General features: G+C 40.5%; 3 protein-coding genes across 5 annotated transcripts in view; 2 read left to right on the forward strand and 1 right to left on the reverse strand.

The window, feature by feature from the left end:
* The window catches only part of ZNF140 (zinc finger protein 140), a 13,776-nt gene extending 7,889 nt beyond the window's left edge, over positions 1 to 5,887 (forward strand). For both annotated transcript variants that reach the window (XM_040251512.1, XM_040251513.1), the window contains one exon: positions 3,944 to 5,887. In XM_040251512.1, the coding sequence (XP_040107446.1) occupies positions 3,944 to 5,112 (1,169 nt within the window). In that variant the 3' untranslated portion in view covers positions 5,113 to 5,887. The remainder of the gene's footprint in view (positions 1 to 3,943) is intronic.
* A 23,012-nt stretch (positions 5,888 to 28,899) lies between these two features.
* On the reverse strand, positions 28,900 to 40,986 carry ZNF891 (zinc finger protein 891). The gene is made up of 2 exons (XM_040251518.1): positions 40,889 to 40,986; positions 28,900 to 32,252 (listed from the first exon to the last, which is right to left on the reverse strand). The coding sequence occupies exon 2, from the start codon at positions 32,143 to 32,145 to the stop codon at positions 30,514 to 30,516; it is 1,632 nt and encodes a 543-aa protein (XP_040107452.1). The 5' UTR covers positions 32,146 to 32,252; positions 40,889 to 40,986; the 3' UTR covers positions 28,900 to 30,513.
* A 227-nt stretch (positions 40,987 to 41,213) lies between these two features.
* Positions 41,214 to 55,490, forward strand: ZNF10 (zinc finger protein 10). 2 transcript variants are annotated; one of them, XM_040251508.1, is made up of 5 exons: positions 41,214 to 41,321; positions 44,630 to 44,719; positions 46,387 to 46,513; positions 46,783 to 46,878; positions 51,175 to 55,490. In XM_040251508.1, the coding sequence occupies exons 2-5, from the start codon at positions 44,687 to 44,689 to the stop codon at positions 52,632 to 52,634; spliced, it is 1,716 nt and encodes a 571-aa protein (XP_040107442.1). In that variant the 5' UTR covers positions 41,214 to 41,321; positions 44,630 to 44,686; the 3' UTR covers positions 52,635 to 55,490. The 2 variants fall into 2 exon arrangements, with proteins under 2 accessions (XP_040107442.1, XP_040107443.1); XM_040251509.1 differs by lacking the exon at positions 41,214 to 41,321 and having other exon boundaries at positions 44,166 to 44,719.
* Positions 55,491 to 63,092: the final 7,602 nt, after the last annotated feature.

The following is a 63,092-nucleotide window of genomic DNA, read 5'->3' on the forward strand; positions in this document are numbered from 1 at the left end:
GTTCCCGTGCCCATTCCCACCCTTCCCAGTCTTCCTCACTGACAACATCCACAGTTCAGTTCAGTCACTCAGTCATGTCCGACTCTTTGCAACGCCATGAATCGCAGCACGCCAGGCCTCCCTGTTCATCACCATCTCCCGGAGTTCACTCAGACTCACGTCCATCGAGTCCGTGATGCCATCCAGCCATCTCATCCTCGGTTGTCCCCTTCTCCTCCTGCCCCCAATCCCTCCCAGCATCAGAGTCTTTTCCAATGAGTCAACTCTTCTCATGAGGTGGCCAAAGTACTGGAGTTTCAACTTTAGCATCATTTCTTCCAAAGAAATCCCAGGGCTGATCTCCTTCAGAATGGACTGGTTGGATCTCCTTGCAGTCCAAGGGACTCTCAAGAGTCTTCTCCAATACCACAGTTCAAAAGCATCAATTCTTCGGCGCTCAGCCTTCTTCACAGTCTAACTCTCACATCCATACATGACCACAGGAAAAACCATAGCCTTGACTAGATGGACCTTAGTCGGCTAATGTCTCTGCTTGTGAATATGCTATCTAGGTTGGTCATAATTTTTCTTCCAAGGAGTAAGCGTCTTTTAATTTCATGGCTGCAGTCACCATCTGCAGTGATTCTGGAGCCCAAAAAAATAAAGTCTGACACCGTTTCCACTGTTTCCCCATCTATTTCCCATGAAGTGATGGAACCGGATGCCATGATCTTCGTTTTCTGAATGTTGAGCTTTAAGCCAACTTTTTCGCTCTCTTTCACTTTCATCAAGAGGCTTTTTAGCTCCTCTTCACTTTCTGCCATAAGGGTGGTGTCATCTGCATAGCTGAGGTTATTCATATTTCTCCCGGCAATCTTGATTCCAGCTTGTGTTGCTTCCAGTCCAGCGTTTCTCATGATGTACTCTGCATACAAGTTAAATAAGCAGGGTGACAATATACAGCCTTGACGTACTCCTTTTCCTATTTGGAACCAGTCTGCTGTTCCATGTCCAGTTCTAACTGTTGCTTCCTGACCTGCATACAGATTTCTCAAGAGGCAGGTCAGGTGGTCTGGTATTCCCAGCTCTTTCAGAATTGTCCACAGTTTATTGTGATCCACACAGTCAAAGGCTTTGGCATAGTCAAGAAAGCAGAAATAGATGTTTTTCTGGAACTCTCTTGCTTTTTCCATGATCCAGCGGATGTTGGAAATTTGATCTCTGGTTCCTCTGCCTTTTCTAAAACCAGCTTGAACGTCAGGGAGTTCACAGTTCACGTATTGCTGAAGCCTGGCTTGGAGAATTTTGAGCATTACTTTACTAGCATGTGAGATGAGTGCAACTGTGTGGTAGTTTGAGCATTCTTTGGCATTGCCTTTGTTTGGGATTGGAATGAAAACTGACCTTTTCCAGTCCTGTGGCCACTGCTGAGTTTTCCAAATTTGCTGGCATATTGAGGGCAGCACTTTCACAGCATCATCTTTCAGGATTTGAAACAGCTCAACTGGAATTCCATCACCTCCACTAGCTTTGTTCGTAGTGATGCTTTCTAAGGCCCACTTGACTTCACATTCCAAGACGTCTGGTTCTAGATTAGTGATCACATCATCATGACTATCTGGGTCGTGAAGATCTTTTTTGTACAGTTCTTCTGTGTATTCTTGCCACCTCTTCTTAATATCTTCTGCTTCTGTTAGGTCCATACCATTTCTGTCCTTTATTGAGCCCATCTTTGCATGAAATGTTCCCTTGGTATCTCTAATTTTCTTGAAGAGATCTCTAGTCTTTCCCAATCTGTTGTTTTCCTCTATTTCTTTGTATTGATTGCTGGAGAAGGCTTTCTTATCTCTTCTTGCTATTCTTTGGAACTCTGCATTTAGATGCCTATATCTTTCCTTTTCTCCTTTGCTTTTCACCTCTCTTCTTTTCACAGCTATTTGTAAGGCCTCCCCAGACAGCCATTTTGCTTTTTGCATTTCTTTTCCATGGGGATGGTCTTGATCCCTGTCTCCTGCACAATGTCACAACATCCACAGTATTACATTTTTCACGACTGATGAACATACCTTGACATATCATTATCACCCTAAGTCCATAGTTTAAAGGTTCTTTCTTGGTGTTGTACATTCTGTGCATTTTGACAAATGTGTAATGACATGTATCCATATGTTAGTATGATACAGAATAGTTTTACTGCCCTAAAAATCCTTATTCTCTGCCTACTCATCACTCTCTTCCCCCAACCCCTGGCAACCATGGATCTTTTTACTGTTTCCATAGTTTTTCCTTTTCCAGAGTATCATATAGTTGAATTCATAGTATTTAGCTTTTTCAGATTGGCTTTTTTCAGTTAATATTATGCATTTAAGGCTTATTCCTTTATACCTTTTCATGGTTTGATAGCTCATTTCTTTTTAGTGCTGAGTAATATCCTATAGTCTAGGTGTATCATGGTTTTCCATTCTCTTACTGAAAGACATCTTGTTTCTAAGTTTTGACAGTTATTAATAAAGCTGCCGTAAATGTCCATGTGTAGGTTTTTGTGTCGACATGTTTTAATTATTTGTGTAAATACCAAGGAATATGATTGCTGAATTGTATGGTAAGAGGATGTTCCATTTTATAGAAAAATGACAAACTGTTTTTCAAAGTGCCTGTACCATTTTTCATTCCCACCAGCAATGAATAAGAGTTCCTGTTGTTCCACATCCTTGTCAGCATATGTTGTTAGAGAATTGAATTTTGGCTATTTTGATAGGTGTGTAGTGGTATATCATTTTAATTTACAATTCCTTTATGACATATGATGTTGAGTATCTTTTTATATTCTTACTTGCCACCTATATATCTTCTTTGGTGAAGTGTCTGTTCATGTCTTTTGCCTATTTTTAAATTGGGTTGTTCATTTTCTTATTGTTGAGTTTTAAGAGTTCTTTGTATATTTTGGGTAGTAACTCTTGTCAGATATGTATTTTTGCAAATATTTTCTTTCAGTCTTTTCATCCTGTCTTCTTACTCCCTTGACATTGGCTATTTCAGAACAGAGGTTTTTAATTTTAGTGATGTCCACCTTATCAATTACTTCTTTCATGGATTGTGCCTTTGATGTTATATCCAAAAAGTCATCAATATAACTAACATCATCTAGGTTTTCTCCTTTGTTATCTTCTAGAAGCTTTATAGTTTTGTGTTTTACATTTAGTTCTGTGATCCATTTTGAGTTAATTTTTGTTAACAATGTAATCTGTCTAGGTTCGTTTTTATGCATGTGGATGTCTAGTTATTCCAGTACCCTTTTTTGAGAAGGCTGTATTTGCTTCTTGTGTTGTCCTTGCTATTTTGTCAAAGATCAGTTGACTATAATCATGCAGATCTGTTCTGCGCTCTCTCCTCTGTTCCATTTATCTCCTTGTCTAGTCTTTCACCAGTGCTACTCTATCTTGATTACTGTAGCATTACAGAAGTCTTGAAGTCAAGAGTCAGTCCTTTGACTGTTGTTCAGTGTTGTGTTAAGTATTCTAGGTCATTTTCTTTTTTGTATAAACTTTCGAGTCCATTTGTTGAGATCTGTGAAATAACTTGCTGGGATTTTGATTGGAATTTTGTTGAATCTGTGTACCAAGTTGGAAATAATTTTAAACTTCCAGAGTTTCAAATGCAATTGTCATTTTCAAGAATTCTGACAGCAAATAAAGTTTAAATAGAGGTGAAGATGATTAACCACCTATCCTTTACAATTATTTATCTTCCTAATAGTTTTGTTTTTCCCTCACCTTCAATTACTTATTTTTAGTCTCCTAATTCACCTACATCTTTCTTATTTAATGTCTTCTGGACATGACAACTATAAAAGTCATGCAATGCTAAGATTTTTTTTCAATATAATTCTCATTTTAAAATGGAAGAATGGCTTTTATGTTACTCAATACAAAAAATTAAAAAAATATTTGCTTTGTTTTTTCAGCTTCAAAGTCAAATGTTGAGACCCAAGAGTTTTCTCCAAAAAATGTCATATTAGAAGATGATTCATCCCAGTACTTGATAATGGAAAGATTTCTAAGCCAAGGCTCTGAGTATTCCAGTTTTAAAGAAGGCTGGAAATGTGAGGGTGATACTGAGATGCTGCAGGGAAATCAGGGATGCATCAGGCAAGTGACAGTTTCCCATCAAGAAGCCCTGTCTCAGCATGTGAATGTTAGTACTGTGGAGAGACCCTATGGATGCCATGAATGTGGAAAAACTTTCAGTCGGCGCTTTTCCCTTGTGTTACATCAGAGAACTCATACTGGAGAGAAACCATATGTATGTAAGGAATGTGGGAAAACCTTTAGCCAGATCTCAAACCTCGTAAAACATCAGATGATACATACAGGAAAGAAACCCCATGAATGTAAAGACTGTAATAAAACATTCAGTTACCTTTCTTTCCTCATTGAACACCAGAGAACACATACTGGGGAAAAACCCTATGAGTGTACTGAATGTGGAAAGGCCTTTAGTCGTGCCTCAAACCTCACTCGACATCAGAGAATTCACATAGGAAAGAAACAGTATGTATGCAGGAAATGTGGGAAGGCCTTTAGCAGTGGCTCTGAACTCATTCGTCACCAGATTACACACACTGGAGAGAAACCTTATGAATGCATTGAGTGTGGGAAGGCATTTCGCCGTTCTTCACATCTTACCCGTCATCAGAGTGTCCATACCTCCAAAACCCCCTATGAATGTAATGAATGCAGTAAAGCTTTCCGTTGCCACTCCTTCCTTATCAAACATCAGAGAATTCATGCTGGAGAAAAGCTCTATGAATGTGATGAATGTGGTAAAGTTTTCACATGGCATGCATCTCTTGCACAACATATGAAAATTCATACTGGAGAAAAACCCTACGCATGTACTGAATGTGACAAAACCTTTAGTAGGAGCTTTTCCCTCATTCTACATCAGATAACTCATACTGGGGAGAAGCCCTATGTATGTAAGGTATGCAATAAATCCTTCAGCTGGAGCTCAAACCTTGCTAAACATGAGAGAACACACACTCTAGAGAACTCCTATGAGTATGAAAATTCATTTAATTACCACTCATTCCTTACTGAACACCAGGGAATTCACACGATAGACAAAACCTAAGAATGTATAGACTAAAAAAAAAAAAAGTAGTTAATGCCTTACTTTGACTTCAGTGAACTCTTGAAAAGAAGCCTTATGTGAATATGTTGTGATTAAAATGTGGTCTATGCTGTAGTCAGTATTCTGGAGAAAACCCCCAGGAATATTTGGGAAAGCCATTAATAGCTGCTCATTCTCTTTTGTAACAATACAAGATGAAATCAATCAGTATTGAGAAGATTCATCTGGTGGTGGTGGTAGTGGTGGTGGTTTAGTCACTAAGTCGTGTCCAACTCTACGCCATGGACTGTAGCCTGCCAGGCTCCTCTGTCCATGAGATTTCCCAGGCAAGACCACTGGAGTGCTTTGCCATTTCCTTCTCCAGGGGATCTTCCTGACCCAGGGATCAACCCTGCATCTCCTGCATTGCAGACAGATTCTTTACCGCTGAGTCACCAGGGAAGCCTGTACTTTTTCCTGGAGATCAGAAAATTCATAATGAAGAAAAGTCAAACACAATGGGAAATTTTAAAATACTCTTCCTAAGCGGGGGAAAGCAACCCTATAAATGAACTTAACATAGGGTAACTTTCTTCAGTATTTCAAACCTGCAGAATTATCCTGGGGAAAAACCACCATTATAATGAGTGCGGCAAAATCTTAGAGTTCTAAGAAGTTATAACTGGATAGAATTGATGTGGGAGTTTGTTTTTTAATGGGAATGTTTGTTTTGGCTTTTTTAAAAAGCAAATTCATAAAAGCTATGAATAAATCTTTTGATTTATAGTAAATTAAATGTGGTACTGGCTGAGTTTGTTTCTTCACAGCAAGTGTGATTCTGAAACTGCAACTATCACAATATTGACATCAGCAAGAGTAGCTTGCTTTTGTAAACATTACAAAGACATAGAAGCATTTTTAGATATTTTATGGTTTTAACTTTGAATCAGAGTTTGGACCTAAGGTCATGATAATTCATGTTTACCCTTGAATCTGACTAGATGTCTTAATCAGTCTGAAATAACTGTAAATAGGATACATCACAGGAAAATGCCAAGGTTTTCCTCTTGCTCCAATTACAGTAAGAACATTTCTTTTGTAATCACATTTGTCAAATCAGATTGTTTTCATCTCCACATATACCTGCCCATTCTTTATTCTCCCATTTTAAAGATTGTGTTATCTTTGAGGCATCTGACTGCCTCCTAAGAACTTCTCTTGCATTTAGTACACGAGATACGTGATTTAGCACTCGGATAAGTGCTTCATTCAGAGAAGGTGATGGCACCCCACTCCAGTACTCTTGCCTGGAAAATCCCATGGGCGGAGGAGCCTGGTATGCTGTAGTCCATGGGGTCGCGAAAAGTCGGACACGACTGAGCAACTTCACTTTCACTTTTCATGCATTGGAGAAGGAAATGGCAACCCACTCCAATGTTCTTGCCTGGAGAATCCCAGGGACGGGGGAGCCTGGTGGGCTGCTGCCTCTGGGGTCACACAGAGTCAGGCACGACTGAAGCGACTTAGCAGCTGCTATGTCTGACTCTTCGCGACCCCATGGACTGCAGCCTACCAGGCTCCTCCGTCCATGGGATTTGCCAGTCAAGAGTACTGGAGTGGGTTGCCATTGCCTTCTCCAGGACTTAGCAGCAGCAAGTGCTTCATTAATGCATTTTTTTCATGTTCTTTCACAAGATGAGAGCTAGCATATTTCTTTTCCACTCAATGTAACAACAAAACACATAGCTGCTGTCTAATATTTACTTTTCTAGAACCATTCAAAGCTTCAAACTATTAGAACAGCTCCACTCTATAAACCCCCATTTTCCTATAGTGGTGGCCAATATGATTAATTTCCCTTGCACCCTGTGGCAATCTTTGATGAACAAGAATATATTTGTCATCTCAAATATATTTGTTACATTCAGAGGTATGACCATACACTTCTCCCAGGAGGAATGAGGCTGATTAAACCCTGCTCCAAATTTTTGTATGGGAATGTAATGATGGAGGACTATGGGAATCTGGTCTAAGATGGGTACTATTCCTCCAAATTCAGAATCTGAATTTAGGAATCTGCCTTCTCCATAGATCAGGACGTAAGCTCCAAGTTGCCTGGCTGAATTTGTAGTCCATGTTCTTGAAGTAATGTTTTAAATTGGTACAAGTTGGAAGTGGCATGCATCTGCTTTGGTTCTTCTACTGCTTCTCTTCCCTAGGATCTAGGAAAACCATAATATTTCAAATTATCTGTTTTCTCCTTATAAGCAGGACTTTCTATTTCTAAACCAAATGTGGCTCCTTATTGGAGCAAGGGAGAATGAAGAATGATGGAAAAAATGGGAACAGGCCTATGCTCAGGTGAGTGAGGGGCACTTAGGAACAGAGTATCTTTGCAGGCCACCACAAAGTCAGTTCACCAGATATGTTGCTTGAATAATTTTATAAAAAATAATAATTTTCCCCCCAAATTTACTTCATGCAGCATCATTCTGAACTACATAATTCACCCAAAGTTCCTCTTGTTCATTTGTGGTAAAATACTTCAGAAAATAAGAACTATGCTATTGTTTTTCATTTAATTAAAGTATAGATAATGCATCAAATGCATTAAAATATAGTTAATTCCTAAATTATACAATAAAAGATATGTCAAAACACTGAAAAGAGAAAGTGAAAGTTTGGATATTTCCATTTATATAGTATGCTTTCTTTGTTACAGCAGTGCAGTGCTGGCAATGTTGCTTTCACTCAATTTCAGTACAGAAATCTGTGTTACATCTTTCCATGGTTAACATAACAATCTTTTTTTTAAAATAAGCTATTGCAGAGGTAGCAGAAGACTAAAAGAAAAGCTTCTTGTTTTTCAAGATGAAATTCAGTAACAATGGCCGGCCAAACACAAGATAGAAAAGAAAATGGCAGAAATAAAGTATATGATGTACTTTAAATTACTCTTATATTATTTGTTCCAATTTGTTTGACAAAGAAACAATAGTGACATATAGTGTGACCATCTCAATACATCTGAAAGGGTAAACATCCAATATGAACATTTTAATCTATGTAGTACAAGGAGTTTGTATTTCAGATACACAAGTATCTTAGGTTTGCATACTCAAAAGATGTGAAACACCAGAAGGAAACCATTGTAGCTCTGAAAGAGTTACAATATTTTTATTACTCTGTTGTCATGATTATCCAATTATCCATACTAAAACAGAGACAGAGGAGAGAGAAGGGAAAAAAGATGAGTGTTAAGGCACAGACATTTAGGACAAACTCAAAAGTTCTAACATATGTGTAGTTATAGTCTTTTAAGAAGAGAGAATGACAGAAGAAATAGTTGAGGAATTCACTCAAGAATCTTAGAAATGATGCAAGATAATCTACAGATTCAAGAAGCTGAGCAAATTCCAAGCAGGCAACTATGCACATTGTAATAAAAAGTAAAACCTGGTTATCTAAAACTGGTATGGGGTAGGAGAGATTACCTTCAAAGGAGCAACAATAAGACTGAAAACTTCCTCCTCAAATGAAATGATGGAAGTCAGATGATAATGAAACAATGCCTTTAACGTGCTGACAAGGAAAAAAACCAGAGGTCAAATTGCCAACATCCGTTGTATCATAGAAAAAGCAAAAGAGTTCCAGAAAAACATCTGTTTTATTGACTACGCCAAAGCCTTTGACTGTGTGGATCACAACAAACTGTGGAAAATTCAAGAGATGGGAATACCAGACCACCTGACCTGCCTCCTGAGAAATCTGTATGCAGATCAAGAAGCAACAGTTAGAACTGTGCATGGAACAACAGAAAGGACTATGTCAAGGCTGTATATTGTCACCCTGCTTATTTAACTTATATGCAAAGTACCTCATGCGAAATGCCAGGCTCGATGAAGCACAAGCTGGAATCAAAATTGCCAGGAGAAATATCAATAACCTCAGATACACAGATGATACCACCCTTACGGCAGAAAGCAAAGAAGAACTAAAGAGCCTCTTGATGAGGCTTAAAACTCAACATTCAGAAAACTAAGATCATGGCATCCGGTCCCATTGCTTCATGGCAAATAGCTGGGGAAACAGTGGAAACGGTGAGAGACTTTATTTGGTGGGGCAGCGCAGGGGCTCCAAAATCACTGCAGATGGTGACTGCAGCCATGAAATTAAAAGATGCATGCTCTTTGGAAGAAAAGCTATGACCAACCTAGACAGCATATTAAAAAGCAGAGGCATTACTTTGCCCACAAAGTCCATCTAGTTAAAGCTATGGTTTTTCCAGTAGTCATGTATGGATGTGAGAGTTGGACTATAAAGTAAGCTGAGTGCTGAAGAATTGATGCTTTTGAACTGTGGTGTTGACTCTTGAAAGGCTGTTGGACTGCAAGGAGATCCAACCAGTCAATCCTAAGGGAAGTCAGTTCTGAATATTCATTGGAAGGACTGATGCTGATGCTGAAGCTCAAATACTTTGGCCACCTGATGTGAAGAACTGACTCACTGGGAAAGACCCTGTTGCTAGGAAAGATTGAGCACAGGAGGAGAAGGGGATGACAGAGGATGAGATGGTTGGATGGCATCACCGAATCTATGGACATGAGTTTGAGTAAGCTCCAGGAGTTGGTGATGGACAGGGAAGCCTGGCATGCTGCATCCATGGGGTCACAAAGAGTTAGACACAACTGAGTTACTGAACTGATACTGATACCAATCTAGATTTCTATACCAACCAAAAAATCCTTTAAAGTTGAAATAAGGATGTTTCAGATAAACAAAAATGGAGGGAATTTGTGTAGCACAGCTATGACTAAAAGAAATAATACAATGAGCTCTTCCGGCAGTATGAACTGATCCTAGATGGAAACTTGCAATACAGAAGTATTGGGAAACTAAGGCCTATGGGCCAAATCAAGGCCTGTGAGCTAATAATAGATAATATTTTAAATGGTTGCTTTAAAAGATGAATATGCGAGAAATATAAATGAATTTGACACAGTAGTTTGTAGTTTAAAATATACATGAAACTAGAGAAGCATGATAATTAATACATGGTAAGAAAAGTTATGACCAACCTAGATAGCATATTCAAAAGCAGAGACATTACTTTGCCGACTAAGGTCCATCTAGTCAAGGCTATGGTTTTTCCAATAGTCATGTATGGATGTGAGAGTTGGACTGTGAAGAAAGCTGAGCGCCGAAGAATTGATGCTTTTGAACTGTGGTGTTGGAGAAGACTCTTGAGAGTCCCTTGGACCGCAAGGAGATCCAACCAGTCCATTCTGAAGGAGATCAGCCCTGGGATTTCTTTGGAAGGAATGATGCTAAAGCTGAAACTCCAGTACTTTGGCCACCTCATGCGAAGAGTTGACTCATTGGAAAAGACTCTGATGCTGGGAGGGATTGGGGGCAGGAGGAGAAGGGGACGACAGAGGGTGAGATGGCTGGATGGTATCACTGACTCGATGGACATGAATCTGAGTGAACTCCGGGAGTTGGTGATGGACAGGGAGGCCTGGCGTGCTGCGATTCATGGGGTAACAAAGAGTCGGACACGACTGAGCGACTGAACCGAACTGAACTGAAGAGGGGATGGATGGAGTGTAAGATTCTAGCCAGCGTTGGAAAAGTGGTAAAATTACTTGTTCGGCTCTCTCTTGATCTAGGGGCCAATTAATAAGTATATTCTACTAGAGAAAATTCATTAAGCTATACACATTTCTCTATTATGTTTCAGTAAAAAAAAGTTTTTATAAGTCTCCCAAAAGATTATTAAGCTTCAACTTTAAAACAAGAAGTTACTACAAGAATTCCATATTGTCTTAGAAAGCAGCAACCAATGCTTCAGGGGACTTAAGATATCCACACAGAGTTAAGGCTGGGTCAAGTTTTGTTACTGAGAAATGACTTCAAAGAGTTTTCTATTGAACATTATACAGTACGTCTCAGGACAGGAAACTTGTTAAATCCTTCAAAGAAATTTCAAAGCAAAAAGGCAGGAGACCTTGGAGACTGGGTGTTAATGACTTGGGAGAAAGAGAACACGTCTTCAGTAACACTTTCAAAAAGTCTACCTTTAAAGGGTAGGAGAGAGGAAAGGTAGTAAACAAAAAGGTAAACAAATTTGTTATTCTTTTAAAACTTTTTAAAAATTAAAATTTTTAAGTATTACATTCTGTATCACCAATACTCTCAATATCACAGAGGAAAACATTATGTATAAAAATTGAAATTGATCAGAAAATAGAAATTTCAGATTCAATGTGAAATTTTGCTGACTAGTAAAAAATATAATTTTACCTGTTTGTTGTGCCTTTCTTAAATTATAGGGCAGTTTATGTCATTACATTTATTAGTCTGTGAATTTCCTACTGATGTTAAATATGTTAATTACTATCTTAATAGAACTCTTTATGCTAAGTAAATGACAATTGTCTGTAATTCAAATTTCACACATGAACTGCTACAGTAGACTCCTAGTTTCCCAGGATTTTTACAATAGCCAGTGTAATTTTTTTAAAAGCAATAATTTCAACCTCTGAGGAAAGATTTCTAAAGAACTTCTGATAGCTCTTCAAATAAAATATACACTCATGCTGGAGCTGGTATGTGGCCTACATTCCAACCCAGTCTCATATATTCTTCTCTTTACCCCCTTGCCTGTCCATGTTCCAGCCACTGACCTGTAATTTATTTAAATAAACAAACGAGGACTTTTGTTTTTGCTATTCTACTTACAAAGCTATTCTGCCCCTCCACCTCTCCAATTCCCCAGGGATGACTCCTTCCCTTTCCTTTCCTTCAGGTTTCAGCTTGAATGTCACTATCTCATGGAAGCCTTTCCTGACTGCCTTATCTAACATATGTTTCCCTATTATAACACCTCATTTGTTTCCCTTATATTATGAATTTTGCCTAGAGATCAATTTAGATGAAGTCTAAAAAGAGCCCAGGCCCTTTAGCAACATTTTCAAAACGTGCCTTTAAAAAGTTGTAGACAGAAAAGCTGGCTTAAAATATGTTTTAAAAAAATAATCTGATATTTTTAAATGGCTAGAATCTATATATTCAACAATAGCCTGAGAAAATATATTTATAACTTTGAAGATATTAAAATCATGCTTTTGAAAATTAAGTAGTTCATGATGGAATTGTTTACTATTTTAAAAAAAAACACAACTTACCTAGAAACTTTAACAACAAAGAAGTAAAACAAAATTATGACTCAGAAATAAGCACTGATAATATTTTAGAATATATTCTTCTAGGATAGTTCAATGCACATATATACACACATATTTACAATATATATTTTAACAAAAACATGGTTCTACTCAACTTAAATGCAGAGTACATCATGCGAAATGCCAGGCTGGATGACTCACAAGCTGGAATCAAGATTACTGTTAGAAATAGAACAACCTCAGATACACAGAAGATACCACTCTCATGACAGAGAGTGAAAACTTTTCACCCTATTAATGAGGGTGAAAGATGAGAATGAAAAAGCTGGCTTGAAACTCAACATTAAAAAACCTAAGATCATGGCATCCAGTCCCATCACTTCATGGCAAACAGAATGGGAAAAAGTGGAAACAGGGACATTTTATTTTCTTCACCTCCAAAATCATTGAGAATGGTGACTCCAGCCATGAAATTAAAAGATGCTTGAATGCTCCCTGAAAGGAAAGTTATGGCAAACCTAGACAGTGTGTTAAAGAGTAGAGACATCACTTTGCTGTATAGTCAAAGCTACAGTTTTTCCAGTAGCCATGTATGGATGTAAGAGTTGGACCATAAAGAAGGCTGAGCACTGAAGAATTGCTGCTTTGTGGTGCTGGAGAAGACTCTTGAGAGTCCCTTGGACTGAAAGGAGAACAAACCAGTCAATCCTAAAGGAAATCAACCCTGAATATTCATTGGAAGGACTGATGCTGAAGCTAAAGCTCCAATACTTTGGCCCCCTGATACTGGGAAAGACTGAAAGCAAAAGAAGAAGCGGGCAGCAGAGGATGAAATGGTAGATAGCAGCACTCACACAATGGTAATAAATTTGAGGAAACTCTGGGAGAGAGCGGAGGACAGAGGAACCTGGCGTCCTGCAGTCCATAGGGTTGCAAAGAATTGGACATGACTTAGCAACTGAACAATAGCAACAATTTAAAAATCAAAATACAGTATATTCCCAGTTATCAATAAACACAGAACATTTTAATGACCATATTATATTCCATTTTATGGAAATACATAATTTAAAAAAAACAATTAGCTGTTAGAGGGAATTTAGGAATTTTAGTTTTTCACTACAGCATGAAACTCAGGTGACTGCTGTTACTTATACATGTTTGAATGAAGGGTTCTTCTATAAAAGCTAAGAAAAAATTGTTAGGTTAAAGGCTAGGAATATTCTCACTCTGCACATATACTGCTTACCTGTCCCCCAGAAAGGTTTTATGAATTTTTGCTTCCATCAGTAGCCTAAAGAACACAGCACTGTCACAAGTATTTGGGTCATTTCACTCCTTTTCTATGAACAGTGATCAAAGTATATGAATTTGAGGATGGAGGAGGCAGGGGGAGGGAACATGAATAATTAAACTACAGTTCTCTTAACAGTCTTAGTTTCTGCATGCGTGTTAATTGTCGGAATATCTTGCTATGCTGACTGTGACTCTCATGCTTAAAAGAGAAAATAAATTTTGATTCCAAGCAATTTTTGCCTTATACAATCACTTAAATTTCTTATTTTAAGTTCATCCTCCACTGAAACACTAAGTAAACAAAAGACACATAACTTGGGGGGGTGGATACAAATATTTAAATGAGTACCTATTTTGGGCCAAGTACTAGGAATAAAACAATTAACAAGTTAGAGTTCCCATCTTACCAAAGCTTAAAGTTTAGATGGTAAGATACATAATTAAATAGGAAATACTGTGAAAGTTTGAAAAGTATGTTAGAGCAGATATAGGATACAATACCTAAAGGATGAACAGGCCAGGTTAAGGTCCAGAGAGAGTGAAGAGATGGAGTAGCAAGGGATGTGGCCTGAAAAGACAGGTAAAAGTTTGAGCATAAAAGGTCTTGTAAAACATTTAAAAGGAGGGAAAAGACAGTGGAGGATTTAAAAGTGAAAAGTAATACAATCAGATTAGTACCTTACACAAATCACCCTAGGAGCAGTGTGGAACACAGATGAAAGGAAAGCAAAATATATTAACAATCTTATTCATGCAGTATTGGTTGTTATTATCCAATTCTCTTCCATATTATCTGGAAGAGAAAATGGATTAAATGTACATTATAGTATATCCACATAGTCAAATACTAAGGTATTTGAATGAAATGAATGAAAGACTGAAACAGCATGCACTGACATAGGTATGCTTTTTATTTTTTTAACATAAATTTATTTATTTTAATTGGAGGTTAATTACTTTACAATATTGTATTGGTTTTGCCATACATCAACATGAATCTGCCACAGGTATACACGTGTTCCCCATTCTGAAACCCCTCCCTCCTCCCTCCCCATACTATGTGGGAGAGGGAGAAAGATATGCTTTTTAAAAAGATATAGAATGAAAGCTATGACTCAATTTTTATAATAAGAAAAAACCAAGGTGAAATATGCTGGGTGAGACTGGGCCTGAGTCCACAGCTGCTGGTGTACCAAGTTATTAGTGAGCCAAAACTAGTACATAAATTCCAACCCCCATTTAAGCAGACCACAACTCCTTTGCTGAACATCATTTAAGATGATCTCCTCATGCAAGGACCACACGCATTTGGGATCCTTTTCTAACTGCTGCCTGCTACTGCTATACCCTGGAGAGCTGCAAACACCTAATGAACAAAGGGAATATTGGGTGCCATAGCATGGCTGCAGGTGCTCCTTTCCAGGAGCACCTAGAAAGGTTACGTAGGAAGTTAAGCATGAGCAAGCAACAAGGATGCCCTAGTCAAAAAGGATGCAAGCTGATTTCTAAACCCCACCCCAGGCATGGCAAGGAGAACTCACAGATATGCTACAGAAATAAAACATAGCGACATGTGCCAGAGGCACACGGTGGATACAAACTAACCACAGGGGCTTCTCCAACTCTTGCACATGGCAGCTGTGTCCTCAAGTAACCTTAGGCAGCTAGGAGCCCATTCAGTTCAGTTCAGTTCAGTTCAGTCGCTCAGTCGTGTCCGACTCTTTGTGACCCCATGAATCGCAGCACGCCAGGCCTCCCTGTCCATCACCAACTCCTGGAGTTCACTCAGACTCACGTCCATCGAGTCAGTGATGCCATCCAGCCATCTCATCCTCTGTCGTCCCCTTCTCCTCCTGCCCCCAATCCCTCCCAGCATCAGAGTCTTTTCCAATGAGTCAACTCTTCGCATGAGGTGGCCAAAGTACTGGAGTTTCAGCTTTAGCATCGTTCCTTCCAAAGAAATCCCAGGGCTGATCTCCTTCAGAATGGACTAGCTGGATCTCCTTGCAGTCCAAGGGACTCTCAAGAGTCTTTTCCAATACCACAGTTCAAAAGCATCAATTCTTCGGTGCTCAGCCTTCTTCACAGTCCAACTCTCACATCCATACATGACTACTGGAAAAACCATAGCCTTGACTAGACGGACCTTTGTTGGCAAAGTGATGTGTCTGCTCTTCAATATGCTATCTAGGTTGGTCATAACTTTTCTTCCAAGGAATAAGCGTCTTTTAATTTCATGGCTGCAGTCACCATCTGCAGTGATTTTGGAGCCCAAAAAAATGAAGTCTGACACTGTTTCCACTGTTTCCCCATCTATTTCCCATGAAGTGATGGGACCGGATGCCATGATCTTCGTTTTCTGAATGTTGAACTTTAAGCCAACTTTTTCACTCTCCTCTTTCACTTTCATCAAGAGGCTTTTTAGTTCCTCTCCACTTTCTGCCATAAGGGTGGTGTCATCTGCATAGCTGAGGTTATTCATATTTCTCCTGGCAATCTTGATTCCAGCTTGTGTTGCTTCCAGTCCAGCGTTTCTCAGGATGTACTCTGCAGAGAAGTTAAATAAGCAGGGTGACAATATACAGCCTTGACGTACTCCTTTTCCTATTTGGAACCAGTCTGTTGTTCCATGTCCAATTCTAACTGTTGCTTCCTGACCTGCATACAGATTTCTCAAGAGGCAGGTCAGGTGGTCAGGTATTCCCATCTCTTTCAAAATTTTCCACAGTTTATTATCATCCACACAGTCAAAGGCTTTGGCATAGTCAATAAAGCAGAAATAGATGTTTTTCTGGAACTCTCTTGCTTTTTCCATGATCCAGTGGATGTTGGCAATTTGATCTCTGGTTCCTCTGCCTTTTCTAAAACCAGCTTGAACATCTGGAAGTTCACAGTTCACGTATTGCTGAAGCCTGGCTCGGAGAATTTTGAGCATTACTTTACTAGCATGTGAGATGAGTGCAGTTGTGCGGTAGTTTAAGCATTCTTTGGCATTGCCTTTCTTTGGGCCCATTAAGGATTCATAAATATCCTAAATATACATACATCTGATTATAGCAGACTGAGTTGTGGGAAAGACATGCACAACAGAGTCTGTTGTTATATAACTTGCAACTGTCAATTGGCCTTGAGTGTATGCCCATTTGCATTCCCTTTCCTGACTGGTGGTGGATATAAGCCCTATTTTGCACAGGGCAGGATCAAGAGATGGGGAGAATAAAAAGGGAAGTCAAGAGGGCTTGTGGCAAATCCTTCGGGGCTGGCCTGTTTTCACATCTAGGGAGTGTACTATCCTCTGTTAAATAAAAGATCTGTCTGCTTGAGCTGTAACCAGTCTGTTGTCTCAAATCCTTGCTACGATGAGATAGGAGCCAAGAAATCCTACCTAAGCTATAATTAGTCCATCATTCCAAATCTTTGTTATAATAAGACAAGAACCAAAGGAGAGAAATAAACCGACCTGACATTTCCAAGCTACATGTGAATCCTATTAGAATATCCCTCATCTTAGAATCTTCTGGGATTTAATCTAGGCACCTATAAATTTTGTTTTCTTTGGTCACAGCCCAGTATCAGCCTAACCTCAGCTCTGATGTTTTCTGTCTGTATAGCCATCATGACAATCTTCTGTATTCCTCATGCCACAGTCATAAACTCCAAATTCCTGCCCTTCTGGAAACTTTCTATGGTGCCCTCTGAGATTTCCCTGAGTGATAAAGAAACTATTTTATTCCTCAATAATTTCCCTACAAATTCCCTTCATTTCTTTGCATTAACAAACTTGGCTACGCCCTGACAAAAACTCTGTGTGCATGCTAAGGTGCTTCAGTGGTGTCTGACTCTTTGAGACCCATGGACTAGCCCACCAGGCTCCTCTGTCCATAGGATATTCTCCAGGCAAGAATACTGGAGTGGGTTGCCATACCCTCTTCCAGGGGGTCTTCCTGACCTAGGGATCAAACCCACATCTCTTACATCTCCTGCACGGGCATTGGCAGGCAGGTTCTTTACCAAGCCACCAGGGAAGCTTGGAAAAAACCCACTCAACAACGATCACACCAAAGGGCTATTTATTCCCATGCACTCCGTACCTATAGGCTGTTCTAATCAATTGCTACCTCTTGTAAAAAACAAAAACGCCCAAAATGAAAAAACTATTTGAGACTCATACCAGCTAGTTACAACTTTCTCTCTTCTTTGTTGTTACCTTCTATTCAATTGGACTGTCATCATTCACTTAGACTTTCCTATTTGTTTTACTGTCTTCTCCAGGGGAGGCCTACTGGTAACGAGCATGGTTGGGGGGGGGGTCGCTTTCACATACATAGTCTTCTTCTCTAAAGCCTCTGACCAGTCTTTCATTCATTTTACTCTTGGCAGATTATCTTGGCATGAAATCTATAGTCTCATTTCTATATTCTTTCTGTTGGCCAAGAACAGGGGGAAAGACTCATCTTGGCCATGTAGCCTGCCCTGGGATAAGGAATTCTGTAACTGGACACATGTTCTCTAAGCAAAACCGGGCTACTGTTAGTAAAGGAGAAGGAGGAAACAGCAGTTAGCAGTTATCTGCCACACTGGGCCAGAAAGTAGTTCTTAAGAAACCAAACAAGCTGTATTGTACGGCTCAGATACTCTTAAGACAGCTCTTAGATATAAGTAAGTCAAGAGGTAATTAAAACCTTTCCTTTTGAGAGAATGGTACAAGTATCCCTTCTGGTAGAAAACATCAATCCTTCTATATGTGTTCAGATTCCTCTTTCCCCTTCTCAGAACTTAATGGTACTGACAGTCCCTCTTCTTATGCAGGCACATTTAATCCCTCCATACTGGATACATCACATTAGGAATTAAACATGTCCTAGTTTTTCATTAAAAAATATTCTCCATTTGAAGAAGGAAAGGAGCTGGTTGCCCCAACTGGACTGACTCCATTTTTAAAAGAAACGGAACTTCATCTTACACTCTCAGTGAACTTTGGAATGCAAACCTGGGAAGCCATAGAGATAAAATGCCAACAGCCGAGCAGGCTTCCCAGGTGGATAAAAACCAGGCCAGGCAGACCCCGTACTTAGACCTCCCAGAGCCAGAAGGAATGCAATGTCCACATGTAATCTTAATAATACTTATTGATGTAGACTAAACCATATGTTCAGATAGGTTTAGAATGTAAATTTATGGCCTTAATCTGATTGTATCTCTTACTAATATTGTCCCGAGTGGACTTTGGCAATGAGGATTTGGGGACATGGGCTTGAACATGTACACTTTGGGTATAAAAAAAAGGTTGTCACAAAAATCGGTTGGGGTCCTTGGCTAAGGAGGAAACTCTGCCTCGGACCCGCCGGTATAATAAACTGCACTCCACTACCCACGCTGTCCTTCTGACTGAGTTTGCTTCCTGGAGCGTTTGGCTATAACATTTCATGCATTGGCTGGGAAGCTCCTCACTGTGAGGAGACAAGTCCCATTTGGGGCTACTCTGAGACTTTGTGACTCAGATCTTCTGGACGGGGGAAGGCGCCTTGCCCTTCTGGAAAGAGTCCATTTCCCGACGCCGAGATCTTTCATGTTAGTGGGTAGTGGACAGCAGCAGGGGAGTTGACCTCTCAAGTAAGGAGGTTCCCACCCAGCAGGGTGGAAGAGGGGACCTGATCAACCCCCTGGGAGGGAATGGGGAAGACACTGACTGTGACTGTTATAAAGGAGATGCTGTCCGCGTTGTCTTGAGGTAAATTATTACCAGGCGATTGTGAGAGGGCTTTTGAAGGAAAAACTTGGGTGAATGTCACAAAGAAGGTGGTGTCCACGTTGTCTTGGGGTAAATTATTACCAGGCAATTGCGAGAGGGATTTTGGGGAAAGAAACTTGGTCCTTGTGTGCTCATATTCTGCTCCCCCTGAGGAGGTATCCCATCTGTTGTGAAATTCTTGATCTCCTCAGAATTGTCAGGCTAGAAGGAGGGGGATACATAAGTGAGTATGAATTGGCTTTTCTGGAGATGGCCTGGAACATGGGATATTTAACCCATCTGTGTTTTCATCTGCACCTGATCAAGCCCACCAAGGCAGAACAGACTTAGACCACGTAGTGTTCTGGTTCGGCCATCCAACCAGCAGGTGAAGACACACTGATCCCCCTTCTCCCTCTGGGATCTGGCAGGTAAGGCTCTTCTCACCCCAGTGGCAATTTAAGTGTTTCATTGAGTGGAAATAGCAGAAGTACATAGGGTACAGAGAACTTTGTAAACAGAACAAAAAGGAAAGGAAGAAGGTCCAAGAAGGTAAGCAAGATGGGGGGAAGTGAATCTAAAGCAACTGTGTTGGAGTGCATGATTAAAATTTTAAGAAGGGATTTGGAGGAGACTATGGGGTGAAGATGGAGAAGACAATGGCACCCAACTCCAGCACTCTTGCCTGGAAAATCCCATGGACGGAGGAGCCTGGTGGGCCGCAGTCCATGGGGTCACGAAGAGTCGGACATGACTGAGCAACTTCACTTTCACTTTTCACTTTCATGCATTGGAGAAGGAAATGGCAACCCACTCCAGTGTTCTTGCCTGGAGAATCCCAGGGACGGGGGAGCCTGGTGGGCTGCCATCTATGGGGTCGCACAGAGTCGGACACGACTGAAGGGACTTAGCAGCAGCAGCAGCAGCAGCATGGGGTGAAGATGGTGCCCAACCACCTTCACATACTCTGAGGTCGAATGGCCCACTATGGGGTAGGAATGGCCATCAGAGGGCACCATGTATTTAAAAATAGTGGAAGCAGTCTATACAGTAGTCACAGGAGAGCTAGGACACTCTGATCAACATCCATATATTGACTCGTAGCTATGGTTGGCTCGAGATCCTCCTTCTTGGGCAAGGCTCTACATTCAGAAAGGGAAAGGGAAAATATTAATGGTACAAAAATTGATGACAAAAAAGAAATTTTGCAGGATCCAGACAGGGACGATTTGCCCCTACTCCCATACTGCATGACGCATTGCCATCCAATGCTCCATCTGGACCAGAGGCCACCTTGCCGGATCCAGGGCCTGCTGGTGCTCCCGCAGCTCCCTCCCACCAGCTCCCCCAGAGATCGCAGAGCTGCCATCTTGGCAGGCTCCAATCCCAGCAAAGGAGCCTCTAGTCAATGCCCACAGGATTCAGCCCCAGATGAACCTCCTAAACTATACCCACCTCTCCCGGTGAGTACTGACAGGGAAAGGGGAAAGAAACACTGGAATTAAACAGAGGCTACACTCTGCCAAGGAGCTAGGGGAAAGGGGTCCACTACAAATGCCCCTCAGAGAGCTTCAACAGCCCCAGTTCAGGGAGCAGACGGACATTACCACCAACCTACTGCAGCTTATCATTACCAACCGTTTTCCTCTATGGACATATTAAATTGGCAGAAACACACTCCACCATACTCGGAGGAGCCACAAGGCATAATCAGGCTGATGGAGACTATTTTTCCAACCCACTGTCCTACATGAGACAGCATAATTCAGTTACTACTCTCGCTCTTCAGCACTGAAGACAGATACAGGATCCATACTGAGACTAGAAAATGGCTATGAGAAACGGTCCCTGGGAGTATCACAAACCCACAGCGGTGGGCAGAATTAGCCACCCCTGATGAAAGGTCCAATTAGGACTATAACACAGAGGGAAGGAAGGGGTGGCTATTTTGCAAGGTCTCAAGAGGGGGGCCCGAAAACTTGTTAATATGGCAAAACCTAATCGAAGTAATCCAAAAGGAAACTGAAAACACCTACTGAGTTTTATGAAAGACCATGCGAGACCCGTAGACTTTCAGCTCAGTTCAGTTCACTCGCTCAGTCATGTCCAACTCTTTGCGGCCCCAGGGACTGCAGCACGCCAGGCCTCCCTGTCCATCACCAATGCACGGAGTTTACCCAAACTCATGTCCATTGAGTCAGTGATGCCATCCAACCATTTCATCGTCTGTCATCCCCTTCACCTCCTGCCTTCAATCTTTCCCAGCATCAGGATCTTTTCAAATGAGTTAGCTCTTCGCATCAGGTGGCCAAAGTGTTGGAGCTTCAGCTTCAACATCAGTCCTTCCAATGAACACTGAGGACTGATCTCCTTTAGGATGGACTGGTTAGATCTCCTTGCAGTCCAAGGGACTCTCAAGAGTCTTCTAAAACACCATAGTTCAAAAGCATCAATTCTTCAGAGCTCAGCTTTCTTCACAGTCCAATTCTCATACACATACATGACCACTGGAAAAACCATAGCCTTGACTAAATGGACCTTTGTTGGAAAAGTAATGTCTCTGCTTTTTAATATGCTGTCTAGGTTGGTCATAACTTTCTTGCCAAGGAGTAAGTGTCTTTTAATTTTATGGCTGCAGTCACCATCAGCAGTGATTTTGGAGCCCCCAAAAATAAAGTCTGACACGGTTTCCACTGTTTCCCTTTCTATTTGCCATGAAGTGATAGGACCAGATGCCATGATCTTCGTTTTCTGAATGTTGAGCTTTAACACAACTTTTTCACTCTCCTCTTTCACTTTCATCAAAAGGCTCTTTAGTTCTTCTTCACTTTCTGCCATAAGGGTGGTGTCATCTGCATATCTGAGGTAACTGATATTTCTCCCGGCAATTTTGATTCCAGCTTGTGCTTCTTCCAGCCCAGCATTTCTCATGATGTACTCTGCAGAGAAGTTAAATAAACAGGGTGACAATATACAGCCTTGACGTTCTCCTTTTCCTATTTGGAACCAGTCTGCTGTTCCATGTCCAGTTCTAACTGTTGCTTCCTGGCCTGCATACAGATTTCTCAAGAGGCAGGTTAGGTGGTCTGGTAGTCCCATCTCTTTCAGAATTTTCCACAGTTTATTGTGATCCACACAGTCAAAGGCTTTGGCATAGTCAATAAAGCAGAAATAGATGCTTTTCTGGAACTCTCTTGCTTTTTTGATGATCCAGCGGATGTTGGCAATTTGATCTCTGGTTCCTCTGCCTTTTCTAAAACCAGCTTGAACATCTGGAAGTTCACAGTTCACGTATTGCTGAAGCCTGGCTTGGAGAATTTTGAGCATTACTTTACTAGCATGTGAGATGAGTGCAATTGTGCGGTAGTCTGAGCATTCTTTGGCATTGCCTTTGTTTGGGACTGGAATGAAAACTGACCTTTTCCAGTCCTGTGGCCACTGCTGAGTTTTCCAAATTTGCTGGCATATTGAGTGCAGCACTTTCACAGCATCATCTTTCAGGATTTGAAACAGCTCAACTGGAATTCCATCCCCTATGTAGTCAATCACTTTTGTAATCTTTATGGCACCTGATGTAAACTACAATGTATAACCAGCTGACCTTTTAAATTATGAATCATGACTGTAACATGATTGTATCTCTCTTTAACATTTCCCAGGCTAGGCTTAAGGTATTTGGGGATGTGGGTTTGAGCATGTACACTTAAGGTATATAAGGTTTTCACAAAAGTTGGTCAAGGTCCCTGGCTAAAGAGGAAATCTGTCTCAGACCCACCAGGATAATAAACTGCACTCCACTATCCACGTTGTCCTTCTGAGTGAGTTTGCTCCCCTGAGTGTTTGGCTACAACACAGCCTTTGTACCTCAAGCCTACCCTGATATCAGACAAACTCCAAAAGGCAAATGGAGTATTAGCCATGACCACCTCACAAATAATTGAGATTGCTGATAACGTATTCAGAAACAGAGATGTGGAGGCAAAAAAAGGAGGCTGATAAAAAACAGAAAGAAGATAACAGGAGAACCAATCAAAGGACCATGGTACTGGCCATGACCTTGGGAAGATCCCTCCCTGGGCCTTCCCCCAAACCTCCACCCCCTCTAAATCAGAGTTGTTCTCCTGGCAAGCCTCCTGCAAGGAAGCCCAGGACAGCCCTGCAACCAAACCAATGTGCCTGATGTTAGGGCTTGGGTCATTGGAAAAATGAATGCCCCCAGAATAACAGGGAAAAAGAACTGGCATCAGCCATTACAGGGCTGGCCAGACAAGAGACTGAATAGGGGTACCAGGGCTCAAAGACACAAGGTCCCTTGTGAAGAACCCATGGTAAAACTAAAAGTGGGGGACCAAATTATTGACTTTATGGTGGATACTGGAACAGAAATGTCAGTGGCACCCCTCTCAGAAAAGGCCAATGCTACAGAAGGAGTAACCGGGGAAAAGCTGATCAGACCATTTTGTCTACCCTGGAAATGCCAGATGGGAGGACATCAAGTCACTCAAGAATTCCTGTATATTCCTGAATGCCCAGTACCTCTGTTGGGGAGAGACTTGTTATCTAAATTGGGGCACAAGTGACCTTTTCCCCCCAAGACAGGCCCACTCTCCGGGTGGGCTCAACCACCTATTTACTCTCCCTCCCGATAACCCCTCAAGATGAATGGAGGTTGAAACCAGATGGGCTAAACAATCATGAGAGAGCTGATCTGACAATTCCCTGAGATTTGGGCAGAATATACCCCGCACTCCACCCCTCCGCCCCCGCCGGGCTCGCCCAATATCAAGCTCCGGTGGTAACAGAATTCAAACCCAGTGCCATACCAGTCAGGAAATGTCAGTACCTGCTACCTCTGGAGGCCAGAGTTGACATCTTGCCACATATTAATAAGCTATGACAGGCGGGCATCCTGATTGAATGCCAGTCAGCCGGGAACACACCAATCCTATCTGTAAAGAAGGAAGAGGTCTAGACTACAAGTCTGTGCAGGACCTCAGACTGGTCAAACAAGCAGCTATAACCCTATACCCTACTGTTTCTAACCCCTATACCTTGCTCAGGCTCCTCCCACCGAGTGCTAAGATCTATACTTGCCTGGATCTAAAAGACGCAATTTTTTTGTTTCTGCATTGCTCCAGTATCTCAGTCCATTTTTGCCTTTGAATGGGAAGATCTAGCAGGGGGCACCAAATGACAACTCACTTGGACTCACCTCCTGCAAGGATTTAAGAATTCCCGACCATTTTCGGGGAAGCCTCGGCTTCCGACCTGGACTCATTCCACCCAGAAAGATTTAGATGCTGGCTGTAATAGTACTAGACGACCTGCTGTTGATTGCAGAGAATAAAGAGGCCACCCCGCAATGGCGGGGAAAACCGACTGGCAGAGCCGCAAAACAAGTGGCTGAGGAATTTGGAGGTGCTGGGGGTGCGACTGTTAAGACTCTTGTGCTCTCGAGAAGGCCCGAGTTAACTTCAACTCTCCCACAGTATACCCTGGCCGAAGACCAGCTGGCTGAAACAGAAAGGGCCACCAAAAGTGAAAAGGGTTTGTGGGAACTGCTGGATCACAGGCTGCTAGTTCCCAAGGCATTAGCCCCTTCATTAGTGTCTCAGGTACACCAGACTACCCACTTGGGACGTGACAAAATGGAAAAACTAATTTGGAAATATTTCTTAATAACACGGCTTTCTTTCCTGTGTAAAATGGAATCCCAGAACTCTTCTGCTTGCTCAGAGGTCAATGCTGCCCCAGACATAAGCAGAACTCTCCAGGAATACAGTTAAAGTACACTGTGCCCTTTGAACATTTAGAAGTGGACTTTACTGAGATGAAACCCTGCCAACATGATCGTTATTTACTGGTCATGGTATGTACCTTCTCAGGATGGGTGGAGGCCTTCCCCACCTGAACTGCAAAAGCAAATGAAATGGCTTGCTGTCTGCCTCAGGAAATAATCCCCAGATTCAGGTTCCCACCCAGTATATGATCAGACAATGGCCCTGCTTTCATAGCTGATTTAATTCAACAGGTATATAAAGCTCTAAATGTCAAATGGAAATTACATACAGCATACAGGCCCAAGTTCCAGAATGGTGGAAAGAACTAACCGAACCCTTAAAGAAACACTTTCAAAATGGATTATAGAGACTGATTATTCATGGATGGACTTACTTCCAGTGGCCTTGCTCAAATTAAGAGTGACCCCGCATTCCCATGGTTATTCTCCTTATGAAATTGTCTATGGGAAACACACTCTCATAGTAAGACAGGTATTAGCAAATTTGCCACAGGTAAGAGGGAATGGGATTTCACAGCAAATGGAACAATTAATTAAGGTAATAAACCAGGTAACTAAGTTTGTCCAAGAAAGGGTGCCATTCCCCCTTGGGGAACAGATTCATGAATTTGTGCCGTGATCAAGTGTGGGTCAAGGACTGGAAGCATGATTTTTGGCCCTGCACTGGAAGGGTCCATACACTGTTGTTCTAACTACACCTACAGCAGTTAAAATTGCAGGTGTCACTCCCTGGTTCCATTACACAAGGGTGAAGAGGACATACCACGCAGACCTGGAGGATGCTGAGTGGACTACAAAGAAGGACCCCACTGATCCCCATGAAACCAAGATCATCTTAAAAATAAAAAAGAAAAAATGAAGCTCTGCTATCAACTCCTGCTACATGGACTTTCCTGTATCATCTTGGGACTAACCATAATTTCAACACAAAACATTTTTATCTCATGGCACATTCCTATGCGAACTTCCATAACACTTCTAACTGTTGGGTTTGTGGGGCAATGCCTTTATCAGTAATGGATAGATTCCCTTGGTGGTTGTCTCCCCTCCACAGAGGGGACTTTAGCCCCCTCTGTTCCTTTTTGAGATAAAAAAGAAACAACAATCTTTCTTTGGTAACTCACAACCTGTCACTTCTTTCTTGGTGTAAACTGAAATCTAATCAGATTGACCAAGCCCATGGGGTGACATTTGAAGTAAATGCAAGCTTTACAGAAGTGACAAAAGCCTATACTTTTTACTTTAAAAATAGTAAAGATAAGAACTCTATGGCCAATAACAGGGGCCAATCCATCAGGTACTTTGAACAATTTTACCAGATATGGGGTGAATATTTTTGGATGACTCCAGAAAAAGGCCAGCCTATTGTCCCTACCCCTATCTGCTGGGAACAAAGGGAACAAAAGATTGGATTTGGTGACCATCCCGTAGATCCAAAAGAATTGAAATACATGGGATATTTATCTTCTGAACAATGTAAACAAATATTAGAGGTCACCTATTGCCCAGATTTACCAGCTCGCTGGCTTGGCTCAGACTGGTAAAACAACCCTGGGATCCGATGGGTGGCCCCTAACAGCACTCAATAGCTATGCGGGTCAAATTTATGGCCTTGGCTTCCAGTCAGTTGGGTCAGCTGCTGCACTTTAGGATTTGCCTTTGCTCGTGGAAGTATTAAGCCATCCTTAAAACAAGCCCCAGTAAATTTGCTGTATTTAAATGTGCGGTGGGCAAGGTCTGTATTTCAATGGTACGATTACTTAGCTGCCTTGTTCATACCATCTAGAGGAACAACAGATATTATAATTGAAGTAGAAGCTCTAACTAACGTCAAGAAACAGGCCCTCCTGGACAACACAAAGGCTATCCAAGCTTTAAATGAAGAACAAATACAAATAAGAAGGGCAATGATTCAAAATTGAATGGCTTTAGACATACTTACAGCCACCCAAGGAGGGATCTGTGCTATAATTAAAATTGAATGTTGTGTATATATTCCTGATTTATCTGGCAATGTATCAGCTGCTCTAGATAACATGAAAAACCAGGTAAAATCTATGTTTAATAACCCTCCTTTTTGGACTTCTGTTTGCCCATGGATAAAGGGCAATTAGTGCAAGACTATGTTAATCATTGTTGTAGTTGCTCTGTTAATTTTGTTATGTGGACCTTGTATTCTCCAGTGTATTGTCTGGTTGGTGTCACTGAGATTGGCTGTATTCACCCAAATATATGCTAAATATATCCCTACGAGTGATGCTCATACTAGAAGTTGAGCGCATCAAGAGGGGGGAACGAAGAAGGAAAGGAGCAGGTTACCCTGACTGGACTGACTGCATCTTTAAAAGAAAAGGTACTCCATTTTACACTCTTGGCAAACTTTGGACTACATACCTGGGAAGCCATAGAGATAAAATGCCAACAGCTCAGCAGGCCTCCCAGGTGGATAAAAACCAGGCCAGGCAGACCCCATAGCTAGACCTCCTGGAGCCAGAAGGAATGCAATGTCCACCATGTAATCTTAATAATACTTATTGATGTAGAACAAACTGTATGTCCAGATAGCTTTAGAATGTAAATTCATGGCTGTAACCTGACTGCATTTCTTACTAACATTGTCCAGAGTGGACTTGGGAGAATTTGAGGATGTGGGCTTGGACATGTACACCTTGGGTATAAAAGGTTGTCACAAAAATCGGTTGGGGACCCACTGGTGTAATAAACTGCACTTCAGAGGACTTCCCTGGTGGTCCAGTGGCTAAGCCCCCAAGCTCCCAATGCAGGGAGTCTGGGTTTGATCCCTGGTCAGGAAACTAGATTCCACATTCCACAACTAAGAGTTTGTATGCTGTAACTCAAGATCCCACATGCCACAATTAAAAGATCCTGAGTGCTGCAACTAAGAGCTGGGGGAGCCAAAATTAATAAAGTTTAAAAAAATAAATAAATAAACCGCACTCCACTATCCACACTGTCCTTCTGATTGAGTTTGCTTCCTGGAATGTTTGGCTATAACACCTTGACCAAATCTCTTTTCAGCAACTTCCCTATCTTTCTCCTACTATCCAAATTCGTCCATGTTTATTCTTTACTTCCTCATCCTTTATCATTAAACTCATCCCAATCTACCACCCATCCTCAACATATCATTCAGTATTTACACCTAGTTCAGTTCAGTTCAGTTCAGTTCAGTCACTCAGTCATGTCTGACTCTGAGACCCCATGAATCACAGCACGCCAGGCCTCCTTGTCCATCACCAACACCCGGAGTTCACTCAAACTCATGTCCATCGAGTTGGTAATGCCATCCAGCCATCTCATCCTCTGTCGTCCCCTTTTCCTCCTGCCCCGAATCCCTCCCAGCATCAGGGTCTTTTCCAATGAGTCAACTCTTCGCATGAGGTGGCCAAAGTATTGGAGTTTCAGCTTCAGCATCAGTCCTTCCAATGAACACCCAGAACTGATCTCCTTTAGGATGGACTGGTTGGATCTCCTTGCAGTCCAAGGGACTCTCAAGAGTCTTCTCCAACACCACAGTTCAAAAGCATCAATTCTTCGGCACTCAGCTTTCTTCCCAGTCCAACTCTCACATCCATACATGACCACTGGAAAAGCCATAGCCTTGACTAGATGGACCTTTGTTGGCAAAGTAATATCTCTGCTTTTCAATATACTATTTAGGTTGGTCATAACTTTCCTTCCAAGGAGTAAGCATCTTTTAATTTCATGGCTGCAATCACCATCTGCAGTGATTTTGGAGCCCCAAAAAATAAAGTCAACCACTGTTTCCACTGTTTCCCCATCTATTTCCCATGAAGTGATGGGACCAGATGACATGATCTCATAGCAGCATTTAAACAACCAACTTTGCCTTCCTTCTTCAAACACTAATTTGTTCTGGTTTAGTAAAATTCTAGTTTACTTACTTTAGATATAGGTCTCCGTGGTCAGTGGTAGACATTCTCTTCACACTATCCATTCTCCCTGTGCAATTTTAGTAACCTCCACAAAACCCATTACCCAGTCTATCTCCTGATGTTGCTAAAATTGTATCTCCATCCTAGACATCTCCTCAGGTCCAGATCAACATATAAGCCTGCTCATCTAATGTCTCATATAACATGAGCATGACAAATTGCAACTACTGCTTTTTACTTCCATCATAAGCTCCTCGTTCTGTATTTTGTTTCTTAATAAATTAGAGCTACTCTGGTCAGTATCTGTAAGACCAAGTAGCAAATCTCAAGGGTTCATTCAGTATTTAAAATTGGTAACTTGCCCTTTACTTGAAGACTCACTGGTTTTCTCATGCTGAAATGTTGGGATTTCCTTCCTGCTTCTCTGACACCTGCTTTCAATGACTTCAGCTCCATCCACTCTACACTAAACCCAAAAGTTCTATCAACATATCACTTCCATTCCTCCCTCTTCTATGGTCTTATCCAAATTTGTACAGTCAGCATAAAATATTTAACTACAAACCTTGTGACCTTTGTCTTTTTTAAAAAATAAGATTACTGTATTGACTCTATTCCAATAAGCTTATTTTTCTCATATAAAAATATGCCCAAATATAAGCAGTGTAGTGCTGGTACAACTATTTGAAGATATCTTTGTGAAACCAGGATCTCTCTGACATCATCCTTATTTAGGCCATGCTTGTCATCCTCCTGGTCACAAGATGGCTCATTCAGCTTTATGAGTACAAAATCCAAAGGGAGAAGACTAGGGAAGATAGAATGACAAAGTGCAAAAGGCAAAGAGAAAACACTAGATAGACCTGTCCCCAGTAATACTGTCTATATTTGATTCATCAGGAATGAGGGGAATGGCTCCACATGGCAGCAAAGCTGCTGAAAAGAGTTCTATAATTTGACATGTTACTATAAGCTAAAATAGGATTGCCAGTAGGGAGGGATGAACTGAATATTCATTTAGCTACTAGCAATATCTGTCACACCAGGCCAGAAAGCAACTCTCAAGAAAACGCTAGTAAAGTAGTATCATATAGTTCAGATACTTTGAACTTAATACAATTAACTTAATCAATAAGGTAACTGCAAACATATTAAAAACACATAATTTTAAACACTTATGCATCAAAAAAGACTTAACATCATAATGAATATTAGACAACACTTAGATTTAAAAACACGTGTATACCTGTGGTGGATACATGTTGATGTATGGTAAAACCAATACAATACTGTAAAGTAATTAACCTCCAATTAAAATAAATAAATTTATTTTAAAAAAATTATCATAGACCAAAATGTGTTGTATAGCTATAGGTGTATTTATAGGACTATTGATAGCCTCAAATGCTTATTTTAGAGGACAAACACTGAAACAATGACCTTGAAATCCACCTTAAGACAATGAAAAAGGCAACCTCACATTCTTAACTGTTACAGGGTTTCTCTTCCAGTATGAATTCTCTTATGTATAATAAGTGAAGAACTCTGACTGAAGGTTTTTCCACATTGAATACATTCATAGGGTTTCTCTCCAGTATGAGTTCTCACATGTCTTCTAAGAGAAGAGGAAACACTGAAGGTTTTCCTACATTCCTTACATTCATAGGGTTTCTCCCCTGTATGAGTTCTCACATGCATTCTAAGAGATGAGAGACCACTAAAAACCTTCCCACAGTCAGTGCATTCATAAAGATTCTCTCCAGTGTGTATTTTCTTGTGAACTTTAAGGTGAGAGCTTGTGTTGAAGGCTTTTCCACAGTCATCACATTCATAGCGTTTCTCCCCACTGTGTATTCTCTTGTGCACTATAAGGTAAGAACTTGTGCCAAAGGATTTTCCACAATGATTACACTCATAAGGTTTCTCTCCAGTGTGAGTTCTCACATGAACCTTAAGAGATGTTTTTTGACTGAAAGCTTTTCCACACTGATTACATTCATAAGGTTTCTCACCAGTGTGAGTTCTTACATGTCTCCTTAGGGTTGAGGAATCATTGAAGATTTTCCCACATTCTTTACATTCATACTGTTTCTCACTCATGTGACTTCTCTTATGCAAAATAAGATTAGAAATCCTTTTGAAAGTTTTTCCACACTGATTACATTCATGTTTCTCTTCAGTAGGAGTTTGCTCCTGTTGCTCAAGGGATGAATGATGACAAAAGATTTTGTTTTTATTACATTCATAGGAATTCTCCACCATGCAAAAATCGTTGCACATAGGAAGCATATTATGTTTGAAGTGTGTATCACATTTGCAATATGTGTACACTCTCTGTGCTATTGGAGTTCTTTCAAGATGCCACAGAGTTCTGTCATATTCATGAGTTTCACAGAGCCTCTCACTTACAGAGATATTTTCAAAATTGTTTAGGGTTGGATTATGTTTCAAACACTCACATTTATGGCAATGTTTACTGGTAGAAACTCTCCTTGAAAAAACAAGTGCTGATGTAAGTTTAGAGTTTTCCTCTAATTCATGATAGTCAAACAATCTCTCCTGAGATGCTGTCTTCTTTTGAGTAAATGTCACTTGCCTCAAAATACCCTCTGGGATCTTGTGCTGTTTTCTGATCCTACCGCATTCCCAGTCTTCTTTTAATGTAGAAGACAAATCATCCACTGTGAATCTTATTATTTTCATGCCACCAGATGATTTTTCACCCAAAATATTCTGATTAGAAGTTGACTCTTTGGTTTTGAATTGAATCTCCCAGTCTGGACAGGTGCCTTGGGGAATTCTGCTTTGCACAGTTCTTATGTCTTCTTGACCCAACAGGGAGATCACAGGCTTGCATAATTGATATTCCACTAAGGTGAGATTTATATAGTTTTCCAACATCACATCTCTGTACATACTTCTCTGAGCAGAGTCCAGCATCATCCACTCCTCCTGGGTGAACTCCACAGCCACATCTTTAAAAGACATTGGTCCCTGTAACCAAGTTGCTGGGAATCCTGGCACTATCCTTTCCCCCTTAGTATTTCTCATATAGAAACAGGCAGAGTCCTGTGCAGGCAGAGCCCATATTGAGGATAGGTCAGTGGCTGCCATCTTGGGCATTTGAATGTGACATCCACCTGCACAACAGGGCTGAGAGATCTGGATACTTCTTTTTTTTGTTTCTCTGGTCCAATCAGGTCAGGAATGCATTTCACTGGGTGTCCTCCCTGTAGCCAAAGAGGCAGGTTCGGGTAAAAGAAGAAAGGTAAAAACAGGGTTCCATGGGAGGCAAGGTTAAAAAAAAAAAAACAAAAAACAATTGTAGACCCTCCCCTGTAACTTCCAGCAAGGTCTCATCAATTTAAAACATTTATTGGGATTTGTATTGATATGCAATATAGTCATCTTTGGCCCCCTTCTAGAACTGCTGCCTTGGTTATTTATACTGGCTTCTCCTGTAGACTACTACTCAGCTCTGGGTAGAAAAACAAGATTTAAAAAAATTGAAGTCAAAGAGAATCAGTTTAAAAAGGCACAGTTTCTTGAATTTCATGCATACCTTACTACTTTTTCAGTTCACTTTTTAAAATAAAAAATAATTTTCCTGCTAATCACAACTGTTTTAGGTAAATTTATTTATTATATATGTAACTAAGTATTTACCTAAACAACCTTACATATAATTAATGGGACTAATGATTGGGCTGCTACCCTACTTATAATTTTATTGGAGCTGTTTAAGGTAAACGTGACTTTGAAACAAATGTTCATTTGATTACCTTCAATTTAATCTCTGTCCCCCAAAAGTCCATATTTCCTTATGATAATTCATTCTATCTAAAACTTGAATGGGGTTAACAAAGAAGCATGAGCTATGTTCTAAGTTTTGAGACTGAGGCCTTTAAATTTCAGATGGTATAATACTTCCTGAATAATTTTTATAATATAAATACTGAAACAACTGATACTTCATGTGAATAGAAATGAGGAATGCTTGGAGACTTTAAGGATCACAAGAAATTATGCAATAATATATTATGCTAAAATTTTTACAAATCTCACTTTTTTAAGGTTAGTTAATAACTTTCAAATATAAGAGTTCTATCTCAGTATTATACTCTAATAGAGTTCAGGTTTAATGGACAAAATTAGAGAACTCACATTTTTATTTAGACAAAGATTGTCAACAGGTAGATTTTATGTACCTAATCCAGAAGTGTACATAAGACTGTCATTTTAATGTAAATCATATAAAAATATACATCTGATTTGTTCCTTGCCAGGTATCCTGAGTATCCAGAACACTCCCCATCACACATGCCCAGAACTGACTCAATTAACAACTACAAACTGAAATTAATCACTACCATTTAAAATTGAATCAGAAGTCCAATATCTATCCCAAAAGATTTTGAGCCCAAAACTTTCAAGGGAAAAATCATTTTACCAAATAGAAGAAAAAAATCTGTGCTTCTTGAATTACTCATGAGACTAGTAAAATCTTGCAAGGATGGTACAAAGAAAGATTAAAGTGCAATCTTAATTATGAACATTGAAAAAGTTCTAAGTAAAATATTAGTAAATTGAATATGGCAGTATATTAAAGTAATAATACAATGTCACATTCAAGCAGGGTTTAACCAGGAATGCAGGAATGGTTGAAAAGCAGAAAAACTATTATTGTTATTATAATGTCAGGGTATAATGAACACTCTTGTCCATCACTCTTGTTTTGAAGCAGATCTGGGAATGACGTATCACTCATAAATATTTCAGAATTTATCTCTGAAATTAAAAACTCATAACTAAGATATTATTATCACACCTATAAAACTAGTAATAATTCCTTAATGTCAAATACACCAGGCAGTCTTCAAAATTTTCTGTTATCTCATAAATGTTTAACCCCTCTCCCACCTTGTTTCTTTGACTCATGGTTGACATAACGTTCATACAATCTTACATTCTGTAATTTCAAGTTTGCCACAGAGAAACGATATCTCATTACTGTGATACAGCTCAGTAACAGATTAAGGCTTGCGGACAAAGGATGTCACAACAAAGGATGTTGTGGCCTTCAAGCCATCAGCCACTACAGCCACCCTAGCCTGTGTATCCTGAGGGGATTCAGCATGGAGAAATGCAGGATACTGACCCTAGATAGATAAGGTGCATAGCAAAGGAATGATTACAATAAACCTGGACTCTTGCATCTTCCCATACACAAAAAGTGCTAAATTCATTAACCTGAGATATCTAGTTTTCTTTAATTAACAGTATTTTTTTTATGTTCCGACTACCAGGTCTTTCTTATAAAAACTCCCATATATCCTGGCTCCTCCCTTCTCTTTGGAGCAATCTCTCAAAGCTATTGAGAAAATCCACAGAATAAAATACAATTCTCAACTTTCAGGTTGTGTATTTTTTTCAGTTAACAGTTCTGCAACCAACTAAGGGACCCAGAGTTGACTTCTCTCTTTCACATGAACTCTACAATGAGCCAGAGTCTTAGTACAGGCCTCCTGTGCCCATCTGCCTCCTCAAAGAGTTCAAGTTTGAACTTGAATATGAATATGGGTGAATCTCTCTTGGTTCTCCTGGTTCTCCCAACTACTTGCTGATGATACTGCATTTTTTTGGGGGGTGTATAACAGGTACTTGGCTCACCAGGTGAAAGATACTAGGGTCGCTTGGTTGACAGACACTATGAAAAAGTACCACTGCCAGCACCCCTCTTCACATACACAGTTGGAAGATCCTGGGGGACCCAGGATGAAAGACAGCAGGATTTGTTCAATTGAAAGACACTTAAACTAAGAAAGACACTGAGTAATCTGGGCTGAGTGGTTAGGTAGGAGGTTGACCTGATGTTTTTCCTCAAAAGGCTACCTTAACAAGAATTTGTCAGAATAAAAGTGAAAACATTATGATAGCTTTCAGCTCTGAAGAAGGGACATCTCATGGCCAGCAACGGCTTTCTCAGGCAACTGAGAAACTTGCAGAAGTGGTAAAGGCAAATCTTCATAGTGTCCAGCTGTCCCTATAGGGAAATCCATTCAACTTAACTTTAAAAACTTGCTCTCCTAGGGACAGAAATAAGAACTAGCCACTCTGTGATCAAAGCACCCTGATGGTCTTCTACTACCAGAGGGATAACTGAGACACATTAGAGGAGCAGAGAAGACTCTGGGGTAAAAACCTAGAAGAATTAAGCTCATAAGCAGCACACTGGTCCACCACACAATTTCACTGGTAAATTTTATCCTCAACGAATTCAATTTTAAAATGTGAAATAGATTCTCTCAGATAAGCTAGGGGAATCAGAAAGCCAACCTCCAACTAACACCCTAGCCAGATTTATGTACATACAGAGCTCATACTTGCAAGAACCTACTTAATTGGGGATTAGAGGAAATCTCACCCAGAAAATGAGTATGATGGGGCCCTTTTCCTGCATACACAGTCAAGTTAGAGAAAGTTAGCTTGATAAAACATCTTTTCAGAATTCTGACCTTAAAGATAAAAGCCCTTCTAGGGTGAACCTGCATTTCTCTTTCCTGTGTCCTTGAGACTAAACGTTCTATCTGTTTGTCTTGTGTCGGATATGTGTGTGACTTGAGAACTTGGTCTCTGCCATCCAAAAGGCACACATATCATGTTCATTTGATGACAAATAGACTGGGGTTCTGATCAGTCTTTCGTCTGACTGTACCAACTATTAGGGGCTTTTTGCTATCCTAACCTTCATTGTGTCAGTCTGTACAATGAAGACCTTCACTTTCTTAAACTTTTTTTGGGAGTAAACCTTGTAGGCATCCTTTATACTGTCTTGTAGGGAAGCCTCTTGCATCTTATTAGTTTGAGTCACTACTATCATATATTTCATTAATGGCCAGATGATGGAGACATCAAATGGAAGAAACTTCTAAACTGGTAAATTTTTAAAGAGCTCTCATTATAAACAGTTGTTTTCTTGGTACTTATAGGGGGAAATAAACCACATTAAATGGTGGAAAAATTATAAAATTATTTATACACACACATACACACACACACACACACATATAAAATGATTAACCTAAGAACTCTTTTAATTTAAAAGACAAAAATACAGTCTGCAAAGTCTTATTTGTGGCCTCTGCTTCCCCTCAATGGATCTTACAGATGCTAATAAAAACAAGTTAATGTTAATTAGGTAAGTTAACAGGAAATTTTAAAAGGGAAGGGAAAGTCTACAAACTTTTTCCTAACAAGGGGAAATTTTAAAGTGACTCATCCCCCAAAAGATAAATCTCTCAATGGTTATTAAGAAATGGGATAAACAAAACAGACATTAAGGGAATTAAAACAAAAAGTTTTGATGCGATACTATCTCAGGTTGGATGGGCCAAAGGGATCCCCATTTGTCCCCAACATTAAAGGGCCCCAAACAAGTCCACCTTATTTACCCTGAAGCAGGAGATAGATGGCCCTCAGGGCAAACAATTGGAGTTTCATTCTCTGTGGATCCATACTCCAAGATAAAAACAGCAGGACAACTGAGGAAGCTGGGCCTTGGCCAGATGAAAGATAAGTGACCACTTATTTTTCATTCTTAAAGTCAGGATTCCCCAACTACACAAACACAGAAAAGTTCCTTAGGGGACAAAAACCAGGGGGCGCCATCCCATAGCAAATGAGGCTAACTACCCATAGGCCTCTGCTGTAGCACCTATCTTGGCTAAGAGATGCGTGGGAGGATCCTGAGACATACCAAATATGTACTCCAAATCAGGCAAATCAAAAAGGACTGACCAAAGGAAAACCAGAAGAAACGCTCCATGTAAGTGATTTAAACTGCCCCAAGGGTGCAACTCTCTGGGTCCACCCATGTGTCTATACACAAGTAATGGATTATTTTTTCCTCCTAATAAACACTTTACTTGTTTCACTACTTTCCATCTTTGTGGGATTTATTTTCTGCAAAGCTGAAGCGCCAGGGCCTTGCCACTGACCACTAGTCTAATCCCTAGGATTCGGTGCTCTCAGTGCCACAACTCAACCTCAATCTCTGTCCATGAACCGAAGCTGTTGCAGCCCAAGGCCACGGAGATCAAACCAAACACACACACACACACACACACACACACATAAAGGGCTAGAAAAAATTAACACTGAGATAGCTGACCAACAATTACTTGGAGCAACAGGCCAATTAACCAAGTTAAAAGATTGACAAAAAAAGGCCTGAGTCCCTTGGTTCAACCCTTTACTAGGGACCCCAGAACATTTTACGTAAAATAGATAAAAGGTCAGGGGATAAAAGAAGGCAAAGCTTCCATGACTCCTTGTAAGACCAAGACTTGTTGATAGGCTTCCTTTACTGTTGGGGACCAATGGGTACTATGTCCCCTGCTTGGTATTGTTATTTAAGACAGCATGTAGATATGCCCCTCAAGAAATATTAAACTTACTAAAGGAAACCAATAGAGTCATACAATATAAAGTAAAAACTGGGACCAATATTCAGGGGCTAACAAAATTAATAACATAGATTTTGTTCTGGGTCTAATCTGTGCACTCAGAGGGCCTTTGTTGAATGCCTTACTCAAGCTTTTGAAGACAGTGAACCCTAAAGTTCTATGAATAGTAAACAGAACTCTTAATTTTCAGTTTATTTGGAAATCATCTCACCCCAAATCTGATTCACAGCCTACTTAAAGGTTTATTAAGGACAAACGGAAATCTTAAAATTTTTTCCACAAATAAAGCCTTAATCATCTAAGCAAGCAAATTTAATTTATTCCCACTGTTAATTATAAACTAAATTTATATTGTAATACCTGATTCAGAACTAAGTTTTTTAAGTGATGCTATGAGATTTCTAGTTTTGTCTGTTTATATGTGTGTGTACACATTATACATATAGATGTCTCTACCTTCAGAAAATATTATCAAAATTAAACTTATAAAGAGTTCTATTTAATTGGCTTATAAGTAAGCACTTACAAATTAAATATTTCCAAATATAAAAGAAACTGGTCAGAATGAATTCCAAGCTCACATGATCTACAGCAAATACTCAATATTAATTAACATCTGGTATTAAAGCTAGTTTAAGCTTGCTGGTTTATTCAATATAGACAGGTGTTATTTTTATTGTACCTAGGTTTATTAAAGGTCAATATGTTCATGTTATTTCTGTTGCAGATTTGTTAGCAAAAAATTAACTTGGTAGGATGGTATTTTCATAACTTATAAAAGTAAATGAGGTAAGAGTTTTCAAGTGAACTCTTTAGGAATAATTATATATCTAAAATAGTTTCCCCTGATTTTTAGTAACTTGAGTTTTGCTAAGTTAAGCTAAATGATGGGAATTCATTAAATAGGTCATTTCAGGTAAGATAAAACACGTGAACATTAATTGGTAAACAGGTCTAAATTTACCTCCTTTTGTCTCCTTATGAGACAGAAACTAAAGATGTTTGGGATTTTTAGACACATGTCTTATAAGACACTGAAGAAAGAAATCAGAAAAATTATGTTACTAGGGTTTATAGAAAATTCCAAGTTTGCCAACCAGGAAATGCTGCTATGACAAACAGTTCACAACTACATACTGCATGTCCGTTTTCCCTAGAGATTAAGGTTTTAAGGGTTAAAACTGAAATATAATTAATAAATATTAAGGAAAGCATTTTAATGTGCAAGGGAATTAGAATTTATGTTTTCAGTAAAAGAAGGTATGAAGAATAGAAGTGAATTTGTTGGGTAAATAAGGGTGATTTTGTCCTGTAGTTGGTTAATTCTTGATTAAAAAATAATAATAATAAGGGACAACCTAATATGGATACAGAAAGTTTTGGAAAGTTTGTAGAAAAGGAGCCCTGAAAAAGTAGTTTTGTACATGTCAAATTCTAACTAAAAAAAGTTCTTTTGACCTTTAGCCAACTCTGATGCTTCAAAGGAGCCCTGAGACATCTCACAGAAGAATATTAAACTAGGCTTACTTGGTATGTTGAATTACTTGAGAAGCATTGTCGGGTGATTGGAGATAAATCTTAGGTTATATTGTATCAGTAAATGTCATTAATACAGATATTCCAAAACTTATTTGGAATTTCTAAAAACATGGTATGTCCTGGTATAATGTTACCAGTCATAATTCTAGTTATTGAAATGTTTTATGTCACAGAAATATGCAAGTTTTTGGCTATTGCCTTGTAATTAGACCTTTGACCATGTCATTCTAAGAATACTTTTGTAAACAAAGATAAAACATTTATCTTTTTCTCTCTACCTGATCCTTCCATAATTTGGCTTCTCCAGCTGACTGACTCCAGATGACTTGGCCTATTATGTCAAGATTACAACTAGTTATACTAATCATTGTTTTAATTTGCTCTCTCTCATTTTCAAATTATTTATGCCTTGTATCTCTCTCTGCTATGGTATTAATGTTACCAGTTGCATTATATTCTGTTTTACAAGACTGTTGTCTCTTGCATTACACAATGCGTAACCAGGCCTCCAACAAAATTAATATCTCAAAACAGTTAATCATATATATAACTCTACACATAATTAGTGTAATAGTACAACTCTAAATATGGTTAGAAGCAACAAGGGAAAACATCTACTGGATCATAATAATAGAAGCAATCCAGAGAATCTTAGACAATCAACAGGGTCTAATCCAAAAAAACATAAAGTGAAAAAGTGAAAGTGTTAGTCGCTCTATCCTGTCCCACTCTTCGCAACCCCATGCAGTGTAGCCGGCTAGGTTCCTCTGTCCATGGAATTCTCCAGGCAAGAATATTGGAGTGTGTTGCCATTCCCTTCTCCGGGGGATCTTCCTGACACAGGGATTGAACCTGGGTCTCCTGCATTGCAGGCAGATTCTTTACCATCTGAGCCACCAAGGACCAAACAAAAATCGTCAGCACATCAAATGGCCTATCAACAGAATCTTTTCCTGATTTAGGAATGAGAGCCTTCCCAGCACAGTGGACTAAATTGGTCATGCAGACTTCCCCAATGATCCAGTGATTAAGACTCTGCATTTCCACTGCAGGGGGCACAGGTTCTATCCCTGGTGTAGAAACTAAGATTCCACATGCCACGGCATAGTAAAAAAAAAAAAAAGAATTGTCATGAAATGTTATGACCAAGAGGAAGCACTGTGTTACAAGAATGTCAACCGCCATATCAGCAAAGAATGCTGCAGCCTTCAGGTGATACGGCCACTGCAGACCAGCACCCTGAAGGGATTCAGGATGGAGAAACAAAGGATACTGTCCCTGAAGAGTTAAAATCCTTATCAGAGGAATGCTTTCAATAAGCCCAGACTCTTACCTCTTCCCATACATAGAAATGTGCTAAGATCATTAACTTTATGTTTGGTTTTCTTTAATTAATGTAATTTTGGTTTATTCTAACTACCTGGCTTTTGTCACAAAACTCCTGTATATCCTGGCTCCCCCCTTACCTCTTGAGAAGGTTCCTCAGAGCTGAGAGGCTGCTCCCTGGCTTAATTTCTCAACAGTACACCCCCTAAAAAAAACATAATTCTCAACTTTTAGGTTATGCTTTTTTTTTTCAACTGACAGGTGTTACGACAGACTGAAAAAAAAGTACCAGGATAAAGTAAGAAGTACAAGCTGGACACCTCTGCTCCTCTCACTCACGGAAGAAAGTCAGACTCTTCCCCAGCGCCTGGCGCTGCTCACCCCAAAACACCCACCCCGAGCCTGAGTCCGTCCCAGGAAACCCGGGCGACAAGAACGCCGCCCCCTACCCACGGCCGACGGCCTGGCGAACCCAGCAGCCCCTTGTCCCCTCTCCCTACCGCATCTCCTTGACGTCCGTGAGCCTACGCGCTCACCTGTCCTCAAGGTTCACGCCCCTCGGGTCGGAACCACCAGGCCGCGGTGGAAAGGGAGCAGCAAGCACAAGGTGCAGGCAGCCGAGCCGATGCTCTCATCCGAGAGCAGCAGGGCAGGGGCGCGCGCTCGCCTGGCCGCGGAGCCAGGGCCAGGACTACATTTACCAGGAGCCCCCGCGCCACCCTACGGAGCGTCTCTGGGTTTTGCGTTAGGATACGCTTCTCGGCTGGTCGTGAGTGGACGTGGAGCGCGTGCGCGACGGGCTGGGGCACACGACGTGGGCTGCTGGGGCCGGAGCAGGAGGCCGGGCGGGGCCCACGCTGCAGCCGCCTGCCCTGTGGACCCGCGAGGCGCGGGAGCCCGGCTGAAGGCTAGCAAGCAGAGCTGCTGCCTTTGTGACGGTTATTTTGCGCCTGCAGGTGCCAATCGTAGGTATGCATGGGAGGGCTGGACGTGGTTTGCTTGCTAGCGGACCGGGCATCGCGGTTTGCTCACCTCATCTCTGAGGTGGACGATCGTTTCACCAACAATGGTTCTTCCCTATGGTCTTCCTGGGCTGAGCTATCCCCGGAGCCCCTTGGATTCTCGCGGTCGCGCTGGTGGGATTGGACCCTGATGCCCGCTGCGCCGGACGGTGTTGGGGAGTCTGAGCCACATAGTCTCAGCCATGAGAAATAAGGATTCTTCTGTTCCTGTTTCCTTTTTCTTCCCAACTGAGGCCAGAGGTTTAAATTTTTGCATCTGGCCTTTCCAGCGTCTGCTAAACGTGATCTGATCATGCTCTTTTTTTGTTAGAGCAGGAAATTTCTTAACTGTGAATGTGTCAACGTTCATAAAAGAAATCCAACGTGGTTATACTGGTTTTGAAATATATATGTATGCGTTGCTGCTGCTAAGTCGCTTCAGTCGTGTCCGACTCTGTGCGACCCCATAGAGGGCAGCCCACCAGGCTGCCCCATCCCTGGGATTCTCCAGGCAAGAACACTGGAGTGGGTATATATATGTGTATATATATGCATATATACACCACGGGTCGCAAAGAGTCGGACACGACTGAGCGACTTCACTTTCACTTTCACTGTATTCTAGTCGTGGATACTGTAAAAGTTATATGCTCCAAGCGTTGATAAAATAAGTTTTATTTAATGTTTTGTGCCAAAAAGAGCTGGACCAATTTCTATTTCTTACTCTGAAATATTCATTTAAAAACTTTTTACGTATTTAAATTATTTTATCATTTATATTCCTCAGAATTGCGTGTCATATTAGTATTTTCAGTGTTTAAAATACAACAAGTTTGTGTTGGTCTTTAAAAAAAAAAAAAAAACCTGCATGTCTAGCTCCTTCAGTTGCTGCTGTTGCTGCTGCTGCTGCTGCTGCTAAGTCGCTTCAGTCGTATCCGACTCTGTGCGACCGCATAGACGGCAGCCCACCAGGCTCCCGCATCCCTGGGATTCTCAAGGCAAAAACACTGGAGTAGGTTGCCATTTCCTTCTCCCGTGCATGAGAGTGAAAAGTGAAAGTGAAGTCACTCAGTCGTGTCCCACTCTTCGAGACCCCATGGACTGCAGCCTACCAGGCTCCTCCGTCCATGGGAGTTTGCAGGCAAGAGTACTGGAGTGGGTTGCCATCGCCTTCTCTTCATTTGCTGAGTTTTCTCTTTTTGTTGTTTGAATCAAATAGTTTAACTAGAAGTGTGTATGTGTTTAAACTAGTTTTATTTTTCAGACTCATCTCATAATTATATTTTTTGTTTTCTCTTGACACTAGAGCACTTAAAGCAATCAAATTTGTACGTAATCTAACATCTGGTATGAATATCAAAGAAGAGGTTGACATTTCTCAAGAAGCTGACAAAAAGTTTGACAGCAAAATTATATAGATCCCACCCAAAGTATATGGAGAAGGTGACAAATATAAGTTCTAGCTATACTTCATATACAGAATATACTGTTAAAGAAAAAAAAAAGAAGAGGGAAGACAGATCGTCATCCAGGTTGTGTGTGTATGCTCAGTCATGTTGTAGTCTTTGCAACTCCATGGACTGTAGCCTGCCAGGCTCCTCTGTCCATGGAATTTTCCAGGCAAGAATACTGGAGTGGGTTGCTACTTCCTACTCCAGGGGATTTTCTGACCCAGGAATCAAACCCACATTTCTTATGTCTCCTGCATTGGCAGGCAAATTCATTACCCCTTCGCCACCTAAGGAAGCCCATCCAGAATGCTAGCCAAAAAAGTGTTAGTCACATTAGGGATGTCGACTAAAGTTAACTGTCTACTAGGATGGTATATAATTTTAAAAGATGGTATAAAAAATGTTGGCAAGCATGTGGGGAAGTTACAACCCTTGTATGTTGCTTGTGTGAAAATAAAATGATGTGGTCACTATGGAAAACATTTCAGTGGGTCCTCAAAAAGCTAAACATAAAGTAACCATATAAGCCAGCAATTCCACTCTTAGGTATAATCATCAGCAGATGAATGAATAAAATGTGGTGGATCTATTCAGAGGAATATTATTTAGCCATCAAAAAGAGAGAAATGCTGGTTCAGGCTACAACTTGTATGAACCAAAATGTCAACTTGAAAAATGCACAACATGAAAGTTGTGAGTTAAGTTTTATTTGGGGCAAAACGAGGACTGGAGCCCAGGAGACAACATCTGAGACCACTCTGAGAAACTGTTCTGAAGAGGCAGGGGAGACGACTGTGCGACCCCATAGACAGCAGCCTACCAGGCTCCCCCATCCCTGGGATTCTCCAGGCAAGAACACTGGAGTGGGTTGCCATTTCCTTTTCCAATGCATGAAAGTGAAAAGTGAAAGTGAAGTCGCTCAGTCGTGTCCGACTCTTCACGACCCCATGGACTGCAGCCTACCAGGCTCCTCTGCCCATGGGATTTTCCAGGCAAGAATACTGGAGTGGGGTGCCATTGCCTTCTCCGACAGTCAAGTACATATCTTCCCAAAGGTTTCTGCTAGTCTGGTGAAGCTTTTGCTTGTCACAAGGAACAATCATCAACATGAAGGATTTTGGTGCTTTCTATATATGAAGAGAAACAAGAATTGGGCTCCTTAAATCTGCTCCTGAAAAATATCTAACTGAAGATGTATCCTGTCAATTTTTGCCCCCCACCAAGCACAGAATACCTCATTTCTGCTTTCCACCCTGAACTCCTTTCAGGGAATGTTGAAGGTTAGCAGCTGCAGCAGCATATGACTTAATCCTTATAGAGGTAGATGACAAGTGCCAATTTGTAGTTAACAAAAATATTATACTGAGTGAAATAAACCAGACACAGACATATGATTTGAATCAACTATAGTATGATTTCCTTTTAACCTATAAGGGGAAAAAATCTGAAAAAGAATGTGTGTGTGTGCGTATAACTAAGTCACTTTGCTATACATCTGGAACTACCACAAAGTAGAAAATCAGCTATACTTGAATAGTAAAAGAGATTTTTTAAACAAGAGAAAGGATTCAATATAGTATTAGAACCATTCAATTCCAAGTAAAATTTAACACAGAAATCTAGAGATTGTGGAGGGGAGGCAGTCTTTGGAGCTCTTTTCTTCCTACTCCTGGGGATTTTGATCCCTGTACATGTATTTCTGGAACAGTCTGATGTCCTCTGGGTGGGTGTGTAGGTACATGCAGCTGGTCTGAGGGAATCTAGGCTCGTGATTAACGAGCCCCTGATTACAGCACCTCTCCTCAAGTTTCTTCCTTTCCCACAGCTTCACTTGCTCGATATCTCCTGCTTCTCAGGAAGTTCTGTCAGGAACAAGGAGGGCATGGAGGCTGAGTTGCTAACTGCCCGGTCCCACGTAAGTTGGGCTGCCTTCATTTTTTTTGTTTTCCAACTGGGAATCCATTTTTGGTTAAAGGTTCTTAAGGGATCCATATGTCAGACACTTCCCCCTGCAGACCGGCACTATTTTGTTTGCTTTATTTATAGTTGTTTTATTTCCTTTCATATCAAAGAACACAACTTGGACAGAAATGTGTGGATTATCAAGGATTCTAATGAGATGCTGTTTGTCCACAGTGAGGAACTGAGCACACAGCAAGCTTTCTCCCTCAAAGATGATGACAGAAAAGAAAAAAAAATAAAAAATTAAAAAAAAAAAAAGATGATGACAGAACTGGGGATACTGGTGCCTTTTTGAGGGATTCTCTGGTCCCTGATGGTCTTGGGTGTGTGGCTGGCTTGTTAGTTCCTGCCTGGGGACTGCCTGTTTGGAGGAGCTGGGGGATAAGTTGTGTAATTATCCAGGAGTAACTAAAATGAAGACAGGAAGAGCCCGGGGGAGGGTGGATCCTCTGGGGACAGAGTAATTGGGTGGGGAACCCTCCTTCAGCCTCTCTCAGCTTCTCCCCTAGATCACCCCCTCATGCTTCATGTGTATTGAAAACCCTACCAGAGAACATAGCCTTTGCTTTGGGCTGTCCTACATATTTTGAAGGATTTAAGAAAAATAATCTACAGTATTTATCCAGGTATTTACTTTTTTTTTTTAATTTGGCCACTCCACATGGCATGTGGGATCTTAGTTCCCTGACCAGGGATGGAACCCACACCCCATGCATTGTAAGCCCAGGGTCTTAATCACTGGACCATCAGGGAAGTCCCCAAATATTTGCTCTTTGTCTTTCTTATCTGTCATTACTTAGATGTAAAGTTTCTCTGTTGTATTATTTTCCTTGCCTGAAGAATTCCCTTTAACATACCTTTACAGCTGGTCTGCTGGTAACAAATCCTGTTTAACTTTATTTGAGAATGTATTTTTCATCATTCCTGAAAGATATTTTCACCTAGTATTGAAATTCTTGCATGACAGTTCATTTCTTTCAACATTAAAAAAGCCCACTATTCCACTATCTTTTTATCTTCACAGATCTTTGATGAAAAACACTCAATCATTCAAATGGGTTTTTTTTCCTTCTGGTGTCATCTATAGTTCTTTTTGATGTGGCTAATAAAAACCTTGCTTCTGTATCTGTTATTTTGTTACCATAAAATATAAGCTCTTCTCCATTTTTTAATGCCCACCAATGTTTAAGAAAAATGTTTTACAAATTATTTGAGGTCATGAAACATGGCTACATTGGTCTCTTAAGCGTTAAGTTGTACTTGAATTCAAGACTGTTTTTCCCTTCTTTTCCTGCCTTGTATTAGGTTCTAATTATTTCACATAAGTGTAGATTAACTTATTTTCCTTGCGTTAGCTGATTACAACATACTTGATTTAAATGAGAGTGTTTCTGACAGTTTCTTAACCTAAAGTGTAACATGAAGCTGGTTTCTAGACAGTGCATACCATTCCTTTTAGGGCTTGACCAGAAGTAGACATAAATACTACTCATTCCTAGAATAAATTCTGTTCTATTCTCTTTCCCTACCCAAGGGCTATCTGCCTAATCTTCCTGTTAATATTTGGGAAAGTGGGGGAGCAGAGATACACATCAGGCTCAAATTTGCTTCATGTTGTAGACACTGGTGACCTTCAAGGACATACTTGTGAACTTCACCAGGGAAGAGTGGAAACTGCTGGACACTGCTCAGCAGATCATGTACAAAGATGTGATGCTGGAAAACTACAGAAACCTGGTGTCTTTAGGTGAGACCAACCTCTCTTTGTGCGGTGGGTGGGAATTGTTTTGATTTGTTGAATTTTAAGAAATTGTATATTTTGTATAAAATTATAATATAATTTTATATTTTAAGAAGTATATATTTTGCTGCCTCCGTAGCCCTACCTTGTCTATTCTTCAGAGCCCCCACAGGACTGTTGAAGGGTCAGGAGTTGGGCTTGAACTGGGATGTTTCTTTGTGTCTAGCCCAGAGCTCCTAACCCTTGCCCAGTACTTTATCTTTCACTGCAAACAGGGCATCAGCTTCCCAAACCAGATGTGATCCTGAGGTTGGAGAAGGGGGAGGAGCCGTGGCTGGTGGAGAGAGAGATTCACCAAGAGACCCATCCAGGTAAGGACCAGACCCCTGCTCAGAGAAGGAATCGCTGGTCACTAGTTTTCCGCATTTCAAAGACAAGGACTGAGTTTATTTACCTTCTGTTTCCCCATTGCTCGGCTGCCTTCTTCAGTCTTGTCACACTTCAATTTGCATTCATGAAAATTATCTTTCTGTGGATGTGCTTGGCTCCAGCCCTGTTCATAGTGCTTTCTTGATTCTTACCACTAGCTCTAGCATCTGTACCCTCTTGTTTATCATAGAATTACTTCTCATCTTTAACTGTCCTTTCCCTGTCCTGTGTCCCTTCCCATAGCCTTCATTCTGCTGCTTTGTGTAAGCTCTGCTCTGGGACCTCATCGCCCGCTCCTGCTCTGGGTTTGTTTTCTGCCAGGTAGAAGACTGCTACAGACAACTCACTGTCAACAGTCCTTGTTGACATAACTCTCCTTCCTTCCCAGAATTGCTGCTCTCAAAAACACCTGTTTTCTCACCGTCATCTAGCTTTATTTAATGTTCTTTTTCAGTTTACTCCTATTCATTTTAATCTTAAGCTCTCCAATTTGCAGATTGTTATGAGGATTCCTAGCATCATTCCTTTTCCCAACTTCCCTGTGTAGAGCAGATCAGCCTTCTGGGCTAAGAAATAGAAGGCAGTCCTCCATCTTCCTCCTCCTCTGTTCCCACTGAGTGATCATTTCTCTGACCTCTGTTTCTAAGCTCAGTGCCCTGACATCTTTCTCCTTGGCTCAGCCATCCTGGTCTGGATCATGCTGCTGATGGTCAATTTCACATGGGGCAGAGAAGCCAGTACACGTGCCAGTGACCCCTGTGCCCTTGTGGGCACCATGGCCCCCCAGGCCTAGTGCAGTCCAGGCAAGCTGTAACCCTCCACAACCATTTCCCTCTGACACATCCACACATACCAGGCATTCCCTGCATTTCAGGCTTCCCGTGTGATGTAACCAGAGTCTCAGTCATGCTAGAAGTTTCACCTCCTATTCTTTGTGAAACCTTTTGACTTGTTAAGTACAGGTTCCTTAAGGTTTCCTGAGCTTTCATTTTGTTTATACTTTTTAAAAAATAATTTATTTATTTTTGGCTGTGCTGGGTCTTTATTGCTGTGTTGGCACTAGTTGCAGCTAGTGGGGGCTATTCTCTAGTTGTGGTTCACAGGCGTCTCATTGCAGTGACTTCTCTTGTTGTAGAGCATAGGCTTCAGGGCACACAGGCTTCAGTAGTTGTGATGCATGAGCTTAGTTGCCCATGGCATCTAGCATCCTCCCAGACCAGAACTGGACCCACGTCTCCTGCATTGGCAGGCAGATTCTTATCCACTGTGCCACTAGGGAAGTCCTGTTTCTACTCTTAAATGTCATAAATGTCTTAAATGGTTTAAATGTCATAAATTGTTTCAGACCTTTTTACACTGGGCCTTGTAGATGACTGTATCAAATACCTGTCTCAGGGAAGGTCTCTTAGACACTGGAAAGTACTTGATCCTTCAGCTGCTTTGGAGCCATGGCAGGAAAAACTGTTCTCTGTTGTTTTTTTTTTTTTTTCCCTATTTTTTCCTGTCTGTATTTTTTCCAGTCCTGTGTTGAGTTTAGCAAGCTTTCCTGGATGTCTATCTGTTGACAAGTATCCAAAAATAACTATATAACCAACAGTTTACATTTTGGTGGAAAATTTATTGTCAAAGAAATACTAAAGTTCCATACATGTGCTTAATCACCTGGAATTTGAGGGAATCTACAAGCCATGGGAACTTCATTATTAAAATGAAAATTATTATGGCTGATGGCTTTAAAAACTCAGATGAGTTCATTAATGGCTGCTACAGATTTTGAAGATAACTCACATGGGTTATCTCCCATGTTACAGAATATGTGGAATATTTTTAGGACTGTAATACATTTAATTTTTCTGTTGCTTTACTCAGACTTGTCCATCCATACCCAGCTCCACCCCTCATTATATGTGTTGATTTTAGAATTTTCCAGCTGGCATTTGTTGTTTGAAAAACTTATCCATGGGATTTTGATGCATGGAGTAGAGGAGAGGAAAAAGATGGCGTGTGCCTATCAAAACTCATCAAGGTAGAGGTATTTGTAAGTGTAATGGACTGTATTGTTGTTTGTTGTTTAGTTGCTAGTCATGTCCAGCTCTTTTGCAACCTGATGGACTGTAGCCTGCCAGACTCCTCTGTCCATGGGATTTTCGAGGCAAAAAGCTGGAGTGAGTTGCCATTTTCTTCTCCAGGTGGATCTTCCTGACCTGGGATCAAACCCACATTTCCTGCATTGGCAGGCGGATTCTTAACCACTGAGCCACAGGGAAGCCCAATGAACTCTGTTGTTAAGCCTTTAAAAGGAAATAAATAACTGCACTTTGCTATAACATGGATGAACTTTGAGGACAGTCTGCTGTGTGAAATAAGTCAGTCACAAAAGGACAAATAGTGTATCATTCCACATATATAAGGCACTTGAAGCAGCCAAAATCACAAAGACACAAAATATACTGGTAATTGCTGAGCACTGGGTTGAGAAAAGATTGGAGCATTATTGTTTAAGAGTATAGAGCTTCCATTTTACAAGATGAAAACAGCTGGTGGAGATGGCTGCACAACAATGTGAAGATACTTAATACTTGAATCATGCACTTAAAAATGGTTAAGATGGTGCATTAAAAAAAATTTTTTTAATTGAAGGATAATTGCTTTACAGAATTTTGTGGTTTTCTCTCATACATCAATAAGAATCAGCCATAGGTACATTTTATGTTATATGTATTTTTTTAATCACATTTTTTAAAAAAGAAATCAGAGTGGGGAAGAAACAAATGACTAACAAAATTGTGAATGAAAATTAGGACTGGCAGTTAGGAGCCTGGCACAGGGATTGTTTTGCCAGGTATCTTAGTTTCCTGTGGCAACCAAAACTAAGATCCACAAATTTTCTCACAGTTCTAGAGGTCTGAAGTCAAGGTGTGGGCAGGGCTGTGTGCCCTCTGAGGCTTCAGGGGAGGATCCTTCCTGCCTCTCCTAACTTTGGTGCCCCAGGTGCCCTTTGGCTTATAAACACATCACCTCCATCTTCACATGGTCACCTCCCCTGTGTGTCTGTCTCTGTGTCTCCTCTCCTTTACTTGTAAGGACTCCAGTCAGATGGGATTAGGGTCCTCCTACTCCAGTAATACTTCATCTTAACTAATTACATTTGCAATGATCCTATTTCCAAATAAGGTCATAACCTGTAATGTTGGGGGTTAAGACTTCAATATATCTTCTTTGGGGAACACAATTCACCCCGTATGTCAGGTAAGAATAAATATTGCCCCACTTATATAGGAAGAGGTGATATTGGGTAAGTTGTGGATTTTTTCCTAGATTTTAGAAACAAACATTTTAGCCAAAAGGCATTGAGAAGCAAATACAGGGAAAGTAACTTGCAGTAGTATGCATGTGTATAAGCAGAAGGGCGAAAAGTCCAGGAGAACATGAATTAGCATTCAGGTTCTGAGTTAATATCCTGTGTTAGTCCTGTCAATTTTAATAAAGTCTTGATGTCTCAGAACAAAGGAATCAAAGCAGAAGGCGGGAATGATGACAGCAGTGAACATTACAAACTGTACTGCTTTGGTGATGGAACTTCCACCTTATATGATACTTTGGATAACCTTATAGGTCCTTAGATGACAGATAAGCAATATGATTTTTGAAAAGTTTAGCACTTTGTCTAAATTCACCACTAGTAGTGGCAAAGCTTGGGTTAGAAGCCATATCTGCGTAACTTAGGTCCAGTTGCTCTTCCAGCCTGTCACACAGCCTTTCTGAAAGTTTCGCCGTGTCAGACACCTGGAATTATTCTGCACTTTGGTGATATACATAAGAACCATTTCCTGCCATAGAGCTGTGTTCATGGTTTAGGAATGTGAAGAATTCATGTCAGAGGAGGGCCTGGCAGCAAGTAGACCCATTAGGCTCTTATATCATCATTAGTTGAATTAGGTAATGGCAGCAGCCCCTTCTGTGGGTTTCCTAAACTGCCACCCCAGCACTGAATATCTTGATCCCACATGTCACAGCTAATCCTGTGGCTTCTCTTACTCTCTTTGCTCCTTTTATATGCATATTATAGCCCATCACATTTCCTGTCAATGAGTCTTCTATCCCTTTTTCTCTATCACAGTTACAAAACCATATTTGAAAGTAACACTACAGGACTTAACATACTTTTTTCTACATCCATCCTACCATTCTGACCTTAATACTTCTTTTAGTTATAGAAGCTTTTCCATTTCTTTCAGATTTGGAAACTTCAGTTGAAATTAAATCAACTTCCACTAAGAACATTTCTAATGATAAATACTCCTGTGATGTTAAAATGGAAAGAATGGCAAAAAGTGATCTCTGGTATTTGTCACTGGAAGAAGTCTGGACTTGTGGTGGTCAGTTGGACAGGCCCCAGGACAGCCAGGAGAGACATCTGAGGCAAGTGGCATTCACCCAAAAGAAAGTACTTCCTCAGGAGAGAGTATGTGAAAGTGGGAAGTATAGGGGAAACTGTTTTCTGCCTGCTCAACTAGTACTGCAAGAGTATTTCTGTAAACATGACTCAAATCCTAAAGGTTTGAAACACAATTTGGTTTTCAGTGGCCATCAGGAAAGCTGTGCAAGCAACAGTAATGAATCCAGTCAAACTTTCTGTCAAAACATCCGCCTTATTCAATTTGCAAGAACTCAAGCAAGAGATAAATCATACAGATGTCCTGATAACAATTCTCTTACTCATGGTACATCCCTTGGTATATCAAAGGGTGCGCATAGAGAAAAACCCTATGAATGTAAGGAATGTGGAAAATTCTTCAGCTGGCGCTCTAATCTTACCAGGCACCGTCTTATTCATACTGGAGAAAAACCTTATGAATGTAAGGAATGTGGAAAATCTTTCAGCCGAAGTTCTCACCTCATAGGACATCAAAAGACTCATACTGGTGAAGAACCCTATGAGTGTAAAGAATGTGGAAAATCCTTCAGCTGGTTCTCTCACCTTGTTACCCATCAGAGAACTCATACAGGAGACAAACTGTACACATGTAGTCAGTGTGGAAAGTCTTTTGTTCACAGCTCTAGGCTTATTAGGCACCAGAGAACTCACACTGGAGAGAAACCCTATGAATGTCCTGAATGTGGGAAATCTTTCAGGCAGAGCACACATCTCATTCTGCATCAGAGAACTCATGTTAGAGTGAGGCCCTATGAATGCAGTGAATGTGGGAAGTCTTATAGCCAGAGATCTCACCTTGTTGTCCATCATAGGACTCACACTGGGCTGAAACCCTTTGAGTGTAAAGACTGTGGAAAATGCTTCAGTCGAAGCTCTCACCTTTTCTCACATCAGAGAACCCATACTGGGGAGAAGCCATACGAATGTCATGACTGTGGAAAATCCTTCAGCCAGAGTTCTGCCCTCATTGTGCACCAGAGAATTCATACTGGAGAGAAACCATATGAGTGTTGTCAGTGTGGGAAAGCCTTCATTAGAAAGAATGACCTTATTAAGCATCAGAGGGTTCATGTTGGAGATGAGACCTATAAATGTAATCAGTGTGGAATCATCTTCAGCCAGAACTCTCCACTTATAGTGTATCAAATAGCTCATACTGGAGAGCAGTTCCTAACATGTAATCAGTGTGGGACAGCACTTGTTAATACTCCTAATCTTATTAGATACCAGACAAATCTTATTAGGGAAAATGCATATTAAGGTCATAAAGATGGACTACTTCCCAAAGAGCAATAACTTTATTTAGCACTTGAGAGCTCCTTTTGGAGAGAAGTTACTTTCAGTCTTGTTCCTACACTTTTGTGCACTAGAGAATTGGCCCTGGAGGGGGAAAAACACAAAAATTTCACCTTAGTACGTCAGATTGTCTTTTTCCAAATTCCTACAAAAGTAATTGGTCTGGGGGCGTTCATGGACAAACCTTAAATGCTAAAATCTGAGAAGGAACCATTAGGTAAGTGAGTTGTTGATAAGTGATCCAGCTTTGTTTGCTTCAAAACAATAAATGAGAGCGCTACCTCAAAAAGACAAAGCTGTTGCTGAGGAGAATAAAAAATGGGTATAGTTATGGTAACAGACAATAGAAAATTATATTCCAGTGAGTTAATATCCCATTTTTCATATGATCATCCCTCTCTCCTGGGACACTTTGTAGTGTTCAGTTAGTTTTATGCGTCTGGTATAAACCACACTTTGGCTAGCAGCAGGGAAGATCTTATCGTGAAAAATGGTGAAGGAAGAACACGTTTACTACCAGTACTACCCAGGTTAGATATATTTGCATGTGAGCAAGAACTGAAAACATGTATATGGATAAATGAACAAAATTGAGTTGTTAGATAATGGAATTATGAATAAGTTTTATAGTCTAGCCAGTGTCACTGTAACAATTTGAAGATACTTTTAAATATTAAAAAAGGATATTGGTTTCTCTATTCCACTATTAGTGAAGCTTGAGAACCTCCTGCTAGCACACTTTCCCATCACTTCTAAGTTGTTTGGAGTCATAGAGTTGTACTCCTTGGGACAAGCTGCCAAAGGCTCCTGGGAGCTTAAACACAATGCTTCTCTGGATGTTGGGACCTAAAAGAGTGGCAAATTTGGGCACACTAGAAAGGGTCTCCATTTAATCCGGAGCGGGTGCCTGGGCAATACCTAGCACAAGTATGGTCTTAAACAGTGCTGCCCAAGGCGACCCTCCTTCCAAAGTAGTCTCGTATCTTTATGAAGAAAGCAGTGGTCAAGAGTGTATATTTGAGCTGGACTCCCAAGTTGAAATCCCACCTGTATCCATCACTTGCTGGGTAACCTTGGGCATGCTGCTTGGCCTCTCTGTGCCTGAATTACAGATGTCCTCCTCTGCAGATTAGGGATGACATCACTTATCTCATGGGATTGTGGTGAGTAGTAAACAAGTAACATACAAACAGTGCAGAATATGCCTGACATGTATGAAGTGCTTTATTACATTAGCTGCAATTATTAATATTACTTTATTGTCCCACTAAAGTGTCTGTCATTTACTTTAAACTGACTCAATTGCTGGCAAGAACTGGCTGAGTTCCCATTTCCCTTCCAGTCACATATATCTTCCCTTTTACCCACATTAGAACTTATCACCCAAGGAATCACTCACCCTCAGTGGGTGTTTGGATATATTTATGAGGATTAGTAAACAACTTTTAATCTTGTGTGCAAAAGCAATCTCTTATACAGAGGTTTTCCCTTCAAGGGAGAGGATCCTAGTCTTCATATTTTCTGTTAAGTCCATGACCCAAAAAAGATTTAGAAAGAGAATCTGTTTTAATTCTGTTTCATTCTGGCTCGTGTGTGTGTGTGTGTGTGTGTGTGTGTGTGTGTATGTAGGGGCCTGGGGTGGGAGAAGGGGCTGACCATCATTTGCCATTTTCTAGCAAAGGATACATATTGGTGCATATGGTAGATGCTCAATGATTGCTCAATGATATACTATTGAGAACAACAGGATGATGCCCTTGCTTTCTCTCCCAGGACAAATCTAGAAATGCTCCTTAGATTTGAGAGACCTGAGACCTGCAGAAGTGAGAGGTCACAGCTCATTCCTCCTGGTGCAGTTGAGGAGAAGCGAGTTGGCCCAGGCCTCACATTTTGAGAACCTCCTGGCACCTCAGTTATGGCTGAGTAACTCCTCAGTGATTACACACCATTCATGTGTTTAATGTAGTCCTACCAGAAATGGTTTTGATTGCAAGCAGTGATTCTTTGTGGGTGTAGAAGAGGAGCCCCTCAGCTGTGCCTCTTAGAATTTCTGATAACCCATGGCTCAGTTTTCTTCAACTGTGTAGTGGAGATACTGCTGGTATCTACCTCTGAAGGTAGTTGTTTGGATTAAGTGAAATAATGTGTAAAGTACTTGAAACAATGCCTGGCACATAGGAAGTACTGTATGTGTTTAGCTATTAATAATAATAATGTTACTATTATTAACACCCTAAAGAATGTACGTCTGTAGATGATCACTGAAGCATTACTTATAATAGTGTAAAATTTGCAATATTAAAAATGGATAATAGAAAAGTTGTTATTTATAGACATTAAAGTTTCACAAACAGAAAGCTTGATAACGTGAGAAATGTTGTGATGTTATGAAAAAAGCATGATAAATAATTGTCAGTATAGAGTAAGCTCAGATATGTAAAATAAATTAACTTCAAACAACTGAAATGAATCTCACTCTAAGGAGATTTGTCAAAAGATAACAACAGTTAGCCTACATGTTGGGAGAATTGGTGTTTGCTTTTCTTTTCTTGGTACTTTTCTTTCCAAAGTCTCTTCAAAGAATATATATATTCCTTTTTAGGATGGGGAAAACAGTCTCTTCAGTGATGGAATGTTTTTTCTTCAAAAGTTCTTATCTACAAATAATCTACCGGAACTTTTAAAACGGGGAATTGGCAAGGTTGCAGGATACTAGATCAATATACAAAAATTGATTTGTATAAGCAGTGAATGGTTTGTAAATGAAATACCATCCTATTTGCAATGATACAAAAACATGAAACATTTATGTATATTTAATGAGCAAGATCTATACAATGAAAGTATAAAACATTGCTGAAAGACATTTGGGAACACAGAAAACACATAATAAACACATTATAAGTGGAGAAATACACTGTGGTCAAGGATAGAAAAACTCAATATAGTAGGAGAGTAATTCTCCCCAGACTGATCTTTAAGTTCAGAGGCATTTGTAGAAATTGACAAGTTAGGGGACGGTCCTACAATGGTGGAGGAATAGGATGGGGAGACCACTTTCTCCCCCACAAATTCATCAAAAGAACATTCGAACACTGAGTAAATTACACAAAACAACTTCTGAATGCTGGCAGAGGACATCAGGCACCCAAAAAGGCAGCCCATTGTCTTTGAAAGGAGATAGGAAAAAATATAAAAGATAAAAAGAGAGACAAAAGAGGTAGGGATGGAGATCTGTCCCGGAAAGGGAGTCTTAAAAAAGAGAGAAGTTTCCAAACACCAGAAAACACTCACTTGTGAGTCTGTGGCAAGCCTTGGAACCTCAGAGGGCAACATAACCAGGAGGAAAAATAAATAAATAATTAAAACCCACAGATTATGTGCCTAATGGCAACTCCCTGTGGATAAGCAGTGCAGACCTCGAATCCACCACTAGCAAGCAGGGGCTGCATTGATTAGGATAAGGACCGGACCTGAATGCCCCAGGGGCAATCTAAGGGAAGTACCTTGTGATAGCAACCCAGACTGTAGGATAGCTATCCCGCGAAAAGCCCTAAACTAAGACTGCCAGGCCCACTCACAGAACAAAGGACTGAGCAAAGCTAGCTGGCTGTGGACCGGCCCATCCCCTGCCAGAGACAGGCAGGCAAGGGCAGCCAGAGCCGGAAGGGGGCAATTGTGGCCACAGAGAGGCATCCTCTACCAAACTACAAGCAGGCTTCATTGCTAACCAAGACTTCTTGGGATTCTGGATGGTCAACATCTGCAGGGAGAGTTGCAGCCAGAGATCAGCTCCCCAGAAGAGACACAGCACACCTGAGAAGGTGAGCTGGTTGTACACCCAGAAAACCAAGTGGCAGGGATGGGGGAGGTGATAAGTCACAGCCCCCACCTGAGGGCAACCGCGCTCGCCAAGCACCTGGTCACCTGAGCTGCTCAGACTGGGGAAGGGCACAAAACACAGGCCCAACCAAGTCTGTGCCTCTGTGGAGTACCCAAGAACCTGAACCTGAGCAGCTTAGACCTGGGAAGTGCCCACCTCAGACAGTTCCTGGCAGAGCAACCTAGAGCCTGAGCAGAGTAGCACACGCTGTGAGCAGGGGCAAACCCAGTGTGGCTGAGACACTGCGAGCACACGCCAGTGTTATTTGTTTGCAGTGTTCCTCCTCCCCATAGCACGACTGAACAAGTTAGCCTAAAAAAGTGACCACCACCGCCCCCTTGTGTCAGGGTGGAAATTAGGCACTGAAGAGACCAGCAAACAGAAGAAGCTGAAACAGGGAACCGCCTTGGCAGTGACAGATGCAATAGATTAAAACCCTGTAGTTAGCATTGACTACATAGCAAGGGGCCTATAGATCTTGAGAAATATAAGCTGGATCAAGGAAAATGAACTGACCCCACACTGTCCACAACACCACCAGAGAAAGTCCTAGATATATTTTTACCATTATCATTGTTTTCATTTAAAATTTTCTTAATTTTTAAGTCCTCTATTACTCCTTTAATTTCCATTTTTATAACCTACTATTACTTTGCAAAAAAAAGACCCTATTTTTTAAAGCAAACTTCCTATATATGTATTTTATAATTTTTGTGACTTTTTTTTTTCTTTAATATTGTATTTTTGAGAATCCAACCTTTACTCCAGATTTTTAATCTCTGCTCTTTGGTATTTGTTATCAATTTTGTACCTTTAAGAACCCAATCTTCAGTACCCATTTTTACTTGGGAGCAAGATTACTGGCTTGACTGCTCTCTCCCCCTTTGGACTTTCCTTTTTCTCCACCAGGTCACCTCTATCTCCTCCCTCCCCCTTCTCTTCTCTACCCAACTTTGTGAATCTCTGTGTTCTGGGCTGTGGAGAACACTTAGGGAACTGATTACTGGCTAGATCTGTCTCTCTCCTTTTGACTCCCCCTGTATCCTCCTGGCCACCTCTGTCCCTTTCCTCCCTCTTCTCTTCTCTGTGTAACACCATGAACATCTCTGAGGGATCCAGACTGTGGAGAATGGATTACTAGCTAGCTTGCTCTCTCCTCTTTTGATTCCCTCTCTTCTCCTCTTTGTCACCTCTGTCTCCCTCCTCCCTCTTCTCTTCTCCATGTAACTCTATGTACCTCTCTGCATGTCCCTCACTGTGGAGAAACTCTTTATCCTTAACCTGGATGTTTTATCACTGGTGCTGTATAGATGGAGAAGTCTTGAGGCTACTGTAAGAATAAGACTGAAAACCAGAGGCAGGAGGCTTAAGTCCAAATCCTGAGAACACCAGAGAAGTCCTGACTCCAGGGAACATTAATCAATAGAAGCTCATCAAACGCCTCCATACCTACACTGAAACCAAGCACCACCCAAGGGCCAACAAGTTCCAGAGCAAGACATACCATACAAATTCTCCAGCAACACAGGAAAATAGCCCTGAGCTTCAATATACAGGGTGCCCAAAGTCACACCAAACCCACTGACATCTCAAAACTCATTACTGAACACTTCATTGCAATCCAGAGAGAAGAAATCCAACTCCACCCACCAGAATACTGACCCAAGCTTCCCTAACAAGGAAACCTTGACAAGCCACCTGTCCAACCCCACCCACAGCGAGGAACCTCCACAATAAAGAGGAACCACAAACTGCCAGAATATGGAAAGGCCACCCCAAACACAGCAATATAAACAAGATGAAAAGGCAGAGAAATACCCAGCAGGTAAAAGAACAGGATAAATGCCCACCAAACCAAACAAAAGAGGAAGAGATAGGGAATCTACCTGATAAAGAATTCCAAATAATGATAGTGAAAATGATCCAAAATCTTGAAAACAAAATGGAGTTACAGATAAATAGCCTGGAGACAAGGATCGAGAAGATGCAAGAAAGATTTAACAAGGACCTAGAAGAAGTAAAAAAGGGTCAAAATATAATGAATAATGCAATAAATAAGACCAAAAACACTCTGGAGTGAACCAACAGTAGAATAACAGAGGCAGAAGATAGGATAGGTGAGGTAAAAGATAGAATGGTAGAAATAAATGAAACAGAGGAAAAAGAGAAACGAATTAAAAGAAATTAGGACAACCCCAGAGACCTCTGGGATAATGTTAAATGCCCCAACATTCGAATCATAGGAGTCCCAGAAGAAGAAGACAAAAAGAAAGACCATGAGAAAATACTTGAGATAATAGTTGAAAACTTCCCTAAAATGGGGAAGGAAATAATCACCCAAGTCCAAGAAACTCAGAGAATCCTAAAAAGGATAAACCCAAGGTGAAACACCCCAAGACACATATTAATCAAATTAACAAAGATTAAACACAAAGAACAAATATTAAAAGCAGCAAGGAAAAAACAGCAAATAACACACAAAGGGATTCCCATAAGGATAACAGCTTATCTTTCAATAGAAACTCTTCAGGCCAGGAGGGAATGGCAGAACATACTTAAAGTGATGAAAGAAAATAACCTACAGCCCAGATTACTGTACCCAGCAAGGATCTCATTCAAATATGAAGGAGAAATCAAAAGCTTTACAGACAAGCAAAAGCTGAGAGAATTCAGCACCACCAAACCAGCTCTCCAACAAATGCTAAAGGATCTTCTCTAGACAGGAAACACAGAAAAGGTGTATAAACTGGAACCCAAAACAATAAAGTAAATGGCAACGGGATCATACTTATCAATAATTACCTTAAATGTAAATGGGTTGAATGCCCCAACCAAAAGACAAAGACTGGCTGAATGGATAGAAAAACAAGACTCCTATATATGTTGTCTACAAGAGACCCACCTCGAAACAAGGGACATATACAGACTGAAAGTGAAGGGCTGGAAAAAGATATTCCATGCAAATAGAGACCAAAAGAAAGCAGGAGTAGCAATACTCATATCAGATAAAATAGATTTTAAAACAAAGGCTGTGAAAAGAGACAAGGCCACTACATAATGATCAAAGGATCAATCCAAGAAGAAGATATAACAATTATAAATATATATGCACCCAACATAGGAGCACCACAGTATGTAAGGCAAATGCTAACAAGTATGAAAGGGGAAATTAACAATAACACAGTAATAGTGGGAGACTTTAATACTCCACTCACACCTATGGATAGATCAACTAAACAGAAAATTAACAAGGAAACACAAACTTTAAATGATACAATAGACCAGTTAGACCTAATTGATATCTATAGGGCATTTCACCCCAAAACAATGGATTTCACCTTTTTCTCAAGCACACATGGAACGTTCTCCAGGATAGATCACATCCTGAGCCATAAATCTAGCCTTGGTAAATCCAAAAAAATTGAAATCATTCCAAGCATCTTTTCTGACCACAATGCAGTAAGATTAGATCTCAATTACAAGAGAAAAACTATTAAAAATTCCAACATATGGAGCTGAACAACATGCTGCTGAATAACTAACAAATCACAGAAGAAATCAAAAAAGAAAGCAAAATATGCATAGAAATGAATGAAAATGAAAACACAACAACCCCAAACCTGTGGGACACTGTAAAAGCAGTGCTAAGGGGAAGGTTCATAGCATTTCTTTTGCATTTATTTCTACCCTAATTTTTAAGATTTCTTTCCTTCTACTAACCCTGGGGTTTTCATTTCTTTCTTTTCTAGTTGTTTTAGGTGTACAGTTAGGTTATTTATTTGACTTTTTTCTCGTTTCTTGAGGTATGCCTGTAATGCTATGAACATTCCCCTTAGTTAGTTCGGTCGCTCAGTCGTGTCTGACTCTTTGTGACCCCATGAATCGCAGCACGCCAGGCCTCCCTGTCCATCACCAACTCCCAGAGTGAGTCTGAGTGAACTCCCAGAGTGAGTCTGAGTGAATTCTGGGAGTTGGTGATGGACAGGGAGGCCTGACATGCTGCGATTCATGGGGTCGCAAAGAGTCGGACATGACTGAGCGACTGAACTAATTAACTAAGGGGAAGGTTCATAGCATTACAGGCATACCTCAAGAAACAAGAAAAAAGCCAAATAAATAACCTAACTCTACACCTAAAACAACTAGAAAAGAAAGAAATGAAAACCCCAGGGTTAGTAGAGGGAAAGAAATCTTAAAAATTAGGGTAGAAATAAATGCAAAAGAAGCAAAAAAGACCATAGCAAAAATCAACAAAACCAAAAGTTTTGTTGGTTCTTTGAGAAGATTCGTTGGTTTGAGAAATTTTGTTGGTTCTTTGCTGGTTCTTTGAGAAGATAAATAAAATTGACAAACCATTAGCCAGACTCATCAAGAAACAAAGGGAGAAAAATCAAATCAATAAAATTAGAAATGAAAATGGAGAGATCACAACAGACACCACAGAAATACAATGGATCATAAGAGACTATCAGCAAATATACACCAATAAAATGAACAACGTGGAAGAAATGGACAAATTATTAGAAAAGTACAACTTTCAAAAACTGAACCAGGAATAAATAGAAAATCTTAGCAGACTCATTACAAGCACAGAAATTGAAACTATAATCAGAAATCTTCCAACAAACAAAAGCCCAGACCAGACAGCTTCACAGCTGAATTCTACCAAAAGTTTAGAGAAGAGCTAACACCTATCCCACTCAAACTCTTCCAGAAAATTGCAGAGGAAAGTAAACTTCTAAATTCACTCTATGAGGCCACCATCACCCTAATACCAAAACCTGACAAAGATGCCACACACACAAAAAAACTACAGGCCAATATCACTGATGAACATAGATTCAAAAATCCTTAACAAAATTCGAGCAAACAGAATCCAACAACATATTTAAAAGATCATACATCATGACCAAGTGGGCTTTATCCCAGGGATGCAAGGATTCTTCAATATCTGCAAATCAATCACTGTAATACACCACATTCAGTTCAGTTCAGTTCAGTCGCTTAGTCGTGTCCGACTCTTTGCGACCCCATGAATCGCAGCGTGCCAGGCCTCCCTGTCCATTAACAACTCCCGGAGTTCACTCAGATTCACATACATCGAGTCAGCAATGCCATCCAGCCATCTCATCCTCTGTCATTTCCTTCTCCTCTTGCCCCCAATTCCTCCCAGCATCAGAGTCTTTTCCAATGAGTCAACTCTTCGCATGAGGTGGCCAAAGGACTGGAGTTTCAGCTTTAACATCATTCCTTCCAAAGAAATCCCAGGGCTGATCTCCTTCAGAATGGACTGGTTGGATCTCCTTGCAGTCCAAGGGACTCTCAAGAGTCTTCTCCAACACCACAGTTCAAAAGCATCAATTCTTCAACACTCAGCCTTCTTCACAGTCCAACTCTCACATCCATACATGACTACTGGAAAAACCATAGCCTTGACTAGACGGACCTTAGTCGGCAAAGTAATGTCTCTGCTTTTGAACATGCTATTTAGGTTGGTCATAACTTTTCTTCCAAGGAGTAAGCGTCTTTTAATTTTACGGCTGAAGTCACCATCTGCAGTGATTTTGGAGCCCAAAAAATAAAGTCTGACACCGTTTCCACTGTTTCCCCATCTATTTCCCATGAAGTGATGGGACCGGATGCCATGATCTTCGTTTTCTGAATGTTAAGCTTTAAGCCAACTTTTCACTCTCCACTTTCACTTTCATCAAGAGGCTTTTGAGTTCCTCTTCACTTTCTGCCATAAGGGTGGTGTCATTTGCATATATGAGGTTATTCATATTTCTCCTGGCAATCTTGATTCCAGCTTGTGTTTCTTCCAGTCCAGCATTTTAAATTGAAAAATAAAAACTGTATGATTATCTCAATAGATGCAGAGAAAGCCTTTGACAAAATTCAACACCCATTTATGATAAAAACTCTCTAGAAAGCAGGAATAGAAGGAACATACCTCAACATAATAAAAGCTATATATGGCAAACCCTCAGCAAACATTATCCTCAATGGTGAAAAACTGAAAGCATTTCCCCTAAAGTCAGGAACAAGACAAGGGTGCCCACTCTCACCACTACTATTCAACATAGTTCTGGAAGTTTTGGCCAGAGCAATCAGAGCAGAAAAAGAAATAAAATGAATCCAGATTGGAAAAGAAGAAGTAAAACTCTCACTGTTTGCAGATGACATGATCCTCTACATAGAAAACCCTAAAGACTCCACCAGAAAATTACTAGAGTTAATCAATGAATATAGTAAAGTTGCAGGATACAAAATCAACACACAGAAATCCCTTGCATTCCTATACACTAATAATGAGAAAACAGAAAGAGAAATTAAGGAAACAATTCCATTCACCACTGCAACAAAAATAATAAAATACTTAGGAATATATCTACTTAAAGAAAGAAAAGACCTATATATAGAAAACTATAAAACACTGGTGAAAGAAATCAAAGAGGACACAAATAAATGGAGAAATATACCATGTTCATGGATCGGAAAAATCAGTATAGTGAAAATGAGTATACTACCCAAAGCAATCC

This window comes from Oryx dammah, unplaced genomic scaffold (assembly GCF_014754425.2).
Source record: "Oryx dammah isolate SB20612 unplaced genomic scaffold, SCBI_Odam_1.1 HiC_scaffold_12, whole genome shotgun sequence".
Taxonomy (NCBI): Eukaryota; Metazoa; Chordata; class Mammalia; order Artiodactyla; family Bovidae; genus Oryx; species Oryx dammah.

Excerpts from the sequence above, each read along its gene's own strand:
- ZNF10 (XM_040251508.1), top strand. The coding sequence starts at position 44,687 with ATGGAGGCTGAGTTGCTAACTGCCCGGTCCCAC. Across the intron at positions 44,720-46,386 it reads TGCTAACTGCCCGGTCCCAC|ACACTGGTGACCTTCAAGGA; the intron begins GTAAGTTGGGCT and ends TTCATGTTGTAG. Across the intron at positions 46,514-46,782 it reads CAGAAACCTGGTGTCTTTAG|GGCATCAGCTTCCCAAACCA; the intron begins GTGAGACCAACC and ends CACTGCAAACAG.
- ZNF891 (XM_040251518.1), bottom strand. The coding sequence starts at position 32,145 with ATGCCCAAGATGGCAGCCACTGACCTATCCTCAATATGGGCTCTGCCT.